The following is a 72,089-nucleotide window of genomic DNA, read 5'->3' as shown; positions in this document are numbered from 1 at the left end:
ATTCAACAAATATAATTATAACACAAAGATGTCCTTTATTAGCAGTCTTATAATAAATTAGAAGTCTTATAATTTTCCACCTAGCCAGGATACACTTGAAAGTGTAATTAAAATTATACCAAGACATCAGCAAAAACTCAATCTGTTCCAGAAAAATTATGGAATAAGTTCACCTTGTTTATCAGGCACCTACTCTGTCTTTTGATGCCCTTAAAATTGATTACTCCTGGTTCTTCATATAAGTCTGCAAGCATGTTAATAACCTACCCAAGATCACACCAACTTTTCTAGTATTTGAACACTTATTTTTCCCACCCAGAAAATACATGCACTGTGCTACATTGCCTCCATCTACACATGTGGTTCAGATCAACCCTTTACAAAATATCACACAAAACAGAGAAAGAAGAAGTGAACATCTATGGTAAAGACACTGCTTGCTTAGAGGTTACAGTCCCTTGGGAAACATGGAATGTAAATGCGAGGGAAAGCACGTATGTATAAGAGAGATTCATTGTCAGAGAGGTACTTCCATTTTAACATAGTGACAGACCAGATAATCTGTAAACACTTTCAGAGCAATACACTTGAACAGTTAGCTAAAGTATAAAACATTCATTTTAATGCATAGCTGGGTTTGCAAGAAAAGAATAGAAATACTCAAGCTCCCAAAATCTTGAATGACAAGGGTGTCAGTGACAGCTAACCTGACTCCATGGAGTGTGAATTTCTATTTTTTAGACTGAAAATACTCAAAGGTATACGGAATGGAGATACAAGATCTCAGGCTTTCCTGAGGTAGAAAATATACCAGAAACACTTACCTGTTCACCTCTGAGGTGATGGTTCTCAGCCAGAGGTGGCGCTATCAATCACAAAACTGGATTCTGGTACTTTTGTATGGCCATGTTTTGTTTGACAAAGAATGGAGGGGTCACTACCTAATTTAGAAAAGTATTCACTTTTTAAGGTATAAACCAAGAAGAGAGAGATGACTGTGGACCATAGAGAAAGTTTTTTTTGTTGTTGTTTTATTTGTTTGTTTGTTTCAGTCTTTTTAGGGCTGTACTTGTGGCACATGCAGGTTCCCAGGATAGGGGTCAAATCAGAGCTGTAGCTGCTGACAGTTTCAGCAATGCCAGATCCAAGCCATGTCTGCAAACTACACCACAGCTCATGGCAACACCAGATCACCAACCCACTGAGCAAGGCCAGGGACTGAACCTGTATCCTCACGGATAATACATTAATTTCTGCTAAGCCACGACAGGAACTCCTAGAAAAAGTATTTTTTAAACTGTAAACATTTATTAAATTTTCTTTGGCGGCTCAATTACATCTCCATAATGAAAAATAATCAGAAAAATAAATGTCATATATTCTGTATAAATACTGATTACAACCAACATAGTATTGATGGCTTCATCCAAAAATGCAATTATAAAATTTTCAGAGTTCTAAAAATAGTTTAAACTTCCATGTAAGTAAATAACTTACTATTTTTATTATTTTTATTATTTTTAATTTTTTTACATAAATGCCTTAATTTGAAGATACTTTCTTAAATAATATACTTAAAATAAATATATTCTGGGTTCTACTAACAAGGCCACCTTCAGAAACTGTGAGGTAAGAGACTATAGAAATTAGCATATATTATCTTCAGTCTCTTTGATGTGGTTTGTGAAGAGGAAACATCTGTTGGCATAAATAACAGCTCATCTGAAAGCATAGAATGTGATCTTTAATAATCAATATTTTGTATTCACTGAAATGTCAGTATTTATTTTCTGCTTCCCATTCTGGTTAACTTTATAATCCTCTCTGTGGATTATGTGTTAAATTTAATCACTGGAGGGTGTTAGGTGGAATTAAAACTGGCACGGTGTTTGTGGTTACACAGAACTAGAATGAAAGCTCAGCTCTCAATATCTGTCTGACCAAGGACAAGTACTTAACCTCCTGGAGACCCTGTATTTTTCATGTTTTAAATAAAGATAAGAATTTTATAGGATGGGTGTAAGAATTGTTAATAATGCATGCAAAGCCTCTAGCATAAAGTAGATTTTTTAAAATGTGGCTATTATTATCACCATACATCAGAATTACCTGTGGGGTATTTTAAAAAATAAGACCCACATCTAGGAAATTTTAGAGTCTATGAATGTGGCCCATTACCAAGACAGCAGATAGATACAGATAGCAACAGAGACTTCTTATTCATATTAGTTTAAGGATGACTATGAAAATGTTTTTTGCTTTACCCATATTCTTTCTAAGCCTCATACTTTGCAAAAGCTTCATTTCTTCCCCCCACAGGAGCCTCAAAATAAGATATGATTGATTTGGTGACTACATTGTTAGGAACCTTCATCTTCAAAACCACTGAAAGAGGTCTTGAACTCTGTGTTACAGTAATTAGTGAGTTAATATTAATTTTCTAAGATGATACAAGCAGTAAGCATGAAAGTGAAATTTGAACTCAGGTTTCCAAGATCTGCAGTTGAATCCTCTTTCAATACCTAGCTCAGATAGCTCCATCTTTTAACGTCTTTTCACCAGGTAGAGTTACAGTTTCTACTAGCATTTTAATCCATATCCATTATGACATTTTTTACTCTAATATGTACCTCCTTGCTTGTACACCTAACATACTGAATGTGGGGTACTACAGGGAAGGGACTCTGTTATTTGTTTTTCTGCAACCATACTCTACATGCTCCTTTCATAAAGTAACTGAATTGTTAAATGATCTGTACTTGGCACCATTTTCTTTTATTCCCATGAAAAATGAATTTGACAGGAACTCAGGGGTGCAATGCTAAACCTTAAACTCTATAACTCAGATTCTTACTAGAGGAAAGTTATGTTATCAAAATAACCAAATGATTGGTAGAAATTGTATTTCAAAAAGTATCTGTGTGATTAGATTCAGCCAGAGGAAAGTTCAGAAATTCTTCATGAAGAAATATTTTGTTTATACATCATGTTGCAATGTATGGGCCAAGAATTAAACCTGAGGGAACTCAGCTATTTATTTAAAACAAGATTACAACTGTATGGTGTTTTCTGTCTTAGAGCGTTAAAGCTATTCACTTGTTTTTTTTTTATAACACATGGTATTACAAATATGATTCTCTTTCAGAATAAAATAATTTTGTTAAACAATTACAATCTTACTGAAAAGTTGCAAGTACCATATGCAAATGGCAAAAATTGCATGAACCATTTGATGATAGGCTTCTCACATACTATCTCATTAGAACCAAATATTTTAAGGTATTTTCCTACAAACAGGAATTTTATGTAATTCCATCTCAGTTCAGCTTTCAAAATCATGAACTTAACAATGAATTGCTGCTAACATATATTTCCCAGACATCATCTAGATTTGGCCAGCTATTCCAATGATGTACTAAGAAAAGGAATCAATTTAAAACCATGCATTGCAGTTAACTCCTTGTTATCACTATAATTTTCTAAATATTTCCACTGACAAGGAAAACAATGCTTAGTAGTGCTAGGACCTAAAGACATTCATTTTGGTGGCCTGCAACAATGTAAGAGATCTTTGAAAGTGTATGTTTTACATCAAAAATCAATGTAAAATTGATTCTCTAATAATATATACGTGCACTTTAAAATCTAAGCATCTTAAAATAAAGTTTTTCCACATTTGGAATAAAACTTATAACCTAGTAAGAATGTGACTTGGGCTAAGTCTTTATAAAAAAGGCCAGTATCTAATACTGCCTTCACCTTTTCATTGTCAGAAAGCCATAGAAAGCCACCTTCCCACAGAAGACTTTCCATTGCCATCAAGTGAGGTAGGGTCTGCTGCAGTTTTGGGAACGAATGAATCAGAATCAGTTCTAGAGCTTTAGGAACAAGATCTGTACAACAAATCTCACATCAAGCCTAGCTAGTATCAGCAACTGGACTCAATGAAGACCTTGTCTGTAAAGAAAAACTGAATCAGAGTGTAAAAAAGGCACATAAGTCAATACTCCATGGTCATCAGTTATTCCTTATAAACCTAAGAAAATATTATTTTCACAGAGCCACATACCTGTAGATGCCAGTTTTAGAAACCAATAGAGCTCTTGCAGAATTCAAGGTCAAGTAGTGGCCACTGCGAAAATCAAACTGTGGGATAAAGTGGTTGCAAACAATAAAGGAAAAAAAGCACATTCTAGCTGTGCAAGAGAAGGAAGTGGAAGAGTTGAGGGCAAAGGAATAAAAGGTAAGGAAATCAAATTGGTCATGATTCAGGAGAGGGTGTATGGCAAGAATGTAATTTGGACCCTGAAGAACCATAGCAACGTAACTGTAAATGCTATCAGAACACACATGATGTAATCTCTTGGAAATGTGGATTCTTTTTTGCAGTCTCAAGTGAGTAATATCAGTCTCAAAAGAGTAAGGGTGGTGTATCTAACAATTTTTTGTATTTGCGGCTTCTTCTGGAATAATTAAACAAATACTGGGATGAATCACATTTTATTTCTTCATTGATCACAAAAGTCATGTATAGAGATACCTACACTGGACAGTAAATGGATATTTTGATAAAATGATTCTTTTGTTAAGAGTATGCGGAGTTCCTGTCATGGCTCAGTGGTTAACAAACCCGACTAGATCCATGAGGACGTGGGTTTTTTGTTTTGGTTTTTTGTTTTTTGGTTTTTTTTTTGTCTTTTTGCCATTTCTTGGGATGCTCCCACGGCATATGGAGGTTCCCAGGCTAGGGGTCCAATCGGAGCTGTAGCGCTGGCCTATGCCAGAGCCACAGCAACGTGGGATCTGAGCCGCGTCTGCAACCTGCACCACAGCTCACGGCAATGCCAGATCCTTAACCCACTGATTAAGGCCAGGGATCGAACCTGCAACCTCATGGTTCCTAGTCAGATTCTTTAACCACTGCACCATGATGGGAACTCTGAGGACGTGGGTTTGATCCCTGGTCTCACTCAGTGGGTTAAGGATCTGGTGTTGCCATGAGCTGTGGTGTAGGTCGCAGACATGGCTCAGATCTAGTGTTGCTTGTGGCTGTGGCATAGGCTAGCAGCTATAGCTCCAATTGAGCCCTTAGCTTGGGAACCTCTATATGCCATGGTTGTGGCCCTAAAAAGACAAAAGACACACACACACACACACACACACACACACACACACACACACACACAAGAGTATGCTATAGGTAAAGGAATTATGTATGACACCTTCTCAAGAAAAGCAGCTCTTCCAATTGTGCTTTAGTCTACTGATTTTGTTTCCAATTTAATTGAGGCAATTGATTTCCAAAAATCATGAAAATTAATTAAGCTTATAGTTCTGGTAGAATTTAATCTCCAAATTATTATATTTAGCTTTATTCAAGCATCTTTAAGTTACAATGACATTCATTTATTGAATAATTCTTTATATTTAGGATTTAAATGTACTGTTTGGAACCTATTATTTGTAATACAAAGTCTCTAATTATTGTGTTCTTACAACCATATTCACGCCATTTAATTTTTTTACAGAGCTTTCTTGCAAAGGGCACATAGAGGAAAATCATAATATAATGGATTAAGACATTTTCTTTTTCCCGTTTTACCAAGTATATTTTAAAGCATTAAAAGAACAACATTTGCAAATGACCCACTGAGACTCACATATGAATTTCTTCAAATATATGATAAAACATGAAAGTTTAATATTGGGTAATTCTCTAATAACAGATCAAATACTCAGCATCGCTTGCATTGTATTTAATCTTTGTGCTTTGAATAAACTGCTGGAATATAGTGTCTTTTTATAGCAATTACAAATAAAGTAGTTCACATAATTATTCTTTAATAATGTAATTGTTGCCATGTAGACTATAGAACATAAAAAGCATTAAGTAATTGTAGTGTTATTTATGGCCTGAAAATTGTCTGGCAATTATGCTAGAGGTAATAGTAGCATGAAATTCATGGCTTAATTGTTACTTGATTTTAAAATGTACAATGTGAGGGGTTTTTTTTTATTATTATTATTATAGACCTAAGCACCTAACCACATAATTATATCACATGCTCTGCACGGAATGGAAAATTGGGCACAATTCAATAGAGAAACACATTCTTTTATTTAGTTTGAAGTACTTGAGAACTTAGCTATTTTTTAAAGTGGTTGTGTCACTCAATTTCCACATTTTTAAAACTAGGAAGTTTGGTTTAGGTAGTTATATGATACTGTTCTTTAGGACTCCTTAAGTCTTGTGTGTGTGTGCCCATGCATGCCAGAACCTCCTCTATTCTTTAAAAGCACCATTGACTAGGAATAGGAAGCTGGCATGGTTTTTGATAAGATTATATATCAGAATTTGGCGCATATAATATATTCCATCCCTTGTACCAATGGGAAAACTTACTGAGAATAAGTTAGAGTCCCTTTGGAAGACTTAACTGAGAAATGTAATTGATAGTCATAGTTTATTTTTATCAGAGATAAAGTTTGATATAGAGAAAATTTCCCCTCCCTAACCCCCTATCATTCTCAGCTTAACTACCACTACCCACCCTGAATCCATCAGGTTCAATTTCATTCTCCTCTTTTCACCTTGTTCAGTCACCAAAACAATATCCAGAATCCCAGATTCACTCACACATTCTTGTCCTTATAAGGCTCCTGATGTCCTTATTAAGTTCCTTTTCTCACCTCTTTCAAGATTTACAGCCCTTCCTCAGAGCTTACAAGTTAGTTAATTTTTTATTTAATTCTCATAAAAATATTATCTGTCTTCATTTTAAGAAAATTGTTTATGTCAACATATCCATATTATCCAAAGTAATCTACGTATTTAATGCAATCCCCATCAAAATATCTATGACCTTTTTCACAGAACTAGAACAAATAATTCTAAGGTTATTTGGAACCATGAAAGACCCTTAAATGTCAGAGCAATCTTGGGGAAAAAAGAACAAGGCTAGAGGTTTCATGCTTCTCGATTTCAGACTAGCTATAGTAATCAAAATAGTATGGTACTGGAGAAAAACCACACAGATGAATGGAAGAAAATAGACAGCCCAGAAATAAACCCACACAACTATACTCAATTAATCTATTACAAAGGAGGCAAGAATATACAATGGAGAAAAAACAGTCTTTTCAGCAAGTGGTGATGGGAAAACTGGACATCTACGTGTTAAAGAATGGAATTAGTACATTTTCTCACATGTACTAATAACATAAATGAAATAAACTTAAAATGGAAAGCCTTACATGTGAGACCTGAATCCTTTACATAAAACTCCCAGAAGAAAACATAGAACAGAACACTCTTTGTTTTAAATGATAGCAATATTTTGGAGGATCTGTCTCCTAAGGCATAGGAAGCAAAAGAAAAAATAAACAAATAAATAATTAAACTTAAAAGTTTTTTTTTAACAACAAAGGAAATTACTGACAAAACTAAAAGACAGCCTACTGAGTCAGAGAAAATATTTGCAAATACATGACCTACAAGTCATATCCAATATATATAAACAGTTCATACCAACCAATATATATATAAAAAAATTTTAAAAATGGTCAGAATACTTGAATAAATATTTTTCCATGGCCAACGAACTGATGAAAAGCTCCATAAAGCTAATCATCAGAGACATGCAAAAAAAAAATGATATATCGTCTCATATCTGTCAGAATAGCTGTCATCAAAATGTCCATAAATAATCGATGGCAAAAATGTGCAGAAAATGTAGTACACTTGATGGGAATGTAAATTGGTTGAGTCAATATGGAAAAGAGTATGAAAGTTTCTCAAAAAAAAAAAAAATAGAACTACCATATGATCCCGCACAATTCCACTCCTGGGTAAAAATCTGCAGAATATGAAAACACTAACTTGAAAAGATACATGCATCCCAATGTTCACAGCAGCAGTTTGCAAGAGCCAAGACATGGAAGAAACCTAACTGTCCATTAACATAAACGAAGGATAAAAATATATGGTATATACGCAATGGCATGTTACCCAACAATAAAGTAATTAATTCTGCCATTTGAAACAACATAGATGGATCTAGAGGGTATTATGCTTAGAAAAGTAAGTCAGACAGAGAAAGAGACCTATTCTATGTTATTACTTATATATGGACCCTAAAAATAAAACAAGCAAATGACAGTAAGGTGGACTATCTTCATAAATGACCCATATCACCTGAATAAAAATATGCATAATGCTGTTAATAGTGGAGTATTCTATAAATATTATCATCAAATTGATTAATACTGCTGTTCAGGTCAACTAAACATTACTGATTTTCTACGTACGAAATCTACCAATTACAGAACAAGGGTTGAAATCTTTAACTATAGTCATGAATTTGTCTATTTCTGTTTGTAGTTGTATCAGTTTTGCCTCATTTATGCGATGTCTTGTTATTATATACATATATATTTAGAATTTTAATATCTTTTGGCTAGACTTACTCCTTTAACATTATGGAAAATTCCCTCCTTATTTGGTATCTTTGCTTTTAATGAAGTCTTACTGTGTTTGAAATTAATACAGCTACTCCACTGTAGTATGGGATCTGTTACTCCCTCTCTTTACTTTTATCCTACTTCTGTCTTTATATTTAAAGTGGGTTTCTGGTAGAAAACATACAGTTGGATTTTGGTTTTTATCTACTCTGAAAAATCTTTCTCTTTTTTTAAGATGTGTATGTAGACCATTCGCATTTAAAGTGACTTTGATTTAATTGGATTAATATCTTCTATACTTTTAACTGTTTGTTTTGGTTGCACTTGTTTTTGTTTGTTTTTTCCTTAATTGGGAATTTTATATAATTTCATTTATGTAATTTCTTAGTATATAAACTCTATTTTTTTAAACTCTAGGTTACCCTAGGGTTTACATATACATTTTCAGCTTATGTAATTTTATTTTCAAATACCTCTAGACTACTTCACATGTAGAACAGGTATATTTGTACAGAGTCTCCCTAATTCCTCTGTTCCATCTCAAATTATTTTTATTATTTTTTTAATTTTTAAAAAATTTTTATTGCTATTTCCAAGCAAATTATTTTCATTCATCTCATTTCTCCATATGCTATAATCATGCAATGCATTATTATTAATTTGAACAAACCATATACTGAATGAATTAATAATAAGAAAAATATTTTATTTTATCTTTATTTAATACTGCTTCAAGTATTTTTTTCATTTTTTATGTGGATCAGAGTTTGCAACTCTACAATTTCCCTTCTCCTTGAAGAAGAGCATCTCTAAAACATCTTGTGCAATATATCTTCTGCTTATGAATTCCATTTTTTCTCCTTTGTGGTCTGAGAAAATTTTTATTTCCCCTTCATCATTATAAATTATGCTACAGGATAATTTTGTTGGATATAAAATTATAGATTTGTGTTTTCTTTCATTGGTTTAAATATTTCACTTCGCTGTCTTCTTGCTTACATAATTTCTGACAGGAAGTCTGCTAGTCTGCTGTAGTTTTTACCTTTGTTCCTCCATTAGCATATTTTTCGACATCCCTTAAGAAGATTTTGTATTTATTTTTATACAGTTTCAAAATAATATGCCTAATGGTAGGTTTTGTTTTGTTATTTGTTTTCTGTATTTATGCTGCTTTGTGTACTCTGAGATTCTTGATTCTGTTATTTGGTGTACCATCATTTCTTCAAATATTTCTTTCTGTTCCCATCTCTCATTCTTTGCTTTTTGATAGTCCAACTACATGTATGTTACACATTTTGGAATTTTCACACAGTTCTTATATATCTTGTTTTTTTCTTTCATTCTTCTAATCTTTGTTTTTTCCTTTTGTATTTAATTTGGGGAAGTGTTTATTGATATGTATTCAAGCTTACTGGCTTTTTCTTTGTCATGTTTATTCTATTTACCAGGTTTTGCAAAGACATTCTTCATTTCTGCTACATCATTTTTAATTTCTATAGGTTTTCTTAGAATTTCCATCTACCTGCTTACATTATGCACACTGAATTTTCCATTAAAGCATTTAATATATTAATCACATCTATTTTAAATTCACCATCTAAAAATTCTAGATCTGTACCATATCTGAGTCTAGTTCTGATATTTGGTTTATCTCTGCAGATTGTAATTTTTTGTTGAAAGCTGAGCATATTGTATCACATAATAACATTTGAATTTAAACAGTGCCTTAGACTGAGATTTTATGTTATCTGGCTCTAAATTTATATGTATTCATTTTTTTTTGTAACAGTAGTTATCAAGGTTTCAAATTACTCTGGTATCTATTTTCTTTGGATTTTCCTAAGAATTCCTTCTTAAATTGAGTTTTATCATTGCTGCTCTTTAATTTATAATCTACTATTATTTTACTGAGGCCTTATTGGTATGGTGTTAAGGAATGGGACAAGGGGAAAAATCATAATCTAACAAATGCCAGTTTTCTCATGGATCATGAGATAGGTTCAACCACATTTTAACTTTACGTTTTAAAGTTGCTATTATTGCTTTCTTCCTTTCCACTTTAGATGACAGGATTACTAGAAAGGATTAATTTGGATAATTATCCTTGAGCATATGTGACATGAGACTCTGGCAAAGCCTTTTTCTATAAAGAATAGATTTGTTAGAACACACTAAGCATATTTCACATTTTTACTTTTTCCCGCCCTCTGCTGAAGATAGGGTGATTTTTCTCATCTTTCTCCAAGAGGACTTGATGGAGACCTGGAAGCACCCATAAAAGTGTATAAGATTCCCTAAGACTGTGTGCTCTCAGAATTTTCTTCCTCTCAAACGAGAGTCCACTGTCATCAAATTACCATTTAAATATTCCTGCCAGTTTAGAGCTCCAGCAACTTCTGCTCTAGTTAATCTGATCTCTTTTGGGGTTTTTAGTATTTACTTGTATCTCCAGATTTTTGTGTCCCAGTTTATCCTGAAACCTGAATTCTCTGTTCCAGGAAAAGTAACTTATTTTCAGCTTATTCATATTTTTTCTTGCTGTAAGCACAGAGTGAGGACATACAGCTCTTTATACGTAGGAAATGGATGGCACACTTTCTTAATTGGCTATATCTAAAACTTTCTGCTTTGTTCCAGATATAATGATCATAGAGTAGTAGATAATTTTTCTCTTTTAAAAAATTAATAATATATTTAATACTTTGACTATTTAGCCTAAAAGCCTAGAGGAATGCCTTGATTGTGTGTATGTCACCAGAGATTTAAAATCATGCTCAATGTATCATTCCCATCATAAATAGCTTTAATAGTTTCAGAAAAAAAAATCATTAATTTTAATAAACAGGAAAAGAAATAGCAATTGGGTACTTATCAAGTAACACTATGAACATATTATTTAGTCACAGTAAATAGAGTTTTGATGTGTCCTTCCTGCAACTGATTAATTAGGCACGTGCACACACACACACACACACACACACACAAACACACACACACACATTCATCCCTTAGCATATAGATGTTAAGTTCAACCAAGAAAAATGGATTTATGCAGACACTATCATAAAACCACTATTAGTGCTCTTCTCTCTAATTTTATGCCTTGTTGACATATCTCATTTAGATGACTTGTCCATTGATACCAAGGCTGTAAGTCACCTGTCACTTAGAAAATATTTAATAACTGGAGAAAAAAGCAAAATGAAATCTGCTAGCAACTGGGTGCAACTGTTCTTCTCTTATGGTGTATTTTATCTAAATATTTACTTTCTATTATTTTTCAAGACAAAGACACCTATATTTGTTGCCATAAAATAAACACTACTTTGGTGTCTTTGCTTGAATCAGTTGTTCACAGCCAGAGGTGATTAACTTCAACCAAGAAAATTTTGGAAATGTCTAGAGACAATTTTGCTTATCATAACTGGTAGGTTGTTACTGGCAATAGAGGTTCAAGATTCTTCTCAACAAGGCACAAAACTATAATACAAGACCGAGAATTATCTGTCCAAATATGGTAACAGAGCCTCATGTTAGAATTCCTGACCTGTTTTAATGAATTGTCTCTGCTAAAAGGACTTTTCACATTGCTTTCTTTACTGTTTGTTCTTCTTATAGATATAACTCTCCAATGAGTCTCTTAGTGCATATACACCACAGTGCATATCAGTTTAGTGTTTTCTAAGATGACGTTTATCTCCAAAGATATCTTCAAGGATAGAGATCCAAAAGAGTAAATTTGATAGTAGATTCCCATATGCTGAGACCTGGCTCATAGTAGAGGATCTATTTTGCCTAAGGATATGGTTTGATAATGGCGAAGGAAATATTTGTGGTAGACAACAGGGCCTCTCAAATTTTACTTTCCTGGTTTACATTTTAATTGACATTAACATAAATTCAGTTCTTCACATTGAGCTATAAAAACCCCAATAAAAATATTCAATACTTAGGTGCTAGTAAATACTGAAAATTAGTTTCCTTTAAATTTTGGTAGTTCTACGACATATCATTGTGGAATAATGAGATCAATTTATTTGAATAGGGATTAAAAACATGGTTTCAATGTTTTCATTTAGTTTAAACACATTAAAGATGTTTTTGATACATAGCATTCAAATTAAAGAAAAGTAAATTTTGTTTCCTAAACAACTAAAACTCGCCTATTGAGATCGATGAGAAGTCCAATATCATTTTTTGAGAATCCTTTTCCACTTATGAATTATATAAAAAAATATAGTCTTTTTGTGTAAGCGAAAATAAAAGTAAGGCCAGATCTTTAAGTAAATGATATATCATACATCATTTATTTCCAGGGACGAACAAAATAGCACTTACTGGATAATCTACAAATATTTTGGACTGAATGGATAAATAAATACAGAAGTGATTTATTAAAAATGTATAGGAATAGCACAGAAATACTTTCTTCAATGACAAATCATTACTACAATATTTTGCTAGTATTTTCTTGAAAATATGAATTATTTTTGAAAATTTAGTAATATTAAAAAGGTTCTTCTGAGAGTAATTTCCACAAGGAATATATAATTGTACAAGTAACAGGGAAAACAGCAAATAATTTTGCTCCTATTACAAAGATAATATCCTCGACAATTTGCACAGCCATAGCTTTTTTTATATCAGAGATCTGATATAGCAAAGCAATGAGGCGAACTGAATTCTAGAGTAACAAGCCCCTCAGAGGGACACACTAGTTATTTCACTATTGATACAGCACAAAAAGAAAATGAGCAAGAAGGAAATTAGGTAAGAAGAAAGCAAGAGAATTACAGTGAATTCTAAAGGACAAGGAGAGGTGAATGCGACACTTTAGACTACTTGAATGCCCTAGAAACGAGTCTTTTTGTGTGCTCAAGAGGAAGCTGGGGAAGGCCACAGATCATGACACAAACAGACATGCAGCAATCATGTGTCACTGGTACAAAACCCAGAGCCTCATCTCACGTGAAACAAAAGCTGTCTACTGAAAAGGAGAGTTGAGAACCCTCCTCAGGGGAGAACAGGGAAATGATTGGTCACTTCTAGTGAAAACAAAGGAAGGGAACCCATCTGATTCCAAAGGAAGGTAAAGATAAGCACTCTCATCAAGGACCCTGCACTGAAATAAATCACCAAACTGCAGGAAAATCATCTCCCTAAAGATTCCTCAGTGTTGCAAAATGGTGTTTTGCTGACTGTTATATGGTAACGAAAAAGGGGAAAAACTATCTTGAGGGAAAACACCACGTGCAAGCCCTTCTGCTAAAGGAGAACCGCAGGCACACCTCACTCCTTCCAGTCCGGCTGGAGCCTTATATTTAGTACACACATCAATCTAACACTGAAAGAGGAGCAAAAGATGAAGAGAGCCTCTCTGTGTCTCAGATGTACAAGGTCTGTTAAGAATTGAGAGCAGATGGAGCTCCCGTTGCGGCTCAGTGGTTAACGAATCCAACTAGGAACCATGAGGTTGCGAGTTCAATTTCTGGCCTTGCTCAGTGGGTTAAGTATCCGGTGTTGCCATGAGCTGTGGTGTAGGTCGCAGACCTGGTTCAGATCCCGCGTTGCTATGGCATGGGCCGTCAGCTTACAGCTCCGATTCAACCCCTAGCCAGGGAACCTCCATATGCTGCGGGTGCGGCCCTAAAAAGACAAAAAAAAAAAAAAAAAAAAGAAAGAAAAGAAAAGAAAAGAATTGAGAGCAGAGCATGGCATTGAGAAAAACCATGTGGCACTCCAGGGCTTACAATAATCATGATGTAGTTATGATGACTGATGAAGGCATTTGAAGTCTATAGTTCACTGAAGGTGACTGGAAATAATAAAAGCAAAACTCACTTAACTTATAATTAGACTAATTCAATTTCCTACACTAAAAGACTGAGAAATGAAAAGCCATGCATATTTCTGGGCAAGAATAAAGTTTTGCTCAGTATCTTTTATGCATAATATTTAAAATTTCATAAAATATATCATATATACCATAAAACAAGAAAATTACTTATTTTAAAGAGAAAAGGCAGTCAACAAAATCAGACTTAGAAAGGCCCTGTTGTTGGAAATCTCTGTTAGGAATTTTGAAGTAACCATGATTATCACTTAAAACAATGAAGGAATAGTAGAAAAAGTACACAGCATGGGCAAGGAGATGGGAAGTTTCAGCAGCGAGATAGTAACCCAATAGAATCTAATGGAAATACTTGAAATGTAAGACACACAAAAAATCATTTATATAATTCCTTTTATATGATATTCCCCAAAAGGTAGAACTCCAGGGATGAAAAAAAAAAAAAAAACAGGTCAATCATTGCTAAGGGCTCTGGCTAGAGAGGAGGGTATAAGGGAATTTTTGACTTGATGGAAATATTCTATATCTTAAATGTAGTGCCCACTTTTTTTCAAAAGTCTTCGAATTGTTCACTTAAAAGGTTCAATTTTATTGTATGTATATAATGACTTAACATGAATAATTTGCTTTAATATTAAAAGAGATGCTCTTATCCATCCTACACTATTTGAACAGAGTAATACTATCTACTCTGAAATACTATATTTAGGTCAATATTATTAAACACCTCATCAGGACCATTTATTAGAAGAAGCTTCAGGCGTGGAATGAATTCAGTGCAGGGTTTCAATTTCCTATAGTTTTTGATGGCTTTTTTTTTTTTTTTTTTGTCTTTTTGCCATTTCTTGGGCCACTCCCACAGCATATGGAGGTTCCCAGGCTAGGGGTCGAATTGGAGCTGTAGCCACTGGCCTACACCACAGCCACAGCAATGCAGGATCCGAGGCGCGTCTGCAACCTACACCACAGCTCATCTAATCATTTATGAAGCCAATCCTCAGCTAAGCAATATGAGTAGAGCCCTGGCTGCCAGCCCAGTCCAGGCCCTCATCATTTCATTATGCCTGGATCAATGCAAAGTCTTCTTCATTGATCTCAATGGGTCAAGATAACCCCTACCTTTCAACTTCTCTCACTCCTTAGCTTCATACTATGGTCTCCCTCTATAAGCACATTTAATTTTTTTTTTTTTGGTCTTTTTGTCTTTTCTAGGGCCACACCCACAGCATATGGAGGTTCCCAGGCTAGGAGTCTAATTGAAGCTGTAGCCGCAGGCCTACGCCAGAGCTACAGCAACGCCAGATCCGAGCCACATCTGTGACCTATACCACAGCTCACGGCAATGCTGGATCCTTAACCACTGAGCAAGGCCAGGGGATCGAACCTACAACCTCATGGTTCCTAGTCTGATTCATTAACCACTGAGCCACGACGGGAACTCCGATGGGTTTTATTCATGTTATTTTTGAACTCCAAAAATCTCTAGGCTGATTATTCTCCATCAAACCATATTTTAATAAACTTAAAATATGTTAGTTTTGACTAACTTACTTAAGTTTCTTTACTTGCAGAAGCCTCTAATGAAATAAAACTAAAACACTTTCAAAGTGAAACTTCTAAAGTGCATTATCAGAGCATCATAAATAGAAGATTGGTTGGATATTTATTAATATTCAAATCTATATAATTTAAATGAAATAAAAGCATTCTGTAAGCATTTCTGTACTTTGCAAAAAAAAAATAGTTGTTTTTATCCATTTCAGTTTTACTTAGAATTATAGTATAGATCCATAAATAATAGCTCTTACTCAGCCATTTTCAAAGCCTAACAGTAATTTTACTGGGAGCAAAGATAATTTATTTCATCTTTATGGTGGACATTCAGGAATGCGATTTTTTTAAAGTAAGCCTAATACAGATATAAAAATAGTTATTTTTCATCTGGTATAATTTAAGATGCCACATGTTTCCCCTCTGAGTACAAATGTGAATATGTATATATCTTCACACTGTATTTCAGTTGAATGTTTTGTTTATTTGATTTGTTTCATATATCTATTTTATTTTACTTTACCTCTCAATTATGATAACTTATTAAATAAAGGATGGAAAAATATATTTTACCTCTATTTTTTCAACTCTGAGACAAAATAGTCATTATGTATAAATGGAAGATTTATTTTCAGCTATATATTGAAATGGAAAAATAATCCAGAAAAGTCTTAAACCATGAAGAGATTTAATAATCAATCATCACAGTGTAGTTGGAAAAATAAAAATTACTTCTTTTAAAAAAATTAAAACAGATAATGCTGGAGTTCCTGTCATGGCTCAGTGGTTAATGAATCTGACTAGGAACCATGAGGTTGTGGGTTCGATCCCTTGCCTTGCTCAGTGGGTTAAGGATCTGTGGAGCAGTCTTCAGTACCACCAGCTGACATTTGAGCCCTGGGGTCAGTACACAAGCTGAGTCTTTGGGCATTGCTCTCCACTGCTCCTTAGGCAAAGCACCCTGCTGAATGAGATGGCCTTACCACCACCAGGCAGGGGTACCTCACTCTGGCACAGTGGAGGCTGCAGTCTTCACTGGCTCTCCTTGGGGCATGTGCAGGGCAGAGCCTGAATTGTAGGCCATGGCAAATGCTGTGGGAGCGACTTTATCTGGGACTGCTATCATGTGGATGGTCTAACTCAGCAGAAGCTGGAAATGAGTTACTGCACATGCCTGTGAGTGCTGGGTATCTAAGTTCCTCGTCTCTTTCCTCACAAAACTCCACGACTGGTCAGTCTGACTTAGAGTCCTACTGACAGACCTCGCAGATGCCGAGATTAATTAGGAGAACATGTGGCAATGGAAACCCTAGTCCTCATTGTCTGTTACTCTGCTCACTTCACAGCCAGCATCTTTACTAACCTTAAACTTTATAATTGAACAATTTGACATAAATGAAGTATGCTCTCAGTTTGGGCAGGCAATACTGGAAAATGAAATCATCATTAACTGCAGAGAGCATTAAAATATGTGCCACATATACAACATTTATCTCCAATTAAGAATTAAAAAATAATAAAATGATTTTATGACCTACATATTTGAAGCCTAAAGAAACTGTTATTGAATGACAGTGCTAAGAATCAAGAGACAGTCATAAATACAACATTCTTTATTTCTACACAGGAAGACTGTCATTATCTATCCATCCACTTGAAGAGTCACATGAGTTTAACAATAATAGAAATAACCAGTTCTAACAGATAACAGATGGTGTTGAGTCCCTTGGGATAAACTCAGTATCAATTTAGAAACCTCAGCACACCTGGCCTGAATCATATTTCCACCTACATATGCTGTCCATCTGCTATTTGATTTAAATTCATAATCATACTTCTTTGAGACAGTTTTCCTTGGTGCCATCTAGGCAAGTTGTTTTTATAATTCTAGACTCATTGAAACGCACTCCTGAAATGAACAATGAAAATTATCTGGTCCAAGCATATGCTCAAGGTGCAAAGACTTGTCTCTTGCTCCTAGCAGATGGAAACCCTCCTTGCTTGTGCTCAAGTTTTTTTAGTTCGACATGTTCTCTGCTGCATAGAGCAGTCCACATTTTATTTAGGGGCATTTCGAGTTAGTGAATAATTTTTCATTACCCTATAAAGTGCTTCCAACACAGATTTATACAAGAGGAATCATTCCCTTATTAAAAGTTTACTTACCCCAGAACATGCCACGGAAATTTATGACAGCAGTACCTGTACTTTACAGTAAACTGTGAGGCAAATTACATGTAAATTATTGGAAAATTCATGCTAAATTACTATTGAGTGATTTTATGCCCTTATGTGATAAAATAAATCTGAACACAATTTTCTAGGTTGATTACTACTGAGAATAGGATTCAGTTTTTTTTTTAGGTAAAGCCTACATTTTAGCATATATACAATTATTCTGGGAATTATATGGAATTTTCTCATACATAACTATAGACTTTGTACTGATATGAGTTAAAAATTAAATTTAATTTTCCCTTTGAAAAGTACTTACTATAAGGTTCCTTAAAAACTGATTTTTTGAGTTCTTTCTAATGTATCACACGAATATCTTCATTTGATTGACTCAAGTCAACATATATTGAATACTGACAAGTGTCAATGACTACATTTAGAAATACAGTATGGGAGATGGGATTAAGATGGTGGAATAGAAGTACTGGAACTCAGCTTCTCTCCTAAAAACAGCAAAATTTAAAAACAAATGCTGAGCAATCTTCAACCAAATGGACAGGAAACTTTCAAAAATATATCCTACTCCAAAAGACAAAGAGGAGGCCACATCAAGAGGTAGGAGGGGCGATTACACAATATAAGCAACCCCATACCTCTGGGGTGGGAAGCTCCACAGCCTGGAAAGTAACTGTATCACAGAGAGTTCTGAGCCCCACATCAAACTCTCACGTGTGGGGATCTGGCACAGGGAGAAAGAACCCCCAGAGCATCTGGCATTGAAGGCCAGTGGAGCTTGTGCACAGGAACTCCACAGGACTGGGGGAAACAGAGATGCGATTCTTGAAAGGTGCACACAGACTTTCATGTGCACTGGGTCCCAGGGCAAAGCAAAGACTCCAAAGGAACCTGGGTCAAACCTGACTGCAGTTATTGGTGGATCTCCTGGGAAAACAGGGGGTGAATGTGGCTTGTTGTGGGGGAAGGGCATTGAAAGCAAAGCTCTTGGGAATATTCAGCAGCCATGCTTTTCTCTGGCCATTTTGGGAAATTTTGGCTGTACCCATCAGCGCTAAGAAGCCCCAGGGCAAATAACAATCCAGGTGGGATCACAGCCCTGCCATCAGTAGACAGGCTGCCTAAAGAACCCACAGGCACATGGAAACCTCTGATCTCACCCAGAGACAAAGCCCACCAGAGGGACAGGAATCAGCTCCACCTACCAGTTTGCAGGCATCAGTCCCTCCCATGAGGAAGCCCACAGCAGACCCCTATACCACTTTCAGCCACAAGGGGGCAGATGCCAGAAGTAAGAGAGGCTATAACTCTATTATCTGCAAAAAGCTCACCACACCAAAAACCTATAAAAATGAAAAGACAGAGAACTATAACTCAGATGAGGGAGAAAGAAAAAACTCCAGAAAAACACCTACGTGATCAGGAGATTCTCAGCTTCCAGGAAAAAGACATTAGACTGATGATGCTAAAGATGATGCAAGACATTGGAAATAAACTGGAGGCAAAGATGCATAACTTTAAGGAAACACTGAGCAAAGAGACACAAGACATAAAACTTAAGCAAGAAGAGACGCAAAATGCAATAACTGAAATAAAAAATTCATTAGAAGCAGCCAACAGCAGAATATAGGAGGCAAAAGAATGAATAAGCGAGGTGGAAGATGGATTAGTGTAAATCATGGATGTGGAACAGAAAAGAGAAAAAAGATTAAAAATAAATGAAGAGAGTCTCATAGAACTCTGGCATAGCATTAAATGCAACAACATCTGTATTATAGGGGTGCCAGAAGGAGAAGAAAGAGAGAAAGGGACAGAAGAAATATTCAAAGAGATAATAGCTGAAAACTTCCCTAATATGGGAAAGGAACCACTCACTCAAATCCAGGAAGTGCAACAAGCATCATATAAAATAAACCCAAGGAGGAATACTCCGAGACACATATTAATCAAAATGACCAAAATTAAAGACAGAAAATATTGAAAGCCACTAGGGAAAAGACACAAATAACATATTGGCAGATTTTTCAGCAGAAACTCTGCAGGCCAGAAGGGAGTGGCATGATATATATACTTGTGATGAAAGGAAAAAACCTCGAACCAAGATTACTTTACTCAGCAAGGGTCTCATTCATATTTGAAGGGAAATCAAAAGCTTCACAGATAAGCAAAAGCTAAGAGAACTCAGCAACACTAAACTACCTTGGTTAATATGTACCTTACAACAAATACTAAAGGAACTTCTTTAGGCAGAAAACAAAAGACAGCAACAGGAAACAAAAAATACCACAAATGACAAGGCTCACCAGTAAAGTATATGTACAGTAAAGATACGAAAGCATCCATGCATAATTATGCCACCAAAATCAGAAATCGTGAGAAGAGGAGGGTAGAAATGCAGGAGATGCACTTACAATTAAGAGACCAACAACTTAAAATAGACTCATACATATGTAGACTCTTATATCAAAACTTCAGAATAACTGCAAACCAAAAACCGACAATTGATACACAAACTAACAAGAAAAATCAACTCAAATACAACACTAAAGATAGTCATCAAACCAGAGAGGAGAGAACAAGATAAGAAGGGAAGAAAAAAGAGCAACAAAAACAAGTCCAAAGCAATTAATAAAATGGCAATAAGTACATATCAATAATTACCTTAAATGTTAATGGACTAAACGCCCCAACCAAAAGACATAGACTGGCTCAATGGATACAAAAACAAGACCCATATATATGCTGTCTTCAAGAGACCCACTTTACTTATACAGACACAAACAAATTGAAAGTGAGAGGATGGAGGAAAATATTCCATGCAAATGGGTATCAAAAGAAAGCTGGAGTAGCAATACTCATGAGACAATATAGAATTTAAAATGAAGAATATTTTAAGGGACAAGGAAGGACATTACACACTGATCCAAGGATCAATCCAAGAAGAAGACATAACAATTTCAAATATCTATACACCCAACATAGGTACACCACAATATATAAGGCAACTGCTAACAACCTTGAAAGGACAAATCGACAATAACACAATAATAGTGGAGGACGTTAACACGCCACTTACAGTAAAGGACAGAACACCCAGATAGAAAATCAATAAGGAGGAGTTCCCGTCATGGCTCAGTGCTTAACGAATCCTACTAGGAACCATGAGGTTTCGGGTTTGATCCCTGGCCTTGCTCAGTGCGTTAAGGACCTGGCATTGGCGTGAGCTGTGGTGGAGGTTGCAGACATGGCTTGGATCCTGTGTTGCTGTGGCTCTGGTGTAGGCTGGTGACTACAGCTCTGATTCGACACCTAGCATGGGAATCTCCATATGCCGTGGGAGCAGCCCAAGAAAATGGCAAAAAAGACAAAAAAAAAAAAAAAAGGAAAAAGAAAATCAATGAGGAAACACGGGCACTGAATGAAATATTAGACTAGACAGACTTAAAAGATTTACAGGACATTCCACCCAAACAAAACAGAATACACATTCTTCTCAAGTGCATATGGAACATTCTCTAAGACTGACCATATCCTGGGCTACAAATCAAGCCTTGTTAACTTTAAGAAAATTGAACTCATATCAAGCATCTTTTCTGACACAATGATATATAACTGTAAGTCAACAACAACAACAACAACAACAAAAAAAAACTGCAAAAAAAAACACACGTAGAAAATCAACATGGAAAGACATACCATGCTCTTGGATTGGAAGAGTCAATATTATCAAAAGGACTCTACTACCCATTGGCAAACAACCAATGGTTCACTGAAGAAATCAAAGAGGAAATTAAAAAAAAAAAAAAAAAAGAAGCAAATGACAACAAAGATAGGACACTCCAAAACCTATGGGAAGCAGCAAAAGCCGTTCTAAGAGGAAAGTTTATAGCAATACAAGCCCACCTTAGGAAACAAGAAAAAGCTCAAATAAACAAGCTAACTTTCCATCTAAAACAGCTTGATAGAGGACAAGAACTAAAGTTAGTAGAAGGAAAGAAATCATAAAGATCAGAGCAGAAATCAATGAAATAGAAACAAAGAAAACCATAGAAAAGATCAATGAAACGAAAAGCTGGATCTTGGAAAAGATCAACAAAATTGATCAACTCCAAGCCAGACTTATCAAGCAAAAAAGAGAGAGGACTCAAATCAATAAAATTAGAAATGAAAAAGGAGAAGTAACAACGGACACCACAGAAATACAAAGGATCATAAGAGACTATTATATGCAACTATACGCCAATAAAATGGAAAACTTGGAAGAAATGGACAAATTCTTAGAAAAGTACAATCTTCCAAGACTAAGCCAAGATGAAATAGAAAAGATGAATGGACCAATCACAAGCACTGAAATTGAAACTGTGATTAAAAAACTTCCAACAAACAAAAGTCCAGGACCATTTGGCTTCACAGGCGAATTCTATCAAACATTTCGAGAAGAGCTAACACCTCTCCTTCTGAAACTATTTCAAAAACTTGCAGAGGAAGGGACACTCCCAAACTCATTCCATGAGGCCACCATTGCCCTGATACCAAAGCCAGACAAAGATACCACTAAAAAGGAAAACTACAGGCCAGTTTCACTGATGAACATCGATACAAAAATCCTCAACAAAATACTAGCAAACCGCATCCAACAATACATTAAAAGGATTGTACATCATGAGCAAGTGGGATTTATCCCAGGGATGCAGGGGTTCTTCAATATCCACAAACCCATCAGGATGATATACCACATTAACAAACTGAAGAAAACCATATGATCCTCTCAATAGATGCGGAGAAAACCTTTGACAAAATCCAACAACCATTTCTGATAAAAACCCTTCAGAAAGTGGGCATAGCGGGAACCTACCTCAACATGATAAAGCTCATATATGACAAACCCACAGCAAACATCATTTTCAACGGTGAAAAGCTGAAAGAATCCCCGCTGAGATCAGGAACAAGACAAGGATATCCGCTCTCGCCACTACTATTCAATGTACATTTGGAAGTCCTAACCACAGCAATAGGAGTAGTAAAAGAAATAAAAGGAATCCAAATTGGAAAGGAAGAAATAAAAACTATCCCTATTTGCAGATGGCATGATACTATACCTAGAGGATCCTAAAGACTCTACCAGAAAATTGTTATAGATCATCAATGAATTTGGCAAAGTCGCAGGATACAAAATCAGTACACAGAAATCGATGGCATTTCTATACACTAATAATGAAAGATCAGAAAGAGAAATTAGGGAAGCAATCCCGTTTACCATCACATCCAAAAGAATAAAATGCCCAGGAGTAAACCTACCTAAAGAGACAAAAAGACCTTTACTCTGAAAACTATAAGAAACTGATGAAAGAACTCAAAAGATGACAGAAATAGATGGAAAGATATACCATGCTCATGGATTGGAAGAGTTAATATTATCAAAAGGTCTATACTACCTAAGGCAATCTACAGATTCAATGCAATCCCTATCAAATTACCAAGGGCATTTTTCACAGAACTCAAACAAAATATTTTAAAGTTTGTTTCGAAGCACAGAAGACCCAGAATAGCCAAAGACACCCTGAAAAAGAAAAATGGAACTGGAGGAATCAGGCTCCCAGACTTCAGACTATACTACAAAGCAAAAGTCATCACAACTGTATGGTACTGGTACAGACAGCAATACAGATCAGTGGAACAGGATAGAAAGCCCAGAGTTAAACCCACGCACCTACAGCCAACTCATCTATGACAAAGGAGGCAAGAATATACAGTGGAGAAAAGACAGCCTGTTCAGGAAGTGGTGCTAGGAAAACGGGAAAGCCACATGGAAAAGAATGAAATTAGATCACTCCCTGACACCATACACAAAAATCAACTCCAAATGGATTAAAGACCAAGATCTAAGACCAGACACTATAAAACTCTTAGAGGAAAACATAGTCCACTCTCCCAACATAAACGACAGCCACATCTTCTCAGATCCACCCCTTAGAGTAATGACAGTAAAAACGAAAATAAACAAATGGGACCTAGTTGAACTTCAAAGTTTCTGCACAGCAAAGGAAACCCTAAACAAAACGAAAAGACAACCCACAGGATGGGAGAAAATCTTTGCAAATGAATAAACTGACAAGGGATTAATCTCCAAAATTTATAAACACCTCCTACTGCTCAATACCAAAAAACCAAACAACCCCATCCAAAAATGGGCAGAAGATCTAAACAGACAATTCTTCAAAGAAGACATACTTTGGAGTCTTGTGTGGCCAAAAATTACATGAGAAGATATTCAACATCACTAATAATTAGAGAAATGCAAGTCAAAACCACTATGTGGTACCACCTTATACCAGCCAGAATGGCCATCATCAAAAAGTCTACAAATAGTAAGTGCTGGAGAGGGTGTGAAGAAAAAGGAACCCTAGTACACTGCTGGTGGAATTGTGAATTGGTGCAACCACTGTGGAAAACAGGAGATTCCTCAGAAAACTAAACATAGAACTATCATTTCATCCAGCAATCCCACTCCTGGGCATCTATCCAGACACAACCACGACTTGCAAAGACACATGTACTCCAGTGTTCATTGCAGCACTATTTACAATAGCCAAGTCATGGAAACAACCTAAATGTCCATGGACAGAGGAGTGGATCAAGATGTGGTACATATACACAATGGAATACTACTCAGCCATTAAAAGGAAAAAAATACCAGCATTTTTAGCAACATGGGGACCTACCAATTATCATGCTAAGTGAAGTCAGTCAGAAAATGAGACACCAACATCAAATGCTATCACTGACATGTGGTATCTGAAAAAAGGACAGATGGAACTTCTTTGCAGAACAGATACTGACTCACAGACTTTGAAAAAACTTATGGTTTCCAAAGACGATAGTTTGAGGGGTGGGAGGATGCACTGAGGGTGTGTGATGGAAATCCTATAAAACTGGATTGTGATGATCATTGTACAACTATAAATGTAATAAGTTCATTGAGTAATAAAAAAAACAAAATATAGTATATAAAGCCAATTGACATGGAAATAAGTATTTAGAGAATCTTATATTCAACAACAAATTACATTGTATATTAACAAAATATTAACAAAACAAGCGATTTAAAAGTACATGTGAATTATTTTGAGGAATTTCAACAATTAGTTCAAGGGTAAACAAAATTTCTTTTGTTAAGAAATTAGAACTTAAACATTCTCTTCCCACCAAAAAAGAAAAAAAAAAAAAAAAAGGATAAATAGAATCTTGCATAAGAATATAAAAATCTGACTAAAGTCCTTCTTTTGACATTACTGAACTTATGCTGCCTAATAAGAAGTCTTGTCAAATCTTGACAAAATATAAATATATTGAAAATGTGATTGCTGTTTAGAAGTTAGAAACATATATGCTCATTTTGGAGCTTGCTGTTGTTTTACAAAAAGATAAGTTTTCATCCAATTAGCCTATGAATTTTTTCTGAGGGTCAGAGTAGTACCCTAAAATATCACCATAAAGACAATTTCTAGAATAAAGTCCAGAAAAATGGTAACTCATAAGCATCTTTATGCCCTTTCCTTTTCAGCTCTAGCTCAGCCAATTCTCCAGAGGCAAGGAGTTTCCGGGCCCTGTGGGTAATTAAGTGGGAAGGAGGACTTTGGATTTAAGGGAATGTAATAGAACAGAAGTGGTACAAGACTTTTTGCTGCCAGCGTGGAGACTAGAAGCTGCAGTAAGAGAACTGCAGTGTAAAGAGAAAAAACATATTATCTACATATCTATTTCTATGTACATTTATTTCTTTTTCCTATAATGATCCTGACCTACAAAGTGTAAGAATAATACTGATTACGTGTGGGTTTGTCTTATCTACTTGGTCCAAGGAGCCAAGACGTCTGAGTCCTCCTACACATGAGGGTAGGAAAGTAAGGAGCATTGCTGAGTAGTGAGAATGTGCACCCTACTTGCTGCAGAGAGACAGCCATCTTTACCTTGCACCATCTGTATAGCCACCATTACTCAAGGCTTTCCAACAAAATATATGAGCTCCAGTAAGCAGATAAATAAAAGTAACACTGCCTGTAGGGAGTCTTGGAGCCAATTCCAGGGTAAAGAGAAAATCTTATAAGCTTAGGATGAGAGAAAGAGTTTCTTAAAAAAAAAAAAAGAAAAAGAAAAGATCACAAAAGTATTTCATTTTTACAACACCAGAATCTAAAAAGTGGGGGAATAACATCAAAAGAAAATGACTGTGACACATATATGTTATACCCAACAAAAATATTAATATCCTACTAGAGAAAAGAAGGGTACTGGTGCATATTTAAAAGTTTATCATCCATGAATCTGAATTAAAAGAGATACTTGATTGAGGGCTCTAACCAATGCAGTAATTTGCAGAACTGAAACAGACTCATAGACTTTGCTTACTGTTACCAAAGTGAATGGTTGGGGAGGGGGCGGGGCTGGGGGTTTCGGATTGGCATATACACACTGATGTGAATGGAGTGACTGGCCAACAGGCACCTGCTTGGTAGCACAGAGAACTCTATCCAGTCTGTGATGGTCTATGTGGTAAAAGATTCTGAAAGAGAATGGATGTGTGTTTACATATAACCAAATCACTCTGTTGTACAGCAGAAATTACCACAACCATATAAATCAACTATAATTCAATAAAACTTAAAAAATAAAATAAAATTTCTACAACAAGGAAAAATGTTTAAAAGAAGAAAGTGATGAGTTTTCAAATATGTAAAAATATAACAATACACAACTTATATAAATACCTAAGGATAAACATATAATTAAGTATAAAATAAACATTGGCAATATATTACAAGTTAAAGAAAATCTGTAGATGACTAATGAGACAATCTTATAAATTTCCAACACATTACCCGATTTATTTTTTCTTGATAGTATTTATTACTTGACATTTTATTGTGTATTTTTTAGCTTATTGTTAGGATCTCTTTTCTCTTATCTATTTGATTCAACGCTTTATTCCCAAGCCAGGAAGAAACAATAAACAGTGGATAATCAATAAATATTCATTGAATAAATTCATTAATTTCAGGTTAAGAAAGTTAACAATTAATAGAATAGAGAAGCATACTAAATTTTCCAAGTTGGTCACAGGAAAAATAGAATAAATAGTAATTTGGTCAAACCGGAAAAAAAAAGTAAAATGCAAAAAAGGAAATAATAAAGTAACCAATTAAAATATAGAGCAAGTAAAAAGATAACAAGACCACATTCTGTTTACTAAAAAAATTAGTCTTCTGGTTTCAATTCCAATATGTAAAAGTTGGAAGCTATCACTCTCATTCATCCTAATAACAAGAAAAATGTGAACAAACTGAAAAGCAATGATTTCTAGAATGCATTGGAGCAAAGAGGTTATGGTACAACTGCTTCCTGGAAACCTAGAGAGACAGGTGTTTCCAGAGAGTCCCAGCTGAGGAGACATAAACTGGTAGGATCAGTTACTTGGTAATCTTGATGAATTGCTTGAAGCGGAAGGTGGACTGGGTAACTGAAAAAACCCTAGAGCATCAGTCCCGTTAGGGGCACCCATTAGCATGAGGTTTACCTTCAGTTCATGCTCATATTCTCACAATGAAAATCCTAAAAAGTTTCCACAGTAAATGACAAAATGTCATTCTTTTTTATGGCTGAGTAGTATTTCATTGTATGTATAATCTTCTTTATCAATTCATCCATTCTCCTATTGATGGACACTTAGTTTGTCTCCATACCTTGGCAATTGTAAAAAATGCTGCTGTAAACACTGGGATGCATGAATCTTTTCAAATTAATTAATTAATTAATATACTTTATGTTTTTTGGATATATACCCAGGAATGGAATTGCTAGGTGATTTGGTAATACTATTTTCAGTTTTTTGAGAAACTTACATACCCTCTTCTCCACAGTGCCGTGGATGGACTTGGAGGGTATTATGCTAAGAGAAATAGATCCTATAGAGAAAGATAAATACTGTATCATATCACTCACATGTGGAATCTAAAAATAATAACACATTAGTGAATAAACATAAAGGACACAGACAGACAGATATAGAGAGCAAAGCAGTCATTACTAGAGGGGAGAAGGAAGGATCCACAGCCATCCTTCCTATAAGGTTTAGGGAAAAGGGGTTACTATCACATTATATGGAATTGTATATGTGAAACTTTTGAAAACTATAAAGTATTATAGAATTTAAAGAATTTTTCATTCAATTAAAAAAATGTTTCCATCGTGGCTCTGGGGAGAGATTAAGGAGAAAGGACAGGACACTGTTAAGAGGATGAAAGGAGAAATCACAGGCGGCAGGAAAACATTTGCTAAATATCTATCTTATAGAGACCATCCAAAATATACAGAAAAACCCACCAAAACTCAACAACAAGTAAATAATCAACCTATGTGAAAAACAGGTGAAAGACCAAACACCTCAGCAAAGAAAACAACTAGCTAAAAAATCAGCATATGCAAAGATACTCAATATTATTTGTTCTAAAGGAAATGTAAATTAAAACAATGATGAGGTGCCACAATACACATTAAAAGAGCTAAATTCAATAATAATAATAATAATTTCAAAAAACCCACTGCACTACCAAAATGCTAACCAGGAAGTAGAACAAAGTAACTCTCAGTCATTGCTGGTGGGATTGAAGCATGGTACAATGCTTTGGAATACCATTTGATAGTTTCTTATAAAGTTAAACATAATCTTACTGTACACCCCAAAGGTCACTTTCCTAAATATGTAGACAATTACCATGAAAATTTATATCCACACATATAAAAATTCAAAAATATTATGCATGAAAGCTTATAGCACTTTTGTTTCTAATTGTCCAAAATGAATCAAGCAAGATGTCCCTCCATAGGTGAATGGATAAACTGTGGTACTATTCAGAATTGGTCGTTAAGCCGTGAGAAGACACGAATAAGCCTTAAGTACATATTAAGTGAAAGAAGCCAATCTGAAAGGATTACATTCTATATGATTCCAACTCTATGACAGTCTAGAAAAGCAAAGTCGTAAGACAATAAATAGTTGAGTGGTTCCAGGGGATGAGGAGGAGGTTTTTGTGGTAGGAAGATTGTACACATGAAGTACAGAGGATGCTTCAGAGCAGTGAACTCTTCTGCATATTACTCTATGCATTTGTAAAAACGTGTAGAACTTTATAGCTCAAGTTGAACTTTGATGCATGTAATTCAAACAAAAAAATTATTTAAGAGATCAGTGGACCCTGGGATAGAATGCAGATGTGACAAAAGGAATCTGTTTCACACATGTATGACAAGTTTTGTTGAAGGAGGTAGGGTAAAAGGTACTGACTTAAGTAACTTAGGTGATGAGTGGGGTCTGTGAGACTAAAAAGAAAAAGTATTATACAAACACTTTGTACTTTAACAAAATTGTGTCCCACAGAGGAATAAGCAAACGATTTTGGAAACATTATACATGTTAATTTGAAAAGAAAAATTCTAATTGGCTAGTGAATTGAGGGACATATTTTCATGCTGGAGTAGAATAAACAAGTAGAAACAGATAAACAATTGTGAAAGGACAGAATGATCCCATGATCCTTTGGTAGGAGATTAGAGGTGGACATGAGTATGAACTCTTGTTTAACTAAACAGATACAGATGGTAACATATAAAATTATGTAGAGATATGTGTATATGTATATTCATTTCCTAATGGAAGACCAGAGAGAGTCTATTCTGGAGGGAGGGAGAAATCTTATCTATATGAAATTTTGGACCTTCTAAATTCAACTGTTCATACAGAACAGTTTCTCTGTGCGCTGTATAACAGGAAGGGGTGAGATGATGAGATAACATCAGGGGCAGGTGTTAAAGTCAGAAAAACCTAGATAGAATCTAGGAAAATTGGGTAATAGAAAAACACCATGCTGAGCAGGTCCAGGAAATAAATAATTGATGTATCCCAACATGAAGGTCACCAGACTGGGACATCCTTACAGTACAGAGCATAGGCTCTGCTCCAATGGACCACAGAACACCCCACAGTCAAGCTGCATATACTCTGTTTTACAACCCAGATAAGTCATGCATTTGGCAACAAGAGCCATGATGCTTCTTTGGAGAAGAAAATCAACAAAATCCCAAAGTCCAAAGGAAAGAGATTATTATAAAAAACAAAACAAAACAATAACAACAAAATAACCTTCATCAGTAGCATGACAGTGATATCACGCAATTCTCTGCTTCCCTTTGTGTCAGATTCTTCTTGAACACAATGGGAATTTTAATACCTAATTGAAGGTCACTTTATATTTAGTTTTTGCCACTAAAATAAATAGACAAAATTTTCTTTTGGTATTTTTATTTTTATTTATATGTTTTTTAGGGCCGCACCTAAGGCATTTGCAAGTTCCTAGACTAGGGGTTGAATCAGAGCTATAGCTGCCAGTCAAATTAATGCCAAATCTGAGCTGCTTTTGCTACCTACACCACAGCTCATGGCAACACCAGATCTTTAACCCACTGAGCAAGGCTAGGGACCGAACCTGCATCCTCCTGGATGCTAGTTGGGGTCATTACCACTGAAACATGAGGGAAACTCCCATAAACAGACAAATTTTATGAGCAGCTGTTTAAGTGAAATAGCCAATAAATAACAGGAAAAGGTGCTCTGTCTCTCCTGTAATCAAGTAAACAAAATTTAAAAGAGTATACTATGGAAAGAAGGGAAATAGTAAGTTTAAGAGAAAAAGACTGCAAACTCTCAGTCAGGTAGGTGCTAAAGATCAGCACCAAAATAATGAGTCATATTGATAGCATTAACCCTTGATATATAGTGATAATAATGGCACCTTACCTCTCTAATATTCCTCCCAAAACAACATAACCTCTTCTAGTCATGAAAAAAAAAAAATCAGATAAATCCAAACTGAGAAACATTCTACAAACTACTGACTATATTAAAAATCCTCAAGATAATCCAAAACAAAAAATGTCGGAGAAACTGTCTCAGCCAAGAGGAGCCTAAGGATAAATGCCAATAAATGTAATATAGCCTCCTGGACAGAATTCTGGAACAAAAGAGTCAGTAGGCAATAACAAGGACATTTGAATAAAATATGGAATTTAGCTAAAAATAATGTGCATATATTATTCTATCATAGTAATGTAAAGTGTTAATAATAGAGGAAAATGGGTGTGAATGTATGGGAATTCTGTACTATCTTCTTAATTTTTCTGTATATCTAAAAACGCATTGGGGAAATAAAAAAATTAAGAACTAAAAAAATAATAAAAATGTCCTAAAAGTAGTTTATTTAAAAAAAAAAACAACCTCTAAGTAGTTAAAAATGCATTAATAGTTAATACTGGACTTAAGAGAATTTAGGAAATATGTAGGAGAGTGTTACTGAAAGTTTCTCCAAAGATAGAACTCTTGAAATGACTTATCAAGGACAAAAAAAAAAAAAAAAAGTTTTCTTAAGATCACTGTGTTTTCCAAGCAAGAGTACAGTATATTGTAAATATCTACTACCTGAGATTGAAATAATATTCTAAAACATATATTTAATAACAGAACGAATACACCAGAAGGAAGGAAATATTTGAGACTGGGGAGATTATAAGGAAAAGGACTCTAGGAACAGGGATGATAATAAAGGGTCTTATAAGCCATTCAGAATAGTCCAGTAGTAATTAACTTTTGGGGTCTTTAAGAATGTGGGAAACCTGGAGACCAGAAGGTCAAAGTGGAGCAGGTGAGTGAGTGGACTAAGGAAGCCGATGTTGGAATAAATAACTCAGAAGCACAGGGAAGCACAGGATAGCATGTTAAAGTGACATTTCTCACTGGCAGATGCAGGCAAGGCTAATAACTTATTAATGTTTTTGTGTTTTTATACATCTCTAGAAGCTTGTTAAAGGTCAGAGCCAGAAGTTCATAATTGAATTCAGAACAGCCAAGACAATGACTCTAGCCTGAAATGCACAAATAAACCCCAGCATTAGGAAGTAGATTTTAATAGATTCATGCATCTATTAATCTCTCTATAAAGTTTAAGATTTCAATATTTTACAATTTACTTAAACGTACTTTATAGCACAGCATAGAGGCTAAAGAGGAATTTGGAAATTTTCTCCCTGCTGGGCAGTAATGAGTGACCCTCTTCCCCACCCCTGTGTCAGTGGAGAACATATGGGATCCTGCTACCTCCGCCCAGGGTAATGAGACAGTCATCTAGCTGGAGTGATGTGAGAGGGGACCTCGTCAGAGTGAGGGCTTTGGACAGCACCCAGGAAAGAACTATTTTCTAGAACTATCTCCCCTTGGGTGTCAATATTCCACTCTATGAGGAAGCAAGAAGGCAGTGCCCTGCTTTCCCCAGGTGGAGTATCATAAAAGGCAAGGTAAAACAGAAGATTTAAATAAGACTGAGAGACTTAGCACATAATATGCCAAAATCTAGTGGTTTTCACTAGAAACCACCTGTCATAACAAGAACAGTAAAGTCTCAACTTGGATGAGAAAGCAATTAATAGATGCAATATCAAGATGACAGACATAATATCTGATAAGAATTTCAAAGCAGGCATCATAAAAATGCTTTAATGAGCAATTGTGAACACACTGCAAAAACCAAAAAAAAAAAAAAAAACTTAACAAGGAAATGGCAGTGTAAATTATAATCATGCTGAAAAATTGTTTAGCAGGATTTTTTATTTATGTAAATGTACACTTAGCATATTCAACAATTACACTTCTGGACATTTCTCCAGAGAAAATGGACATTTATACTTTCATTTAAGTCATAAGAAAATCATGGACATGGAGAACAGACTCGTGGTTGCCAAGAGGGAGGGGGAGGAATTAGGAGGAACTGGGAATTTGGGGTAAATAGATGCAAACTATTGTCTTTGGAATAGATAAGCAATGGGATCCTGCTGTATTGCACTGTGAACTATGTCTGGTCACTTGTGGAGCATGATAATGTGAGAAAAAAGAATGTACACATGTATGTGTGACTGGGTCATTTGTTGTGCAGTAGAAAATTGACAAAACACTGTCAATCATCTATAATGGAAAAAATAAAAATCACTACAAAAAAAGTTTTTCCATAGCAGCTTTATTTGTACTATGCAAAATCTAAGAGAAAAATTTTCCCATAAACAAGCTATAGTAGATCCATGACATGAAATATGTATGCAGTAACATATTATATGCATACAGTGACTAGAAAGAAATTAAGAAACTATTGACATACCTAATGCCTTGAATGGATCAAAAGAAAATTATGCTGAATAAAGTAAAAGAAAATTCAATATCGAAATTTTAAGATTCCACTTATATAACATTTACTACATTCTTAGGATGACTGGATTATGGAGATGGAAAACTGACTAGTGGTTTCCAGAGGGCTAGAATTATATGTTGAAGTGGATGTGACTGTAAAGAAGCAGCATGAGGGAAATTATTGTGGTGATAGTATACCTCTGCATCACTATTGTGATGTGATTACAGAACCTACATAGGATAAAATGCTGAACTACACCTATACATTGTAGCAATGTCAATGCTAATTCCCTGATTTTGATACTGTATTAACTGGGTAAAGAATATGCAAAACTTTTGTGCTACCCTGTTGCAACTTCCTATAAATCTATAATTGTTTCAAAATTACGCGCACACACACACACACACGCACACACAATATTGCATCGATTTATCTATCAAGTTGTAGTGGGTGATAAGAAATTGATAGATCACAGAGAGTCTGGAAAGTTAGTTATTCATGATAATCAGTGTCGAGATGCTTGGTGAAAATGTTGCTTCTGATAATTTGGAAATTAGATAATGAGCATTTGGGGATGACAGGTCTAAAGGAAATCATTTTAAATACTATTAGGGGTGCATGAATCTTTTTGAATTATAGCTATGTCCAGATATATGCTCGGGAGTGGGATTGCTGGATCATATGGTAATTCCACAATTTTTTAAGGAACTCCATACTGTCTTCTACAGTGGTTGTACTAATTTACATCCCACCAATAGCGAAGGAGGGTTCTCTTTTCTTCACGTGCTCTCCAGCATTTGTTATTTGTAGACTTGTTAATGATGGCACTATTCAAAATAGCCAAGACATGGAAACAAGCTAAATGTCCATTGCCAGATGAATGGATTAAGAAGATACAGTAAATACACACAATGGAATACTACTTGGCCATAAAAAAGAAAGAAAGAATGCCACTTGTGGCAATATGGACACAACTAGAGATTCTCATACTAAGTGAGGTAAGTCAGAAAGAGAAAAGCAAATAGCATATGATAAAACTTATATGTGGAATCTTAAATAGGACACAAATGAACTTTCCTACAAAACAGAAACAGATTCACAGACATAGAGAACAGATTTGTGATTGCCAATGGTGAGGTGGGAACGAGTGGGATGGACGGGGATTTGGGGTTGGTAGAGGACTTAAATAAAAATAAATAAATAAATAAATAAATAAAATGTTAATGTCTATGTCAGGCACAATAGTGGTCCTCTCATGTCTGCGTCATTTCTGGAACTATGATCGTATCGCTTTACATGGAAAAGAGGAATTAAGGTTTCAGATGTAATTAAGATTAATGATCAGCTGACTTTTATAAGGTAGACTGTCCTCAGCTATCCAGATTCAGCAAATGAAAATCACATGAATCCTTAAACATGGAACAAGGAAGGAGGTAGAAGAGGACAACAAGAGAGATGGTAATGTGAGAAAAGCTCAATTGGATATTGTTAGCTTTACTGATGGTTGAAATAGTCCTTCAATAAAGAAATGAGAGTGGCCTCTAGAAGCTGCATAAGACAAGGAAACAAAATCTCCTCAGGGTGAACAGAAGGGAATGTAGCCCTGCCAACGACTTATACTAGCCTAGTGAGACCCTTTTCAAACTTCAGACCTATAGAAAATAAGATAATTAATGTGTGCTGTTTTAAGCCAGTAAATTTCTGGCAATTTGTTGCAGGAGAAATGGAACCTGAATATAGTTACATAAATGACTATGGGTTATGTTTCACAAAACATTAAAAGAAAGAGATGAGATCAAAAGAAAGATGAACAGATTTCAAGCATAAGCAAAGAAAAAGAAATTGCATTAATGTTTGACTATGAGGAGGCGGTTAATGATTTCTCTTTAGCCTCACACAGAAACAAACACAGCTTTTGAAGCCCATTAATAGGATGCCTGTATCAAAGATCAGATAAAGAATATGGTTTTACCATTGGAGTTTGAGGTCCCCAGAGTGCATGTCATTAGGACTGAGGTGGAAGGGGCCGGCACAGTGGCTAAAGAGAAAAATGCTAATTTGAGTACATTATCAAGAAAATAACTCTGCGTGTGCTATTGGAACATGTGGCTACTTAGTAACAGGTGAATCGAAGTTTACCATGTTTTTTCAGAAACTGATTTGCCAGAGAACATTAAGGCCAAATCTCTTAAGAATCATAGCTATCTTTGCCCATTAGAGAATTAAGATAATCTTGAGTCACTAAGTTTCTTTCAGCAAAAAACAGATATCAAAATGTGAATGGCCTTCAAGAATTGTGTATATCCCAATCCATACTTCGTAAATGGCAATAGAGGATAGAGGACAAGGAATGAAGATGCAGGGCATAAGGCTACAAATTAGAGAAAAGAGACAGGGAATTCTTCTCAGAGAGAAACATTAGCTGTAATCAGAACATCTCCTCCTAAAGCCCTGGACAAAGGAATTCAAACTGTCTCACCGAATTCCAGTATTGTGAATGCTGTGTGTTTGCCCTAGGTTCTTACCCTATATTTGCGAGTGTTTATATGCAAGATAGAGACAAATAACTTGACTTTTTGGTTCAAAGTTGTCAAATCATGAAGTACTATTTACAGTCTTTATGGAAAGTTCTGCACATGGTCCTAAGAGTCTAGATTTACACTGAAAAGCATGATTGGATGGGACACTGGGTAATCTTTATATGGATGAAAGAAATTATGAAATCCATTTTAGGAAAGATATTGATGGAAGCAAGTCTATATTGCAAAAGCTATGATTTATTTTTCTCCTGGGGATGAATGGATGAATAAATAGATAGATATATAAGTAGATAGATGGAGAGACTATATTCTCTTGCCTTTCCTAAAGATGAGTGAATCTTGGGTGTGAATTCTGATGAGCAGTGTGTGGCTAAGTAATGTGAACTCTCTTCCAGTCTGACCTTAAAATCTATCATGAAGTCTTTAAATTACTATTGCTATCACCATCACCATCATCATCATCATTTGCTACTTAACTAGATGAAAATGAAAAACTAAATAATGGAGGTGTCTAATTTATGGAAGAACAAAACCATGGATAAGTCTCCTGAAAGACTCTAGAGCCTCCTGATTAATGAATTGGACCATAGCATGGGTCAGAAAAAACATTTTATTAAGTGAAACCACTGGGATTTGTAGTTGGTTGTGACATCAGTTAACAAAGCTTATCCTTTTAAAAATTTTTTTATTTAATGATTTTTACTTTTTCCCTTTTAGCTAGTTTAGTGTTCTGTCAATTTTTTACTGTACAGCAAAGTGACCCAGTCACACATACATGTATTAATTCTTTTTCTCACATTATCCTCTATCATGCTCCATCGCAAATAACTAGATATAGTTCCCAGTGCTATACAGCAGGATCTCATTGCTTATCCATTCCAAAGGCAATAGTTTGCATTTATTAACCCCAGATTCCCAGTCCATCCCATCCCCTTCCCCTCCTACAGGCCAAGAAATAATTATTTCAAACTGACACTGAATGACCTTACAAACTGTAGAACTGTCACTCAGCTTCAAAGTAGATTACTTCTCAGTAATATTTGTTCCCGTAGCACTATGTCACATGATCAATTATAGATTGGCAACCACAAGTCTGTTCTCCAAGTCTGTGAGTTTCTTTTCTATGGAAAGTTTCATTTGTGTCATTATGTTTGATTCCAGACATGTGATATCATATGGTGTCTTTCTCTTTCTGATTTACTTCACTTAGTATGAGAGTTCTAGTTCCATCCATGTTGCTGCAAATGGCATTATGTCGTTCTTTTTTATGGTTGAGTAGTATTCCATTGTGTATATATATGACATCTTCTGAATCCAATCATTTGTTGATGGACATTTGGGTTGTTTCCATGTCTTGGCTATTGTGAACAGTGCTGCAATGAACATATGGGTACATGAATCTTTTTCAAGGAAAGTTTTGTCCAGATATATGCTCAAGAGTGGGATTGCTGGGCCATATGGCAGTTCTATATTTAGTTTTCTGATATTTTTGTCATCAACATACTGTTTTCCATAGTGGTTGTACCAATTTACATTCCCACCAACACTGCAGGAGGGTTCCCTTTTCTCCACACCCTCTCTAGCATCTGTTATTTGCATACTTATTAATGATGGCCATTCTGACTGGTGTGAGGTGGTACCTCATAGTAGTTTTGATTTGCATTTCTCTAATAATCATTGATGTTGAACATTTTTTCATATGAGTGTTGGCCATCTGTATATCTTCAACAAAATTATCTTGATTGATACAGATTCACTGGCATGTAATGCATATAAACCCAAGGGGTTAGAAGAGATAAAGAAGGAGGAGAAAAAATTGAGAAGTGGCAGCATTCTTGGAATATTCAAAGATGAAGTGACACTAGAGCTAATCTCATCTTTTACAGCAGAGGGATGGACAGGAATTCTATGCAGTTCTTTGAAAGTTAACATTTCTAAGTCCATGGGATATCATTCATATGAACTACACATCGTAGGCCTCTCTTGGAGTTGTGCAAAGCATTTGCCTTGAAGGAGGGATTTAGACTAAGATAGGGAACATTACTGTGAAAGATAAATGAAAGTAAACAAAAATAACAAAAATCCTATTTTTATCATAGTGGACTTCTGCAAACTGAATGTTCTATATTTTAAATTCAATGCACAAGAAACCTATTCTCCATATACCTTTGCATGAGTATATATGTGTTTGAGGAAATTCATATTCTCCTTGGTTAGAGTTTTCTTCTTTAAACTTGAGATAAATAGTTCTTCTCAGTGGACTTGTTCAAATGGTACTGCAGCACTCTTTTTACTCATTCTTCATGAATTGGAAAGTAAAATATATTTATTGCAATATCAGTTCCTAAACAATGCATGCATCTGAATTCTCTACATAGTCTATAATGCAGATAATATAAAATTCTTTCCAACCAATTATTTGTGGTCTGCTACTATTGCGATCAGAAGGAAAGTGGAAAATGTCCCACCATAAATATTTTTCTTTTTTGTTTTTCACAGGCAAAATTCATTGAAAACGATAATTAAAAACAAGCTGCCTTTTATTTTTTTGATCTACAGTATTTTAACGGTCATAACTACTGTGGTTAAGCACACAACATTTCTTTATGGGTCAGATTTCCTTCAGTTGTGTGCACCAGGTACTTGCATGATATACAGACTTTTAACTCCCAAAGGTCTCTTTTCATTATAGTTGTGGGTGAGTTCTCAATTTTATTTTTATGGGAATGCCCTATGGCATTGACAGGAAATGAAAAATCATCTTGTTTAAAACAGGGGTATAGGAGAGAAAGAAAGAGTTCTGGTTGTGCAGTAAAGACTGAACTAACTAGTAAAGGAAAATGAACCTTCTTCAAGGACTAGTCTGAGGGATGAAGTAAGTGTTCTCATTTACAAAATCAGATGCAGGACAGAGAACTATTAAATACCTCATATGAACGTGAAACGCTATAAGCATCTACTGAGTACTTAATAGGCGTCAGGTAACTTTCAATGTGGTATAATTTAATCATCTCAAAAATCCTGCCAAAGAACTGTCATTAGCTTCATTTTTACAAAGAGGACATTGGGGTTCACTAAAATCACATGGTGTCCCCCAAATCATTGGAGGTGAGTGAAAGCTAAAATCTTGCCCATATTTTCCTCTGCACTTCATTTACTACTTAGGGTGAACCATATTTTTAAACTTGCTGCAAGACTGCTTTCTTGGATGGCAGGTTTTCTCTGGCATGCACTGTTATCATCATTTCTGGTTTGGAAAAATAATTGTATTTTAAAGTTTGGATACTCTTGAATGGCACTGGAGGTTCTGGATAGAGGAGAGGAAATGCAGACACTCTGTAGAGTTATCTAGTGGCTTCTGTCCAGACTGTCCCCACTATGTTAAATGCTTCCTTTAAGACCATGCAAATTTAAGACCATGAATGGTATACAAAATATTCAGTTTTCCTGAAGGTATACCTTTCACAGAGGTTTCAAAATTTGCAACTGAAGCATCTAAAGATCCTGCAACAAAAATCTCAATGATTACTACTAATGGGATAGGAATAAATCCTGCACAGACTACTAATGTTTTTAAGTCAGGCTATTGGAAATACTATGAAAATGCTAATATTCAATGAAATCATGAAAGAGATCCTTTTGTCCCTTCTTGTTATTCATATGACAGTGTGAAAAGGAAATTCCATGAGATTGTCACCAAAACTGAAAATCCTCTTTCTTTCATTGTAAACTAACATGAACAGGTAGTTCATTGGGATAGAAAAGGTTTATCTGATTATTTTTTTTTCTAATTAGAGGTTATTTCTGACAATTTATTGTGAAAATAACTTGGAAATAATAATTTACTGAATCTAAATCCAAGCTAGTGACTTAGTAGATAGTCACAAATTGATTCTAGTACTTATGGTAAAAGACAAAATATCCAATACAGCCAAAACAAGACTGGAGAACAGAGTTGGAAAATGGATACCACACAATTTCAAATCTTACTCTAAAGCCATGATAAGTACAGTGTAGAAATGGTGGTAAAACAGATATATAGATTAGTGGAACAGAATAGAGACTTTAGAAGACATTTTGGCAGTTTCTTATAAATACCATCTTACCATAAAATGCAGTAATTGCACCCCTAGGTATTACCAAATAAGCTGCAAATTTATATCCACACAAAAACAAATACATGAATGAATGTATCAAATTTATTCATATTTGGCAAAAATTGAAAGCACAAAAACATCCTTCTATAGGTTCTTGGATAAACAAACTTTGGTGCATCTGCATAATGGAATAGTATTCAGCACTAAAAATAACTGAGAGACCAAATCATGAAAAGACATGGAAGAACCTTATATGTGTATTGCTAGGTAAAAGAATCCAATTTGAAACAGTTATATACTACATGTGTCCAACTACATGGCATTCCTAAAAAAGACAAAACATAGGGAAAGTAAAAAAAAAAAATCCAGTTGTTAACAGGATTCAGGGGTGAATATGTGGAACAGGGATTTTCAGAGCAGTGAAGCTATTCCACATGATACTATTAAAGATGAATATATAACATCATGCATTTGGCAAAAGCCATGGAACTGTGAAACACATTTTTCTTCCCACAAATTGAAAACTTTTCTAAAAATAAAATCTATTAATAAAACTTAGCGAATCTTCTTTTTTGTCTTTGAGTTAAAAATAATGATGCATGTATAGCAGTTTTTTGATATCATCTTATTTTTAAGACAAATACCTGGATTATTAATCATACAGAGTGAAGCTGAAGGTAATAGATACCCTAAAGATTACTTAAAATCTTTTTTATCATTTAGGTTATTTCCTAAAAGTTTCAAATACTATGTGTCCATATGAATTTTAATTTCTTATTATAGTGTGAATATTTAATTTTTTAAAATCTGGCCCTTAAGTTCACAAGTTGATATCCCACACCAAACAAAATGGTTTGAACTATGACCTTGCATAATCCAATAGTGACAAAAGTTGACGATATGTTAGAAGGATCCTTTGCTGAATCATGTATTTCTTTAGCAGTCTATCTTATTGCCAACTTAAAGTAGAAACCACTGTCTTCTGGAAGAGTTCTCAATGTCATCCCAAAGGAGAATATTCTTGCAAAGAAAATTTCACTTTCACAACAAAGCTCAAGTAAATGTGAAGGACATTCATTTTACTTTACAAAATATAGATATTTTGTCCTTTTGATTCAAATCTAAAACCCAAAATTTAAGTAGGTGTTAAGATCAGCTACCCAAGACGAATAAAATGGTAGAAAAAAGGAAGATGAAGAAATCCCAGTGGCCAGACGTCGAGTCAGAAGGAACCAACAAAGTACAAGAATGAAGAACGGGAAGCTTGAGCAAACAATCACAGAAAAAAAAGCCAACTGGACTGAAAACTACAGAAGGTACACTGGAAGAAGCAAATATTTTGTATTGCCATAGTGGAATAAAGGAATTAAGTAAATCAGAACATAGTCCTGTCAACATATGGATTTTAAAATTAATCTTTTGAAATACAAAAAGTGATATGCATTAGAGAGGGTGTTACTTACCCCAATAGAGGGGCTATCTAGTCAAACTTCAAAGAATGATGATGGCTTTTAGTGATTCTCAAAGAGTACTTGACTTATTTTCTAGACCGTGAGCTCTCTGAAGACAGAGGCAGTACCTGTCTTGATCTATCAAGGAGGATCTGGGAATATTCCTTGCTGTATATTTGCTGAATTAATTCATGAATAAAGTGTTTAAGGCTCATTATCTAAATTGGATTCAATGTGTTCCCTATTATTGCAGGTTGTACATTCATGGAGGGAAAAATGTTAAAAGAAACTGAAAAATTGACACCATCAGAGGGTGACATTGGTAGTTAAATTTAAGAAGTTAATCAGATGTGGTTCATAAATTTGACTGATATATAGTCGTATTCTGAATTATCAAAAAATATCTTGATGAAGTAAAGGGTACATCACTGTTTTTTGGGGCATTTGTTATCTTTATGAACAAAAATTGATACTCAAAGGCCTTCAGTCCTACCAAAATTTAATTTAATTTTTAACCAGAAATTTATGAACATTCATTCTTTGAATTGGTGGTTTAATTTATATATTTCTTCATTTTGTTCCCAGCATAAAAATCTGCTGTGGTGTTATGTATATAAGACCATCATGTCATACCCAATAATTGATTTACTCTATGTTTTTTGTAATTTGCTTTTGAAATTTTATTGTACTAGGTTTAAGGATTTTTTTTGGCTGTGCTTACAGCATGTGGAAGTTCCCAAGCCAGGGACTGGGGATTGAACCTTCACCACAGTAGTAATCTGGGCCCCTGCGTTGACAACATTGGCTCCTTAACCTTTTGCATCACAAGGGAACTCCTGCAGTAAGCTCTTATATTAAAAGCACTTTATATCCATACATTTTTATTAGATAAATGTAATCTGAACACTTATTTTGTGCACGATGTTTTGAAATAATACATTTATATTAAATGAATTATACATACATAATGTCATATGGAAATATGTTTTGTTATACTATTAAAATTTACTTACTCTTTATAAATAAAATGTTCTGGCTCTATTTCTTCTGTTCTAAGCCAATGTTAATTACCATATGAGTAGCCTCTGAGAACAAAGAGCTTCAGGATCATGTCAAAGAAATCTTGGATACTGCTGAAGTTTAAATGTAAAAAGACAGAAATTTGGTGTGTTAGGAGTCAAAGGGATTGCAGAAAGCCAGCTGGCAGAAACAGAAAAGCAGCAGGCAGATTAGTCTCCTAGGAGGGAGAGTTAATTTGGTGAACTCATAACGCCTCAAAGTTGGTCATCACACAGGGCCAAACAAGAAATGGGCTTTTTCAGTTAATGGAAGTGTTCAGAGTCTTATAGCTTGACTAAATAAAGAAGTCATCAAAATAGAATCTGTATGTTGAGCAAGTTACATATACAGATATAGCCTTTCAGGATCTTATTCAGAAAACCAAATGAAGCATCCTGAAGGATTTTTTTGCAGACAGAAATAGAAGGATTTTGAATTTAAAAAAAAAAGTAATAAAAATATCGCTCAGTGACTGAGGACACACTATGTGCTATTCTCCATTTGTTTATTTATTTTTAGGGCTGCACCCATGGCATATGGAAGTCCCCAGGCTAGGAGTCAAATTAGAGCTGCAGCTGCTGGCCTACACTACAGCCATGGCAACACTAGATCTGAGCCATGTCTGCTACCCACACCACAGCTCATGGTAACACCAGATCCTTAACCCACTGAGTGAGACCAGGGATTAAACCTGCATCCTCATGATACTAGTTGGGTTTGTTACAGCTGAGACATAATGGGAGCTCTCTATTCTCTATTTATTAACTTCTTCAACTTTAATAGCAATTATGTGAGATAGAATGGTATTCCCTTATTTGAGCTGAAAAAGTACTCAATCCAGCCAATCTAGTTCCAAAGCCTGTGTACTTTAGAAAAATTTTAATAGCTTGTGTTTCTCTATTCTATTTTGATTATATATTAATATTTCAACATCTGTGAGATGAAACCCTCAAGGGAAGCAGAGTCAAGTATACTATTGACTGGGGTGCTTATTTGACTGGGGTGGAGTTATTCAGGGTCTTTTTGCTTCCATAATTTTTGTTGTTGTTGTTGTTGTTGTTGTTGATCTAGTTCTGTGAAAATTGCCATTGGCAATTTGATAGGCATTGCATTGAATCTGTATACTGCCTTGGGTGTAAATTTGTTTTGACAATATTGATTCTTCCAATCCAGGAACATAGAATATCTTTTCATCTGTTTGTGTCATTTTTTAAGTTCAACAGTGTCTTATAATTTTTATAATAAAGGTTTTTTTTGCCACCTTAGGTAGGTATATTCTTAGTTATTTCATTTTTTTTTGATTCAATGGTAAATGGATTATTTCTTCTATTTATCTTTCTGATCTTTTGTTGTTAATGTATAGAATTCTGAGAGATTTCTATGTATTAATTTTGTATTTTGTATCTAGAGACTTTGCTGAATTCATTGATGAGCTCTAGCAGTTCTGAAAGTTTATGATTTTCTATGTATAGCATCATGTGATATGCAAATAATGACAGTTTTATTTCTTTTCCAGTTTGGATTCCAAAGCTGTGTTGAATAAAATTGGCAAGAGTGTATATCCTTGTCTTGTTCCTGATCTCAGTGGAAATGCTTTTGGCTTTTCACCATTGAGAATGATGTTAGCTGTGAGTTTTTTATATATGGACTTTATTATGTTGAAAAAGGTTCTCTCTACGCCCAATTTCTAGAGGGATTTTAAGAATAAATTGGTGTCGGATTGTCAAAAGCTTTTAATGTATCTATTGAGATCATCATATGGTTTTTATTCTTCAATTTGTTTATGTAGTCTACAACACTGATTTTGTGGAAATTGAAAAATCCTTGCATCCCCAGTATAAATCCCTCTTGATCATGTTATATGATCCTTTTACTGTATTTTTGGATTTCATTTGCTAGTATTTTGTTGAGGATTTTTGCATCTATATTTATCAGTAGTATTGGCCTGTAACTTCCTTTTTTGTGATATCTTTGTCTGGTTTTGGTATTCTTAATTTTGAATTTACAATAGTATTCAGCACTTTATTAAAAGCTTTCTTTTTTCTGCTTCCTAAAACATAAATGCTGATTTTTAAATGCTTAACACCCATTCTTGTCTCTTCCTCCAACTTTTCTTTTTCCTCCTCTACTCACATGAGTCTAATCTCTCTATCCACAATTGCTTCTCTTTTAATTTTTTACCTCTCCATCAGGGGATTCATCTTCTCTGCAACTAACATCAGTAATTTCTAAATCTACATTTCTAGCTTTGGAAATACTTTTATTCTTGCCTATTAAATGGCCTGTTCTCTATTCAACAAACAGAATATTAAAAAATGAACTCATTATCTTTTTGTCATCAAGTTCACTTTTCCCATTGATGTTATTATTTGAACCTTCATTAATGATGTGCTAGAATAAATCTTTTAATTTTTAAAATGAAATGATCACTTCTATTGTTTTTCACAGTGCTAGATTTAACTGAATAATCGATGAGTATGGTGTGACTCATGAATAAGTCACCTTCTCTCAACAGGAAGCATAGGTAGTCAAGTGGTGTGGTAAAGAAAACAGTATGAAGCAGAACAAAAACCTGATCTATCACATGGCACTGAATAGACTGGCACATGAGGGGAAAAATGTCAAGGGATAGCTGCTTTCTTTCCTTTAGCACCTCTGGCCATCGGGTCAGACAAATGGGATCTACCTAGTCCCACAATATACCTAGAGCTGGAATGAATATTTTGACTTCACTAATTATGAATGTAAAGGAGACCAATGTCTAGAATGAAAGTTGCTTGTAGCAACTCATATCAGAAATCCAGATAGCTTTGCACTTGTGTGCCTCCTAAGGATCCTTAGGCTACTGCTCTGAAGCACTCAAACTCACTCATCCATGACTCATCTCAAATTCATCTTTCTGCATTCTTTTTCAGGGTCTCCTCCAGTGTTAATTGTTATCTGTAAACATAGGGAGTAAACATCACAAGGGCACACTTTACTTGTGGTAAAGGCTGTAGCCTCTTAGGTAGAAAATTCTGAGAAGTATTTCCTGTGATTGTCAGAGGTCTCAAGTTGTCTACAATGGAAATATCTATAATACACCTCACATTGGATTTTTTCCTTTTTTGTTTCACTAAATAAAAGTTATTCTTTTTTTCAGATTGTTTTTCATGATCCTAAATTAAGACAAATGAACTCTGATATCACTTTTCTTTCTAACTTTGTAATAAATGTGTAATTACATTTGTGCAAGAAATGTTTTTTTTTTTTTTTTTTTTCTAAATTAATCTTGTTCATTTGTTTTCGAAATTCCATAAAATTTCTTCTATCTTGTTTTCAGTCTTCACTATTTGGATGAGTATGTGAATTTTTGTTTCAGTGCTTCTTCCTGGTATTTGTTTACTTACTTAATTCAACTGCAATCTAAGCCCCCAAAGCTCTTATTTAAATCCTTGCAATATATTTTAATCATCAACAATATCATTTGCAAAGTGTTGACTATTTTTCATTAATTAATCCATGGAACAGGTGAGTGGAACTCTGTTTTTATATCAATCTCTTCCTCTCTTAATTGGAATGCTTCTCAGTACACCTGTGTTCTCTCTTTTCTGACTGCATTTGTCTCTGTCATTATCAACGTATCACTGAAGTTGTGGAAATAAAAGAGAATTTGAAATATATCTGCTGAAAAGAGTCACTTCATTTGCAGTCTGAGCTAAAAAAATGCATTTCTCATTGTGTAGTGTGGTGCCTCGATGTGTATAAAGTCAACAACATTTCCTGAAAGTTGTATCACCCAGTCTCATCCCAAACCACACTACTGTGTGGTCTACAGGAAATCACTGCGCTGAGAAAAAGAGACCTAAATTATTACATCTAATAAACCCTGTGGTCTTGTGTATGTTTTTAATCTTCTCAGAGTTTCCATTTTCACAGTTTTTAAATAAGATGGCATAATATGATGATTTTGCAGGTGCCTTCCAGCTAGAAAAATGTCTGCTGGAATAGATGACTTTCCTTTTGTATTATCTCTCTTCTATTATCTAGAAAACTAAGAGGTTTTTATCTTTCAACAATGAACCTAGCCTCCTTTTTAGATCCAGACAGCATGATAACTTTTTCCAGCAATTCAAAAATTCTTGTTGTTCCATAAAAAACATGTATTGTGCCCTCATACACTATGGTAGCTTGATTATAAAGGTTTTAGCTGGTAAGTGTCATATTTGCCATTGTGTATTCATCCTTCAAACTTGGGTTTGTTTATACAGGTTCCCATCTCAGCTATACTACATATATTTAATTTCTAGTGCATATTAATTTGAATCTCAAAGCTCCATCTGATGTATTATTTCAGCAGCTAGCGTGAATGAATTATCAGTTTCTGTAATACACTGAATTAAATCTTTTGTCACTGAGAAATTTACTTTTACTTGAATACGTATTAACGGCTGAAACTCTTAGGTTTTTTTTCTGTTAGAGATCATGCTTTTGGAGAATTGAAAAAAGTTAAGGGGTTTAGTCTGAGTCTAACCAGCTAGATTTAAAATCCAAACTCCCATTTGTTTTAACTTTGTGAATTTTTATCTCCCTGAGTCTAATCTTTCCTTACAGTATGATAACATATTTACTCAGAGTGCTTGAAAATAAAATGATACAATGTTTGTAAAATAGCTAATATAAGTCTTAGCACATGATATAGTGTCAACAAATCTTATTTATCACAGAAATAATAAATGTAGTCTAACTCACCAGAGTTTAAAAGATAAATACAATGCTTCACACCAGTGACTAGAGATCCAGAAATATGCAGTAAAATCTTATGAGCTGTTGTATAATGAGGAAAAGAGTTTGTACCTTGGAGTCAGAACTAGGTTCATTCTCTTGTCTACTGTTTACTAGATGTGTCAAATAGTAAGTAGTATAATTTCTTCAGCTTTATATTTTCTCAGTAAAATAAATGCCCTACTTATAGGATTGTTCTGAGGATAAAATCACATTCTATAACAAACACAGAAGTCCAAACATGGCACCAGGCAGGGAGATGGTACTCCACCAGCAGTGTCTATTAATACCTTAACAATCATTACCTGTCTTTGGAATCAGATAAATTTTGGAATATGTTCTATTGACAGTCTATGATACAGACTGTCAGACAGGATGTCTAAATTTATAACAAATGTACTAAAGGCATTTTACAAATATATCCAATAGTGGTCCCACTTTTAAATACATTTCTTTCTTGGAAAATCATTATTTTAAAAACACGTATATTTGTAGGCTATAACAGAAATTTTCTGATATCTATCATGATTTTTCTTTTTCTTCCTTTTTTATTTTTTAAAAGCAGAACATTTACTGTGTGACTTTGCTAAAATCCTTGGGGTGAATAATGATTTTTCTAAATTAATTCATAGGTATTATTTGAAAAGAGATGGGATATCTTTGTCCTAAGAGGACCCTTTAAATATTTCAATTTTTAACTTCACTAAAATAACACCAATTCCATTTATCAACCTAAATGACCTTTCCTCTAGGAAACCTTCCTCTACCTTAGATAAGATCTTCTTACTTTGGCTTCCCCAAATTATACTTGATTATATTAAAATGTCTTGTTTAATTTTCACTAGCACAGTGTCAAATGTAAAGATATAGACCAATACATATCTTCATAATTCATAAATTACTTGTGATAATTTATAATTAGTATACTACATGTTCTTAATCCAGAGGATACCATGCTAAAAATGTGCCAAATAATTTGCTTTTACAGAAGGAATTTCATCACTGTGACTCCATGGGAGGGAGATGCTAAATCTACAAAACCAAACAACCAAAGCATTGGAGAATTAGTGTCTACTGTTGGGAAATATTTCAATAAGTGCTTTTATCAGGAACACTGTGCCTATTCTATATATTCAAGGAATGAAGTGTTGTAATAGAGACAGTCCAATATTTATACAACCACTTAAAATCTAGGGGAGCAAAGGTCAGAGAGACAAGTGATTAAGTTCTTCTCAGCACCAAGATTGGTTGTTCTCAGAAATTCCTCCAGAAAATGTTTAGCTCCTTGCATGAGCCCTCTGAATGTTTATCTGCCCATAAATGGCTCAATGCAATTGTGACCTCTGCTTTCCTTCTACATTGCAAATCTCACGTTGGTGCTGCAGAATGGGGACCAAAAAGGACTGCCTATACTGTGCCTGGTTTTTCCTCTACGATGAAGGAGAGATCTTAGAAAGGGTGATAGCAAGTTAATAATCATAGGCTTTGCCAGAACTTAGGCAAAATATTCTCTAAATCATCATATTTTCTCTACCAGAAAACCAGAAAACTGTTTTATACAAATGGAGAGAATGAAATGACCTTAGACTGTGATGTGAACATGTCCTTTTGAATTGTACAGTGTATGACCTACGTGAGCAAACCTTCTAATTATTCTTCAGATTGCTAGATATAGAGGAGGGGGTGGTGATGAACTGTATGCAAGAATCTAGTTGCTCAGGAAGAATATGTTCCATATTAAATCACTTAATTGGCATAATGATTTATACATTAATGCAAATCTATCAACAGATGACTAATAACTGAGGTTGTGGGATAATTAAATATCTGTGTGGAATAAATAACATGCTCAAATAAGCTGGAGGTTCACTAATTTTATGTACTGAAGGATCAGCATTTAGATTAGGAGTAACTGAATAGAATTCTATGAAACAGAATACCTGAAAATATTTTTCTCATCCTTTCCTTTATTTCTTTTATTTTCTTTTCCTATGTTTCACTTCTTTTGATTTAAAAAATATTATTTTAAGAATTGAGGTATAAAATATATACAATGAAATACACAAATTTCAAACGTGTAACTCTATTAAATTTATATCTATATGTAAATTTATATGTGTATGTATGCATGTAACCACTACTTAGACTGAGATACAGAAGTTTCATCACCCCAGCATAACCCCTTATCTCCCATTGTACTCAATACATTCACTGTATCTCCTGCTCTTATTCCTATGATCAGAGATTAGTTTTGTCCATCTTACGTAAATGTACTCATTTGTGTTTGTATTCTTCCATTCAACATAATATCTGTGAGGTTCAACAGTGTTGTGTGTCTACATGGAGTGTTTATTTTTCTTTCCTATTTTTTGGCAATACCCATGGCATGTGGAAGTTCCTGGCCAGGGACTGGATCCAGGCCACTGCAGAGACAATGCTGGATCCTTAACCGACCACACCACAAGGGAACTCCCATAGCTTGTCAATTTTTATTGCTGCATGTGGAAATACACTTCACTTTATTTAGACATAATTTATTTAAGTTGTTTCTACATTTTGGCTACTATAAGGAAAGCTTCTATGAACATTATTGCATGTGGCCTTTGGTTAACATACACATTTCTCTGGGGTATATATCTAGGAGTAGAAATGGGCTTTATATTGGCTTATGTTTAGTTTTAACACATATAAAACTATTTTCCAAAGTATTCGAGTCAATTTATATTACTATCAGAAAATATGAGTGTTCCAATTTGCTACATCCTCTTCAGCAATTTCTTTTATTTTGCTTTTGTTTAGAGCCACACCTGCAGCGTACAGAAGTTCCCAGGCTAGAGGTTGAATCAGAGCTGCAGCGACAGCCTATGCTATAGCCACAGCAACATGGAATCTGAGCCATGTCTGTGACCTACACCACAACTCATGGCAATGTTGGATCCTTAACCTACTGAGCAAGGCCAGGAATCAAACCTGCATCCTCATGGATACAAGCTAGGTTTTTAACCTGCTGATCCACAATGGGAACTCCCATCCTCTTCAGCGTTTAGAGTGATCATATGTTTAGATATAATCATTGAGTTAGTTGCATATTGTTAGGATAGTGTAATTTCTTGTTATTATTAAGTCTAAATACAGTAAATTAAATGTTTGTGGTACTCTGTTCTATGAGTTTAACATAGACATAGATTTCTGTAACCACCGTCAAGATGCAGAACAGTTACATCAGCAGAAAAATTCCCTGGTGACACATCTAACATTTTAAAAACACTGATTTGTACTCCATCTTTACAGTTTTGCTTATTCTAGAATGTCATATAAATGATAGTATAGTTTGGAACCATTCGTGGCTGAGTTCTTTCACTCAGTATACATAATGCCTTTAGATCCATTCAGGTCGCTGAGTGTCTACTGAGGGTTAATTTCTTCTTGTGGCTGAGTAGTGGTAGGTCATTTTAAGGATGCATCACAAATTGTTTAACCATTCGCTTATGACATATATTTGGGTTGCCTCCATTTCTGAGTGATTATGAATATAACATAATCAATATCACATGAAAAAAATACCCAACTGTTTTACAGATGACCGTACAATCCTGCTTCACTATCACCAATGCATGAGTTTTAGTTGCTCCCAAACCACGCCAACACTCAGGCTTATGAGGATTACACCATTTTAGCAAAACTGATCAATATCTAGTAATAGTTCAGCTGAGGTTTTCTTTTGCATTTCTCAAATGATATGATATTGAACACCTTATCGTGAGATTAACTGCCTTATGTCTTCTTTGGATGAAACGTCTAAATATTTCGCCCTTTTCTTTTTTGTGATGGCAGAGAGCTATTTGTTTTATACTCCTAATTTTGAAGGTTCTTTAAAGTTTGCCCTTTTTTCTTATCACTCCACTGGAAAAGCTTACATTTATACCCTTTTTATCCAAAAGCCATTTTCTAATTAGTGTGTAAGCCAAGAGCAGATCTCCCTATTAATAACTATGTTTTTAGATGTACAGTTCATTAATAAAAAAATTCCTATCTGAAGAATCTCTCTCTGATGTTATTTAATCTCTGAACTAAGTGCCCATTACTATGTCCTTAGAGTATATCATGTATGTCAGGTGTTTTTTTTTTTTTTTCCAGCTGCTCAAATTGATACCACAAAGAAACCTCTTCTCTTTACTATTCTATTATTTCAGTTATAATCAAATGCAGTAATGATTTACTTAATGTCTGTCTCACTACTAGAGAGCAAGTTCCTTGAGGAAAGAATTCATGTCTTATTAAAATTTGAGTCCTATTGAATGCCAATGTTAATTCATACTGTGTGAATTTTATTTTCTTATGAAGAATGCCAAATGGACAGTCTTCATTTTCTCTCAAATTGTACATTTTATACAAGTTATATATTTCCATTATTTTATAGGACTGTGTAATTTCGAAAGTTACACCTGATAGTTTCAGAAATGAATAATTTATATTTGCATAATGACAAAGTCATTTTCTTAAAATAGGAAAAAGGGATTCATTTAGGTTTCAAACTACCCAATGAAATAATGTATTTGTTTCTACATGATTAATAATTTATGATTCACTCTAATGCAATAAGCTATAGTTTAAAGCACATTGAATGGACATGCAGAACACTTAGGATAAAATCTAACCAATGAATATAGTAATTACATGGTATTGGTCACAGTCTCTCAGTTTATTTTTAAACTTTTCTTTTTGGCCATGCCTGTGGTATGTGGATATTCCTGGGCCAGAGACTAAAACTGAGCTACAGCTATTACCAGAGCCACAGCAGTGAACAACACCAGATCCTTAACCTGCTGAGCCACCAGGAACCCCTGGTCTCTCATTTAGGGCCTTACATTTCTCAACTATAAAATAAGTAAGCTTTCTTTGATGATATCTGAGATGACTTTTATCAATGAAGTCTTTCTAGCTTTCAAAATAGCTTCACTTACATCTAAATGTATAACAAAATATAAAAAGAAAACATCCGTTTTCAGTCTGAGTTTCCTGGCTAATGGACTCTCAAAAATAGATGTTAACCAATATGCCAGGAGATAATGCCTCAGGCTGTTCTCCACAGAGACACGAAATACATCCCTACAGAATTCTATTTCAAATAAGAAAAATGTATTTTGTCACTACTAAGATATTTTCGAAACTTCTTATCAGCACCATGAAATCTGAACACAGAGAAAAAGAATTTATATATATATATATATATATATATTTTAAATGACACAGAAATGTCTATCATTCTTTGAAAAGGGGTAAAATGATGCATGCTGGGCAGCAGACCTAAGCAACCCAGGAAACTTACAGAGATAGACAGAAGGTTGATTTTCTTTTTTATTCAGTGGGATTATGATTATGTCAGTAACTCAATTTACGTTACAAATTTCATGATGTTTCTTTTTTCTTGCCATCAACTCTCCTTGTCTGTTATATCACTCCCTAGACATAAAGAGCCTCATGTCTCAAACAACATAAAACAATAAAACATTTGAATTTGAATGAACTCTTTATAGCTCCATGCCTAACAGCACTCCATTCTGCTGAGAGAGATAAATTTAAAATATGTAAATCTATTATTCTCTTTTAATCCTTTCCAAATTCCCATCACCTTGACAATAGAACCCAAAGCAGCATAGCCTAGAAAGCCCTTCCTGATATTACATTTGTTTACTCATCAATATCATCCCTGACACTCTCCTCAATGCTATTTGTTTTTTCAAGCACTAAAAAAAAAAAAAAAAAAACCCTCTCTTTAGAAAAATGTTATTTTCCCTAAAGATTAGTCACTGAGGGTTTAAATTTAAAACACTTCCTATCATTGCTAATTTTGTTTTATATACGTTGCTCATATTTATTAATATTTCAGTTTAGCACAAAGGAGAGTTAAGCTTGCCTTCTAGGTCAGAGAACAGACAGTTCTCTGCATGCATTCTACCATCTGCCCAGACTTAGGTTCTGTAAACTTAGACTCATTTTCATCTCAAACTTCCCATGTTTCAAAGGTGTCAGGATAAACTAAAAACTTCTCAGGATTTAGCATCAGAGGAAATGAAATTAAAGCTCCAAATAATAAAAGGATGAGACAACAATAACACTCATCAGGAGGAACAGGAGTCACACGAATAGCTACTGAGTGCTTATTATGCGACGGTTGCTGTAAATAATACTTCTATTCATTCTTTAATGTAACATTTTAGAGAAGGAAATTATTAGCCTCACCTAAAGAAGAGAATACCAAAACCTGAAAAAAACAAGTGACCTTCCCAAATCATCAAAGGTGGTAAAGAGAGTCAGCATTCAAACCCTGTTATGCCTGACACCAATCCTCATGTTCTTTCCTCCTTCCCTGCCAAGTCAACTACATTAGGCTGGTCAGTTTATCTAAGATCTTGAAAATCACACTTCTCCTCTAAAATATGAGTATAATATTACCTATATTAAATATCGGTGAGGAACAGAATGTGAAAACCTATGTATCGACTCATTCACCTGTACATTATTAAGTATGAATACGTAATAAATTCAATAACATTTATTGAGAGGTCACTTTGTGGCAGATTTGCTTTCTAAGTGTTCTGGGTAAAACAGCAATAAATAAAACTGAAAAAAAAAATCCCTGACTTTAAAGCATTTTTTTTTTAAGATTCTACTGGGGCAAAAGAGACAATAAGCAAAACGAAAAAAAAAATTAAAATTAATGAATCCTTACAGTTAATGCTTAGTTTGCCTGGAATTGCAACTTAGGTTTATGTTAGGTCATGTTATATTTATGTCATGCCAGTTTAAGATGAAGAGAGATGCCAAAGAACGTTACTACCATTCTAAGAATGAGAAAAGCCAGGTAGTCTACACAATCATCATTTTCCTTGACTCCATCAAGGAGCTGAGATCACAAGGCAACACAGGGAACTGAATTCCAGAGAGTAACAAATGTCTCTGAGGAGAGCAGAGATATATGAATGTTTCACCTTCGACAAGCATAAGAAGAAGAACCAGTCTTCATAGATGTGGGTAAGAATAAATCAGCTGGAATTTGAACACATTTCTAAAGGCCAAATGTGCACTAGCATACCAATTTAAAAAAGATCAAGACGTGGGAGAGTTCACACTTAGAAGCTCCTTTCCATGTGTCTCTCCTGGGTACTCACAAAAAGAGAAGGGACAAGAGAGGCCTGGGGAGGCTTGTGCAATGCACGGTCTTGTAGGAGGTGATGGATGCTAATATGGGAGAGGAACAGACACTTGCTAGAAGTCTTCTCTCAAGCATTAATAACAGCAGTGATTTTTTTTTTAATTTATTGGAGTATAGTTTACTTACAAGGCTATGTTAGTTTCAGGTGTACAGCAATGTGAATCAGTTATACATATATCCATTCCTTTTCAGATTCTTTTCTTATTTAATAGGATAGTAGTAAATATTCATTAAAAAGCCTTTAAGCTACTGGAGGAAGGGCAACAAAATCTCTGCTGCTCGAAGGCAATGGCGGAGAAGTACAAGAAGAACCCTCTGCCTTCCTAAAGTTAGAAAACCCTCCTTAAACACCAGGAAACCCAATGCAGACCCAAGGTTTTTATTGTTTTTGTGATGATGATGGGTTTTGGAAGAATGGTAGAAGTAAAATCTACTTGTCCCTGGAGGAAAAGCAATAAATTTTCTCATGCCAGTGTCTAAGACAGATATAAGGAAGCATTGGCTTTCAAGAGGAAGAGAGTAAAAGGAAAGCTTAACAGACCCAGCCTTGAATCCAGCAGTGTAGGTGTTACCAAAAATACAGTCTAAACCACAATTTTCCTCTCTGCACCACAAGCCTAACACTAAATAATAAGCAACAAAAGTCGGCTATTGGAGGAATGTGAAGTGTGTGTGGGGGAATAAGAATATTTGACAATGATAAAATCCAAATCCAGCTCAACTAGTAATTGGACTGACCTAATCTTGCACACTATTGACTTGATGGAAGAAAACAGCTGGATGTCTCCAGTTCCGCAACCCCTGCACACAATTTTGTACTCAATCCAAAATAATAGGATGTGTGTGAAAAGGCAACAAAATGACTCATTTTCAAGAGACAAAGAACTTAGAGATGACAGATGATCAGAAATGATCCCCCAGGACATTAAAATGCCATCAGCTCTATGTATCCATGGGTTCTGCATCTGTGGATTCAACCAAGAGTGGAACAAAATACACAAAAAAGTTTCAGAAATATCCAAAAAGCAGAACTTGAATTTGCAACGTTTCCAGCAACTATTTACATATGGCTTTGCTGAAAACCTGACCTTATACTTCTAGCCTCTAGATCTGTGAAATAATATATTTCTGCTGTTTTAAATCACTGAACAAGTGGTGATTTACTACAGCAGCACTCACCCCTGAATAGAATAAGGAGCGGGCAATTTCATCAGAGAGATGAAAAATTATTTTAAAGAGTCATTTTAGACTGCAGGCAAGAAAAATATCACAGATAAACTATCAATGAATTTATCAACAATAGACAAAACTGAGGAAGGAGTTGAAGAGATTTCAACAGAAATTGTCTAAAATGAAACACAAATAAAGAATAAAATTTCAGAACAAAGAATCCAAGAGGTGAGCTCAGTATCAAATATCTTAGCCTCATTACATAATGGGAGTCTCAGAAAGGAAAAAAAGTCAAAAGAAATATTTCAAAATGTAATAGCTGAGAATTTTTGAGCAGAATGACAGGAGAAAAGAGGGACAATGAAATACATATTTAAGGGAATGTAGAGAAAGATAAACATTATTAATCTTAAAAAATTGAAAAAAGGTAGGTGCATCATAGCCAACTTGCACAAAAGCAAATGTTAAGAGAAAATATTGAAAGCAACATAAAAGGAAGAAAAAAAATAATATATAGAGGATCAAATATAAGACATATGTTATGACATCTTTAAATACCAAAAGAAAGGAGAAAATTGTGCAAACACAGAATTCTATACCCAGTGAAAACATCTATCAAAAAATGAAATATTTTTCTCAGACAAAAAAAATTGAGAAAATCCATTTCTAGGAACCTAATTAAAATAAATGCTAAAATAATTTGTTTAGGCAAAAGAAATACATCAGATGGAAGTTTGAACCAACAAATAGGAGGAAAAGAGAAAGATATATGGTAAAAATATGAAAAACATGTAAAATACATATTCATATTTTTAAGTATTGAATAATATAGATATTTAAGGCAAAGAGCATAATAATGTATTGTGTTTTACCACATAAGCAGAATTAAACTGTATAAAGAATAGTATAAAGACAGGAGGGAGGGGATAAAGCATATTACCAGGTTCTTATATCCTACATGAACTGGCATTGTATCATTTGATGGTTCACTGTGATAAGTTAAAGCTGTGTATTTTGAAACACATAAATAAGGGAAAATAATGTGTAACTGAGAAGTGGAGATAAGATTAATTCATAATAAATCACAATTAATCAAAGTAAAAGCAAAAAGTGATTAAATATACCTGATGAGACAAATAGAAATCAACCAGAAATGGTAAATTGAAATCTAACTATATCAATGTTGCACAGAAAGAACTATTAACAGTTAAGAAGACATATGATGTAAAATGTATGTATCAAACAACAGTACTTTAAATTTCATGAATCCAAAAAGTGATGGAACTGAAGAGTAACAAAAAAATCACAATTCCTTCCTGAGATTCCATCACTCTTATTTTGATAGAATAAGTAGACAAACTAGTCAGTAAAAATGTGTACAACATAGGTGACTTCAAATAATAATAGCCAAATTTATCTAACTGGCATAATAGTACACTTTACCCTGAAAAGATTGAGATACTAATTTTTCATGAGCACATGCAATATTCACATACATGTGTTGATTAAAATAAAATTTAACAAATTTAAAATAGCTTAATCCATACAAAATATGTTCTCTAACCACGACGGAACTAAATTACAAACTAGTTATATGAACATACCTAGAAATTCTCTGAGGTTTTTAAAATTAAGGAATTCATCTCTAATTCATAGATCAAGGAAGAAATTGCCAGAGAAATAAACATTTACTTTGAATTTAGAAAAAAAAGAAGAAAGAAAACCTTAGTTTGTGGGGTGCAATCAAAGTAGTACTTTGCAGGAATTTTATATGTATAATGTATACATTGATACATATAATATATATATAAAATGTATACATTATGAAACAAGAAAGATCTCAAATCACTACTTAAAGCTTCCAACATGGGGTGTGGGAGTAAATTAAATTCAGAGGAAATAGAAGGAAGGAAATAAAATAGAGCAAAATTAATTGAAACAAATAAAAAAGTTAACTATCAATGCAATATAACCAAAAGTAATTCATTGGATAGATCCATAAAACACATAAATCTCTAGCCAGGCTGATAAAGTAAAAAAAAAAAAAAAAAGAAAGAAACATACAAACCATCAATATCCAGATTAAAATTGGTGACATCACTACACAGCCTACAGACATTAAAAGAATAAAAATGGAATATTATTAAAACTTTATACCAATGTTTTGATAATATAGAAAAATAATTTATTGAAAGACACTAAATATCAAAGCTCATTCAAGATGAAGTAGATAATCTAAATAGAATGTGCTTATTAATAAATTGAATTTTCAGTTAAATACATGAAAACAACCCAAATGTCCATCAACAGATGAATGAATTAAGATACGTTACATATATACAAGGGAATACTAATCAGCCATAAAAAGAACAAAATAATGCCACTTGCAACTAGAGATTCTCATACTAAGTGAAATAGGTCAAAAAAGACAAATACCATGGGATATTACTTATACAGGGAATCTAAAATATGGCACAAATGAAGCTTCCAACAAAACAGAAACAGGCTCATGGATATAGAGAATACAGTTGTGGTTACTAAGAGGAAGGGGGAAGTACTACAATGGGGAGTTTGGGGTTGGTAGATCCAAACTATTACATTTAGAATGGATAAGCAAAGAGGTCCTACAGTACAACAGAGGGAACGAAACGCAATCTCTTGGGATAGCACACGATGGAAGATAGCACAAGGAAAAGAATGTGTATATGTATCTGTATGACTAGGTTAATACACTGTACAGCAGAAATTGACACAACACTGTAAATCAACTACAATAAAAACAAAATTTAAAAAGGGAACCAGATAATCACTTCAATAGACACAAGTTATGAAACCCACCGCCCATCCATGATTCAAAATAAAAATTAATAAGAAAGTGGAAATTTCAAAGCTTTAGGAAGAGAATACTTTGTTAATACCTTTGCAAACCTGTAAAAGAAACATACTTTATTGAAATGACTGGGTACTTTCTGGATGAGACTGAGACCTGGGAAAGGATTAAGCACTCTTAGCACTTGTACTGAGCTTCACACTAGACAGCTGGCCTGTGCTATAAGGTTAATAAATGAATATTTAAATAAACAAATCATTTTAGAGATTTTAAAATAGGAAATAAAAATGTTTTTATTCAAGACATGATTACTTATCCAGAAAATGCCTGAGACTATGTAAAATAGCTGTTAGAACTAATACATTAATTTAGTAAATTCCCAGGAAACAAAGCCGAATGGCCTAATTATCATGGGAAACAGTAGAAATTTATTGAGGTGATGGAATTATTCTATATGGTGATAGTCCTGCATATATATACATATGTTTTATATATATATATATAATATATGTGTTATATATAATATATATGTTATATATGTTATATATATAATTTTATATTATATGACTGTCAAAATGCAGATCTGCATAAAAAAAGGATGAATTTCAATGTATGTAAATTGAATTAATAAAGAAATAAAGAATTATTGGAAAAAAGAAAGAAAGAAGGAAAGAAAAGAAAGGAAAGAAAGAAAGGTAAATATAGATTGCATGAGAAATCCTAATTTTCATACTCTAGCAAAGGCTTTCTTTTATCTTCACCTCCAGTCTCAACAAAATATCCTTTGTGTTTGTGTTTGTGTGTTTGGCTGCAGGTTGAAATGGAGGTGTTAACAACTATGCACTGGGTCTATATTTTTTTAGTTTGTTCTCAATAATCTTTTGTAATCTTTTGGTGTTTACTTTTTCTCTGGATATAAATGTAATTGATGAAATCATTGCTTTATCAGAAAGTTATTGAATTTCCCTTTGCTTCTTTGAATTCTTATGAATCAGAAAATACTTTCAAAATTAATTTTAGCAACTCCTCCCTAAAAAATTCAGGTTAAAAGCTGAAGCTATTTCTAATAACAAACTTCTGTTTTATATTTACCCCACTTCATGTTTTCGATAATCCAGCTGTCGTTCATATTGTGAAATCTTAAAGTTAAAAAGGATTAGAGAGACCCTGACTCTAGCGTTTAATCCAAACATTGAGGATTTCCTTCTCAATTTTCTGAACCCATGGTCTCTGCTCTGCCTCCAGTCTTTTTTTTTTTTTTTTTTCTGTCTTTTTAGGGCTGAACCTGCAGCATATGGAGGTTCCCAGGCTAGGGGTCGAGCCTGAGCTGCAGCTGCTGGCCTACACCAGAGCCACAGTAATGCCGTATCAGAGCCGCATCTCCAACTTTTACCACAGCTCACAGCAGTGCTGGATCATTAACCCACTGAGCAAAGCCAGGGACTGAACCTGTGTCCTCATGGATTCTAGTCAGATTCATTTCCCCTGAGCCATGACAGGAACTCCCTATGCCTCCATTCTAAAAGCACCAGTGACACATGGTTTCATGCCTTTCTTGGGTTACCCCTTCCTCCCTCCAACAGCTGTTCTGTTGTTGCTATTTTTGCTTTAGTTTTAATGTGCCGTTTTGCATTCTTCTGAGTTACATTAGTGCAGTCGGTGGGCAACGTAGAAGTTCTCTTATTCTGTTTCCATATTCTAGCCCACACATGAGAAGATCTCAGAATTTTCTTTGTTCCATAGCCTAAAATTCCTTCTAGTATTCTCATGAACAGTTTTCAAAATCTCTTCCCATCTTTTAAGCTTAAATTCATCCATTAGTGGTCTTCTTGAAGTTCCCATCATGGCTCAGTGGTAATGAACCTGACTAGTATCCATGTGGATGGAGGATCTTGCTCAGTGGGTTAAAGATCCTGAGTTGCCATGAGCTGTGGTGTAGATCGCAGACTCAGCTCGGATCCTGTGTTGTCATGGCTGTGGTATAGGCCAGCAGCTATAACTCCAAAGAGAACCTCCATATGCCACAGGTGTGGCCCTAAAAAGACAAAAAAAAAAAAAAAAAATAGTCTTCTTATAGAGCTTTAGCAAGAACTGAACTCAAATTTTCTTAGCTTAGGATTTTGTCTCTACATTTACTCATTTAGTAGTTGTGTCAAATGATTGCTTTCATTAAAAAATTCTCCCCTTTAAGTTGCTGGTTTTAGTTTCTAGTTACAAAAACTGTAATTTTTATGTGATATCATGTGAGTATTATAACATATATTAAGAATTTTGGTTATGTTGGAAATAATTCATATTTTTATTCATAGGCTATAATATACTCAAGCTTTTGAACAAGGGAGAAAGAAATCACTAACACTATGGAAGAATCTAGTAGGTAATAGGCACTGTGCCATAACTTTTGCATACATTTCCTCATTCATGTCCAAATCAACCCAATAAAGTTAACATTATTATTTCCCTTTTAAATGGGAAAATGAGGCTCAAAAATCTAATTAACCCCCCTAAATTTACACAGCTTGTAGGAGAGAAATACAAATGTAAACCAATCTCTGTTGTCATCAAAGCTCAATGATACATACGACTTGAAATCTTCAGAACCCAGCAAACCAGAATAATTTGAATATATTTCAGATTATTTACAAAAATGGACTGCATATTTTCATAATTTGTAATACATGCATGTGAGAATTTGCGATCTTTTTTCATGTGTATAGGGCAATATATGTTGGCTATTTAATACTCTATACCATTTACAAGAGCTTGTTCTGGTATTCACAGGTTCTAATGCATTAACGGTGAAAGTGGAAGAAGTATCTTGCAATGGCCAAATTATAAACACTCACAAATGATTTAACTATAATAGCTTCTCTTAAATTAATGATTATACATTATTGAGAATTAAATTATTAAACACAACTTAAACCAAGTGAATGTGTGCTCTATGTCTAACTTTGTATGCTAGTTTAACCCAATTAAGGATCATATGCCAAAAATATGTAAGGAGAACTGCAGTTTTTCTTTGTAAGATCATGTTAAGCCCTCAAGAGCACTCTCTTCTGCTGACCATGTTCTCCCAATCCCACTTCTATCCGATTTTCAACTTGGATAGGTAAACCTAGCCTTAGCCATGGCTTTGACCCTTGGGGATATGGACAGCACTTGATTTCTTGGTTCTTACATGGATGCATCTTACACAGCAATAACTGGCTTTGTTCTGGCAATAGGGCTCCAATACTGACAAATATTCTTTTTTATTTTCTATGCTTTTTCTTCTCCTCCAAAATCACCTCTTCTTTACCAAGTCACAGGTTACCAATTCTTTTTTTTTTTCTCTCCATTGAGGTAATTAACATGCTTGACAACATATTATCTGATCATTGCATTGCTTCCTAACTCATACCAGTAATAACTTGATGACCGCCTTCTGACTTCTTGCCCCCAAAATTTGTGTGAGAAGAAGAGTTAGAGAACATTTATATTTAGCTAGTTCACGTATCTCAGTTGATTTTTAATTAGCCTCCATTTCCTATCCCCAGAGAAAAACAACATTGGCTAAGCATCTTTCCTTATCTATCTAGTTATTTAATTGATATTCCTGGCCATTGCTTCTGAAACAATGTAGATATGCCCATATAATTGTGAGTGCTAAAAGGAAATAGCAACACCATTCCACCAAAATGCATTCACCTATACATTTTGCAGTTTTTGGAGAAAGAGGTGGACTTCATGTGTAAGCTTTGCAAGAGAATCTGCCTGGACACTGTGCTTTTTCTCTGGTAGTCAGGAACATGATGGGGTTACTGTGACCATTCAAAGCCCACAAATCCCACTAAGCATAGGATTACATCAAAAATCATGAATACTTTTTGTTTGTTGGTTTATTTGTTTAAAATCCCTTTCTTAGAGTTCCCTACGTGGTGCAGCGGAAATATAGCTGACTAGGAACTGTGAGGTTGTGGGTTCAATCCCTGGCCTTGCTCAGTGGGTTAAGGATCTGGAATTGCTGTGAGCTGTGGTATAGCTCACAGATGCAGCTTGGATCTGATGTTGCTATGGCTGTGGCATAGATCGGTAGCTGTAGCTCCGACTGGACCCCTAGCTTGGGAACCTCCATATGCCGCAGGTGTGGCCCCAAAAAACAAAAAACAAAAAAAAGAAAATCCCTTTTGTATTATTATTATTATTATTATTTGTCTTTTTGCCATTTCTAGGGTTGCTCCCGCGGCACATGGAGGTTCCCAGGCTAGGGGTCGAATCTGAGCTGTAGCCACCGGCCTACGACAGAGCCACAGCAACACGGGATCCGAGCCGCGTCTGCAACCTACACCACAGCTCACAGCAACGCCGGATCCTTAAACCACTGAGCGAGGCCAGAGATCAAATCCGCAACCTCATGGTTCCTAGTTGGATTCGTTAACCACTGAGCCATGACGGGAACTCCCCCTTTATTATTTTGTATTAAAGTACAGTTGATTTACAATGTTGTGCCAATTTCTACTGTACAGTGTAGTGACCCAGTCATATATATACACACACATATATATATACACACACATTATTACCATACTATCTTTCATCACGTTCTATCCCAAGAGATTGGATATAGTTCCTGGTATGACAGTAGGACCTCACTGCTTATCCATTCTAAATGTAATAGTTTTCATCTATAAAAAACACAAATTAATGAGGCTCTTTAAGACCTAGAAGACTACTGTAAGCATCTTAAAAATAAATGTCAGTTAATTATTTTGCAGATGATTTTAAGGAAAGGAAGACCAAAATTTAAATGGAGTTTCTAGGTCAAAGTTTTTCAAATAAATTTTAAAAAAATGCTTCTTTTATTATTATTATCTTTATGATTTTATTTTTTCCATTATAGTTGATTTACTGTGTTCTATCCGAATCAGTTCATGATTAACTATAGGATCTCTGTCCAGTATAGGCTCTGAAAATTAGGAAAAGTAATGTACTTTTTCTTAATCTAGCTAGATTTTTATTTTCCATGCATAGCAGCAATAGTGCTAAACACTCTGTAATACTGTCATGAGGTTTCATATCATCATGTGTATAAAGCTTTTAGCTATTTGACAAGGTCCCTGAAGACCTTTGAGAAGGCTTATGTTACTTAAAACTCCAACCTGTGATTGCATATGAATCTGGCTAATTAATGACTGAGAAGGTAGGCGAGGTTTTTATCACAGCATCTCCCATTCCCTCCTTCCACCCTCATTTCCATCCGACTGCATTCCCAGTGTAGCATTAGTCCTGAGCTTTGCTCCTTTGCTGTTGGGAAATTCAAATTCACTTCAGAAACCAATGAAAGGAAAAACAGGAGAAACTGTAGGGTATTCATCTGTATAACATCACCTTCTTTTTCATCTACCTGCTTGTTAGTTTCATCACTGTCATCACTGGCTTTCCATTGAAAAGTTGAGATTCTTCCTTAAAGGCTTCTGTCCAAAGATTTAGTTAGCTTTCCTTCACGGGCTATAAACTGCCACACCACCGCCCCATTAATTCAACTATGTCCTTACATACAGTCTCTGTGATTCATTAATGTAAGAACTCAGTTTTAACAATTATTAGTCCAGTTCAATTTATTTATAAAATGAAACAAAAAGTAAGAGTAAAAAGCAAGTAACTGTAAATGCAGTTTGGATCAAATGCTAGATAGTTATGTAAGGCATTTTATTATATTTTATATAATCTGCATCTTCTTTTTGATTAACGTTACATCTTTTTATAGAAAAACTCCATAATATGTGGAATTGAAAAGTTGGTGAGGAAGGGTATTTTATTCTGCATCTGGCCTCCACATTGTCATAGGGATATTATGTTCCACATTTTCTCATTGAATTATTCAACAAAAATATGTATTGAACAAATACCATAAGCAGAGACCTGCTAAAAAGGAAGGTGAACAAAACATGGGTTCTTGTATTTTACATTCTTAGGACTAGCTATGATTTTTTAATCTAAAAATTCTTATTTTTCTTCTTAAAAAAATTTATAAACACATTTTGAATATTTTACAAGCATGAATAATAAAACTCCAGGATCATACACTATCAAGATTGAAGTGACTTACATGTTGGTTTTCACCCATCCCCATATGTTGTTTCACCCTATAACTTTACTTCTTAGAAAAAAGGAAGAAAATACACATAAAAGTGAAGTCCTCTGGGATTTATTAAAGATATATAGAAAAAATGAATCCTGAGGAATTCTACCTAATAATATTGAATGTCCAATTAAGACTTATTTTACATATATTATTTCATAAATTTTTCTTAGGCTAAATTAAAAAATCAGGTATTCAAATTAATAAGTGTTATGTGCTCTTAAGGAAAGGTATGACAGATCACATACAGAATATAAATATCAGCTGTATTTGACAAAATCCAATGGACATTCATGATAAAAACTCTTACCAAAGTGGGTAGGTATAGAGGGAACATAACATAATAAAAGCCACTATGACAAACCTACAGCCAATATAATATTCAATGGAGAAAAGCTGAAAGCCTTCCTGCTAAAATCTGGAACAAGATATGGATGCTCACTTTCACCACTTTAATTTGATATAGTATTGGAAGTCCTAGATGCAGCAATCCAATAAACAAAAGAAATAAAATGTATCCAGATTGAAGAGGAGGTAAAATTGTCACTATACCCAGACAACATGATACCACACATAGAAAACCCTAAGGACTCCACACAAAAACCACTCAAACTGATGAACAAGTTCAGCAAAGTAGCAGAATACAAGATTAACATTCAGAAATTGATTGCACTTCTGAATACTAAAAATGAAGTATTAGAAAAGGAGTATAAAAAAATACCTTTTAAAACTGCAGCCCCAAAAATTAAATACCTAGGAATAAACCTGATTAAGAGGGTGAAAGACTTATATAATGAGAACTATAGAACATTAATCAAGGAAATTAAAGAGTACTCAAAGAAATGGAAAACTATCCCATGTTCCTGCACTGGAAGAATTAATATCCTTAAAATGGCCATACCACCTGAAGCAATCTACAGATTTAATGTAATTCCTATCAAATTACCCATGACATTTTTTACAGAACTAGAACAAACAATCCAAAAAATGTATCTGGAACAATAAAAAACCCAGAATTGCCAAAGCAATTCTGAGGGGAAAAAAAAAACAAAACAAAAAAACAAGCAGGAGGCACAACTCTTCCAGACTTCCGACAATACTACAAAGCTACAGTAGTCAAGACAGTGTGGTAGTGGTAAAAGAACAGACATATGGACCAAAGGAAAAGAAATAAACCCAGACATCTACAGTTATCTTTGACAAAGGAAACAGGAATATAAAATGGGGAAAACAGAGTCTCTTCAGCAAGTGGTACTGGGAAAACTAGACAGCTGCATATAAATCAATGAACTAGAACACAGCTTCATGCCATGCACAAAAACAAACTCAAAATGGCCTAAAGTCTTAAACATAAGGCAAGACACCATAAAACTCCTAGAAGAGAATATAGACAAAACATTTTCTGTCATCAACTGTACAAATGTTTTCTTAGGTAAGTCATCAGTTTTTGTTTTATAGAAATGAAAACAAAAACCTAATCAAACTCACAAGGTTTTGCACAGAAAAAGGAAGCCATATTAAAAATATATATATATGAAAAAAACTAAGGAATGGGAGAAAATAGTTGCAAACGATGCAGCTGACAAGGGCTTAATCTCCAAAATTTACAAACTTAAGTCAAGAGAAAAAAAAATTACCCAACTGAAAAATGGGAAGATGTTTTAAATTAACATTTTTCCAAAGAAGATATACAAATGGCCAATGGGCACATGAAAAAGTATTCAGTATCACAAATTATTAGAGAAATGAGACTCAAACCGCACTGAGGCACATCCTGACACTGGTCAGAATGGCTATCATTAATAAGTCTTCAAATAACAAATGTTGGAGAGGGTGTGGAGAAAAGAGGACCCTTCCACACTGTTGGTGGGAATGTAAATTGGCACAACCACTATGGAGAACAGTATGGAGACTCCTCAGAAAACTAAATATAGAACTAACATATGATCCACAAATCCCACTCCCAGGCATATATCCAGACAAAACTTTCATTCAAAAAGACACATGTACCACTATGTTTATTGCAGCACTATTCACAATAGCCAAGACAGGGAAATAACCCAAATGTCCATCGACAGAGGAATGGATTAAGAAGATATGGTACATATACACAATGGAATATTACTCAGCCTTAAAAAAGAACAAAAGAATGTCATTTGCAGCAACATGGATGCAACTAGAGATTGTCATACTAAGTGGACTAAGAGAAGGACAAATACCATATGATGTCATTTGTATGTGGAATCTAAAATATGGCACAGAAGAACCTATCTATAGAAAGAAGCGGACTCACAGCCATGGAGAGCACACATGTGGTTGCCAAAGGGGAGAGGGAGGGAGTGGGATGGATGGGAAGTTTGGGGTTAATAGTTATAAACTATTACACTCAGAATGGATAGGCAATGAGGTCCTGCTGTATAGCACAGGGAACTATATCTAATCATTTTAATAGAACATGATAGAAGACAATATGAGAAAGGGAATGTGTATATATATATACATAACTGGGTCAATTTGCTGTACAGTAGATACTGACAGAACATTGTAAAACAACTATAATAAAAAATTTAAAAAATCCTAGCTGGGCTCCTAATTTAGCTCTATATTTTGAGAAGTTCAACTTTTTCTGTCTTGGTTTCTTTATCTGTTCATTGAGCTTTAAATAAAACTATGATTTGATATAAATATTAAATACACAAATAGTTTCACTAACTAAGGGCTTTTTAAAATGTCACTGCTGTAGAAATGTTTTCAGTCTATTATCCATTACTTGATGCTAGGATATTGTTGATCAAGCAAAGTGAATCCCTGTAAGGTTATATCTTTAGCTTTTGGCAATTTTGTATCCCCATGTCTCCTAGAAAATTATTACCTCTATTGTTATCATAATAAAACATACCTCTTATTTGAGGAGTTATCAGAAACCCATTTATCCTATAGTTTCTAATAATACCAATGAGAATTTATTCATTCATTTATTTATTTGTTCAAGAAATACTGATTTAGTGCCTACTGTTTGCCAATTACTGAGTCACATACTGAAGACAGAATGTTAAAAAAAGACAAATTTTCTGTCCTTATGGTATAATGGTAATAACTACAATTTAAATAAGTCCTAAAAGTTTCACACACCTTATATTATCAAATCCTGATAATGATCATGTAAGGTAGATATTGTGCATACTGAAACAATTGCACTAATGATATGAGACACTAAAAGAGTTTCCTGCCTTGCCCCTTAATTCTAAACCCTACACCAATATAGCATACTTCCTAACCCAAGATTTCCTTCAACTAGCAATGCAAAGCTCACCCATGACCAGCTATTAGCAGATGTTGGCTCTTCACTGCTTTTAGAGTTCAGGTCAGAATATGCATTGTCCATATCACGTGTGATTTTTTTTTTTTTAATATTTGCCATTTCAAACAGCCTACATTATGCCTCCTCTTCCATCAGTGCATATAACTGACAGCTGACTTGGAGTTAGAGAAAGTATATATTGAACAATTTCTTTAGCCTAAAAGAGTTTCTTTTGCTTGTATAATTTTCTGCTTATTGCTCGAGCTAGAGAATAATAAATGCTTGATTACTTGTTCTTTTATAGCTGCGAGTATTGTCTGTTTCCAGAAAACAGGGCTGTTTGTATATAACATTTTACAAAAGATTAGATATATCACCTCATTACCTGGGGAGTATGCCTTCATACATAATGTTTATCCCACAATCTTTCTTCTACTCTACCTACTTCAATTATCTTTCTCCCCTTCTTATTGCTTGGCATGTATTGCCTGAATTACTAGGCCATGAAATGTTCTTTTTCCTATAATTCAGTCTCTGACATTTCCAAATTTTCCTTATGAGAGATATCAAAAAGAAGTATTTCATTTCTTTATAGAATTAATAAGATGTATGGTCTTAATTGCAACCTTTTTAGCTAATTAAAGTGAAATTGGAATGAGTATGGTAGAAGAAAATGTCTAAATTCACTGCTGGAAATATTCAAGACTTTTAAATTGTACTATTATTTGTTTATTCAAATATATACAAATAGATTGAATCTTGTTGCACAAAACAGTGAAGGTGGAAAAAATAATTTTATTGTTCATTGCTGTTTATGGCTCTCTGCCATAGTAATTTTAATTTGTGATTACAATTCATTAAGAACAGAAAAGAGATTTCAGATTCTCACTAAATTTGTTTTCATTTCATTTTACTTGAACAATGGAAATTGCATCCTTATATCACTAGCTAATGATTTCTGCACATTATAAACTAAATAAGCTCAAATGCGTAAGAAGAGCATCTGGGAGTTCCCATCACGGAGCAGCGGAAATGAATCTGACTAGGAATCATGAGGTTGCGGGTTCAATCCCTGGCCTTGCTTAGTGGGTTAAGAATCGGATGTTGCCAGGAGCTGTGGTGTAGGTCACAGACACAGCTCGGATCCTGCATTGCTGTGGCTGTGGTGTAGGCTGGCAGCTGTAGCTCCAATTGGTCCCCTAGCCTAGGAACTTCCATATGCCACAAGTACAACCCTAAAAAGCAAAAAAATAAAATAAAAAAGAAGAAGAAGAGCATCTGAAAATATTTATGACTACTTTTAAACAACACCTTAAACTCTGTGCATAGCCAAAGATGAATCATGCAAATTCAAAGTCAATTAGGTCAAATTAAGGCTTGAATTACGCATGAATGTGAATTAACCATGGTTTCTTTCTTGGCTTTACAACCTTTGAAAATGCAATAATCATCATCTACCTCATTGGTACTATCTAATTAGCCATTCTTTTGGCTAATATTGAAAGTTATGTTTATAAGCTTTTTTCCAAAATGTATTTGAATACTCATAGACAGATATATAAATTCTATGTGACAATGTCCACATTTCAGAGAGAGAGAACTTGTCTATATGCTCTTCTCAGGCTTTCAAAAGTCTAAAATATTACTATCACTTTCACAAGTACTCTTTAAAAAGTTTATTCTTCTCTTTACCCCCAGCATTATATATGATTACCATTCTATTTTCAAATGTACTAATGTGAATGTTTGAACATTCACAGTCATACAAAAAGAAAGATCATGACTTGTCATACAGAGGTGATTAGCAAATAGACACATTGAGCTTGATAATGCAGGAAACTTTAAGAAATGAAGTGAAAAGAGAAAAACACATTAAAAAACAAAACAGAACATCCAAGAACAATGGGGCAATTTCCAAAGCTAGAACACAGGCATAACTGGAATGCCAGAAATAAAAAAGTGGAAGAATGAAGCAGAAGTCTTGGAAGAATAATCATTAATTTTCCAAAATGAATTCTATACAATAAGCCACAGTTCTAGGATGCCCAGAAAACACCAAAGAGAATAATTACCAAAAGAAATCAACAAAAATTCTAAGCATATCTTATTCAGATTACAGAGTACCAAAGACAAAGATGAAGTCTTGTAAGAACCCAGTGGGTTGGGGTTGGGCAATACCTTACCTATAGAGGAACAAGAGCCATTTATGGAAGAGTTCTTAAAAACCATGCAAGCATGGGAGAGTGGAGTTAAATATTTTCCCTGATGAAAGATAAACAACAGCAACAATCTAGAACTCTATCCACAGTAAATTGTTCCCCTTCAAAAGTGAAGGAAAGTAAAGATTTTCTCAAACAAAAATTGTGGGAAATTATTGCCACTAAAACTACTCTGCAGGTAATGTTGAAAGAAATCCTTCAGGAAGATGGAAACTTATGTAGGTCATATACTTAGAGCTTCATGAGGAACAAAAGAGTATCAGAAAAAGAATAAATAAATGAAACATCAAATTTTTAATTTTTACAAATTTTAATTGATATTAAAAACAAATGGCTCTTAAGTGGTTATATTAAAATTTATTGAGCACTTACAGCATGTAAATAAGTAAAATTAGTGACAATGACCTCAAAAGGGGCTATAGATAGAAACTGGGAAAACTCAGTTACCAGCCCCTGCACTGCACATGATATGGTATAATATTATTTGAAGGTGAACTTAGATAAGATGAAACTGTGAGGTGAAAATTCTAGGGCAAGTACTATTCCAATACAACGGTTACACTAAGAAAGGAGATAAAATGGAATCATATTAAATACTTAACAAAAAAGCAGAATAGGGAAAAGAAAAGGTGGAGGAAAAGCAATGAAAAGTCCAATAAATATCAAGTACTAACTTAAAACTAATCCAACTATATCAACAGTCACTTTAAATATGAATGTTCTGAATATTCCAAATAAAAGACAAATATTTTCAGAGGGTATAAAAAAATCAAGAATAAACTGTATGTTTTCCAAATAAATCTTACTTTACATATAAAGACATTTTGGGTAAAAGTAAAGAATAGAAAAATGTTGACACTTAACAAAAGAAAGCTGGAATAACTATATTATTTTCAGACAAAGTATTTTTTAAAGACAATTGTTGATAAAGATGACAAAGGTGTCAATTAGCAAAGAATTTGATGTTCTTAAATGTATATGAAGACAACAATAGGTCAAGATACATCAGGCAAAAACTGATAGACAACAAAGGTAAACAGATAACCTCACTATTATTGTCAGAGATTTCAAGAGCCCTCCCCTAAAAACTGATAGATCAAGGAGACAGAAAATCAGTAAGGACACAGATGACTTGAACAGCACTATCAATCAACTTGATCTAATTGATGTTTATGGAATTTGCTATCCAACAACAGCAGAATACACATTTATTTCAAGCTCACATGAAACATTCATCAAGATAGAGCCCATCCTGAGTGTTAAAGAACAACCTTAAAAATGTTAAGACTTGAAATTATACTGCGTGATTTCAAATCAAATGGAATTAATGTAGAATTCAGTAACAGCAAAATAGCAGAAAAGCCCCAAATATCTATAAACATCACACATCTGAATGACACATGAAGTCAATGAAGCTTCAGAAAAAGTTAACTTTTTTCAACTAAAGTAAAATTAAATCTCAACATTTCAAAATCTGTGAGATGCAGCAAAAGCAGCACTTAGAAGGATATTTATAGAATTAAATTCATGTTAGAAAAAAATCCAAAAGTTATGAATTATGTCTTCCCTTTAGCAAACTAAAGGAGAGAAATTTAAGCATAAAGAAAGTGGATGACAATAAAAAATAAGAATTAGTAGATATATAAGGGAAACTGAAAACATGAAAATCATGGAGAAAACCAACAAAGCCAAAACCAGGTTATTTGAAAAGATTATTAATTGTGATATAACTCTAGCTAGTCTAACCAGAAAAAAAAAGAAGAGAAAAATTATGAATATCAGATAGGAAACAGGGATTACCTCTACTTACCTGATGGATATTAAAGGGATAATAAAGAAAAACTGTAAGCAATCCAATGCTCACAAATTTGAATACTTAGATGAAATCCAGTAATTTCTTGAAAGATGTAAACTACAAAACTCCCACATGGAGAAACAGATAATCTACAATCCTACATCTATTAAAGAAACTGAACCAATAA

Source organism: Sus scrofa, chromosome 3 (genome assembly GCF_000003025.6).
Source record: "Sus scrofa isolate TJ Tabasco breed Duroc chromosome 3, Sscrofa11.1, whole genome shotgun sequence".
Lineage (NCBI taxonomy): Eukaryota > Metazoa > Chordata > Mammalia > Artiodactyla > Suidae > Sus > Sus scrofa.
This window is presented reverse-complemented; position numbering follows the sequence as displayed.